Genomic DNA, 72,089 nt, shown 5'->3' on the forward strand with positions numbered 1-72,089 from the left:
GAAGAGAGAATGAACATCGCTGTAACATAAGTGACTGAAATCAGTTTCATCAGATTTTGTAGCCAATGAGGATTACTCATGTTTTAAAATCTTTACACTGGCTTCCAGTTACTTGCTGAAACAAAGTTTGAAGTGCTTCTGATGGCTTTGAAATTAGTCAGTGATCTTCAACAAATCTTCCAAATTCCAGGGAGTAGTCAGCTGGTAGTGCCTTGAATTATATCAAGTGGGATTGCCACTAAGCTGCACAGGCATCGAGCCAGATTACCAGTTCCCTTCTCTTCTAATTTAAAACACTTCGTCTGTATCACTAGGAAAAAAGTCTGGAAGGGCAAAGTTAATGATTCTTACTGCAGACATGCTTCTCCAATCAAAATAGAAATAATGTTTAAAACATCGGGATAATTTGACACAATCATTTCTCTCAATGTAACAGTAATTTTTGAGATGTGATCAGTAGCGTATTTTAGTGTTTTAACTGATATAACAAGTTGTCAGCAAATTTGCATTTGAGCCAGACTGAAATGTTTGACATGTGTTCTTGAGTACTGATTCCTGTACATAAGAAAGACATCAAGAGTCACCAGGTAGCTTCTATTTGATATATACAGTGTAAAGAAATCTCCAGAAAGTGGTTTGTGCTAATATTTATTTTAAAGTGCTTTATATTATTGTAAAAGTAGTTTCTGGAGAATTAGCAACATGTAAAGAAATATCAGCCACTGCCTATTACCCAGTTGTAAGAATCAGGTTTCAAGTTCCTACATTAGCTTTGACCTTTTAATCTTCAGAGACCATTAAATTCTTACTTTATAAAGGCTCTCATTATGTTATGTTTATTTTATGTATTTTATTCTTCACCATATCACAACAACTTTCCAACAAAACTGTAGAGATATACGTTCAGGATTCCTTTATCTAATATGATAACAGTGAACACTTAACTATGACATAATGAGTGCTTGGTTCTAGGGCTGCACGATTTTGCATAAAATGAGAATCACGATTTTTTTGCTTAGAATTGAGATCACGATTCTCTCACAATTTTCTTTTCCAGTATAAATATTTATTGCACTTATTAACTACACATCAACTTCGTAACAGTTGAGACTGAATATAAAAACAATAAATAAACATAAAAACAACAAATGTCTCACATTTTGTCGTCGCCGCAAAATGTTGTACTGCTTGAAATTCCGTCTCCACCGTTGCTCGACACTGCGTGTATAGAGCAGGTAGTGCAACAATAGAAAAATAGTTGCGGGACGGCACTGTGTAGCGTTTGTCTAGGGTGTTGATCATTTTCCTAAATCCCTCGTTTTGCACAGTGTTGATGGGAGCCATATCTTTGGTCAGGTGATAAGTGATAGCCTCCGTAATTTCTTTGTGCCTGCGGGAGTTCGACGGGTATAGGGAAGCGCTGTATAAGGTTCCCGTTATTGATGTTTGGGTGGTTGACCGGGACGGATTTTCTCCTGTCACTTTCTCGTCATCCCTGACGTGCTCTCCGTTGTTTTTTCCCTGCCAATTTTAGCAGCCAGCTTCTGTATCACGTGGTATAAGGCTCCGCCCTTGTCATTTGTTGAGCAGGAAGAGTGAGCGCTTGCTTTCATGCAGATTACGTCCCGGATCAAAATGCGGTATAATCGTTGTCGTCTTTTTTTTTTTTTTTTTTAAATCGTTGTCATTTGGAAATGAGATTGCACATAAGTATGAATCGAGATCGCGATTTTCTAATGATTAATCGTGCAGCCCTACTTGGTTCCATGACTCTTCCATGTCCCTATGAGTTTATTTTCTTCTCAATACTCTTATGTAGTACTCAATACATAGTGCAGGTTTTACACATATACATATATCTATCTATCTATCTATCTATCTATCTATCTATCTATGTATCTATGTATGTCTGTATCTATTTTGTGTCTTTACATTTTATTGGACACCTCTCTCCTGCACTCCTGTTCACAGTCTCGTTGTTACCATAGCAACCAATGAATCCTGTGCCCTTCAAAACAATTAGCATTCAACACTGTTGCTCCTGCCAACAGTAACCACATCCACCCATCACAGGAGCTCATGGGTCTTGAAATAAAATGCAGTGTAAAGAAAATATACCAAGGTCCCCTGTGTTTGTGACATCTACGGGCCCATAGGCCATTGTTGGCTGTTCTGTATCCCAACAATATATCTGCCAGCCATAGGCAAGGACCCATAAAAAGCCCTTGGCCTTCTGCCCAACATAATCTACCATAATGAATGCATTTCTGCACTTTTGGTCTGATCCTGGGTGAATCACTGCCCTGAGTTCTTTCACTATGCCTCTGAATACAGATAGTCCAGAATGATGGTTTCTAATTGCTTTCATACAACCCTTTCTTTGTTGATATGACAAGCAAAGCTTATTCACCTCTATTAACAGATTCTTCTCTTAATTGAGATGCATGGGATGGATTGAAGCCGGGGACCTGAAGGTTTAATTGTCAATCCAGTCCTTTTTTTGGCCCCAAAAGTAAACACTCTCAGACTGTATCAGCAGAGGTTTATCAGTGTTCTAGGCATTGGTATTTAGCCTAATAGTCAAACATTAATTTGAGAGATACTGTAACTCAATTAATTAAACCATAAATACAACCCCAACCATAGAGAGAAGAGCCACTTCTAATCTGTAAAAAGTTTATCTGAGTAATCTAGTTCAACCAGTGATGTAGCACTTTCCTAATTGAAGTGAATCTCTGTTTTAATTCACAAATGCATTGTTAGGAATAAAATGGTTAAATTTTTTTTGTGATTTTTGTATATACATTGCAATTGTGCTCAATAAAGAGTTGGCACTCCGTGTAATGAGGATTCAAAAGCATCAATTCAGCGCTGTGACTTGAACTTTCCTTTATAAAGTTTGTAATCTGTCAAGATACGCAACTAGGAAAGGTATTGCATCATATAAGATTAAAATAGTTTAAGTGAGTCTCAAACAGAGACTGGTACAAGGTTAGAAGAGCTACATGTGGGAGAAAATCTCTCAATTTGAAAAATAAGCATAGCATATTTAGATAATTCCTTTGCTGATTTGCCAATATGCCTCTTTAGAACTAAAAAATCAATCAGTGTGAACCCTCTCAATAACCCTATCATTTATCTGGATACATGCAGTGCAATGAAAAGAATTTGTCCCTTCCTGATTTCTTAGTTGTTGTTGGTGGGGTTTTTTTTTTTTTTAGGAAAAAAAGCTATCTAAACCTACACTCTAAAAAATGATTCATGGGGTTAGTAAGTAAAGCTTAAAATTAATAGCTTTTTCTGCATAAAAAATTAAGTTTGTTGCATGTACACATTGTAATCAGTTGATAACTTAATTTAATGAGTTGGTCGAAATGAAAATAAAGAAAACAGTCTTAGCTCAGTAATATATCGATTTTGAACGGACATTTCTGTGTTAACTTAACATGAAAGTGTATTCAGTTAATACAACTTAAAAATCTCGTAAGCGTCCTTTAAAAGCTGAGTACAAGGCTGACTTGCCCGGACATGTTGTGCTCTCAGACCACTGATCGAAAGAAACGGAGGCAAAGAGAGAAAGCAGAGAAGCGGCATTTTGTACGGAACATTATCAAACGTTAAAGCTTTGTGGTGAGTACAATTTTTTGCCTTGTTTTATTCACAGCAGCTAATAACTCTAACTTTAACTCTATCAACACCCACTGCAAGAAATCCTTTTTACACAACACTAAACTCTTCCTCGGCGAGTGGTGGTGATAAGCTAGTAACGTTACACTTCTGGCTAACTTGTGAAGTAATTCGACCGTAACATTAGTCTTTGTTAAGTTTTGTTTTACGGTGGCAGCCAAATGGTGTTAATTGACACTGAGCTTCTGTAGCAGTAGTTTTAACTCTGCAAAGACAGGGTAATACATGTTTTTCTTCTTTCTACTTTGAAATCGTTGCAGCGTTGATGAAGGTTTGACCAGCAAAAGGCTGGGCCATTTTACATTCATGACTAAACAAATGTAGGTTACTGAGTATACATTCGGTTTAACATCGATGCATTTTGATGTTTAAGTCCTAGAGTTATTTTTATGTGAGATTGAAGTTTGTTAATTGAGCCCTAGCTGAAGAACAGCCTGTGTCAAAGTTCAGTCAAAAAACGCGGGCGAGGAAGCGAACGCCATGTTGTAGAAACGCCACAGGAAAGATCTTAAGTAACATTCATAAACTAGTTGTTTTAATGACATTACATTGAGTGTGCATTAGCACATAAAATATAATTTTGCTCTTTTGGGTGTTAACTGCAGATACATAAGCGCAGTTGTATCACTTAAGAAAAAATATCTTTGATTTGGAAACATAACATAACATTCTCCATTCGCAGGCAGGAAGTTGTCAATCAAGCACCAAAAATCAATGACCTGAAAGAAAGATGGCCTGCTCTTTTTGATGCAGTTCAGGTAAATATTTTTCCATAAGATAATTTGCAGTATGTATTCTTTTAAAGTAAATTGTATACATTAACATGTTGTGCCTATTTGTGCCTTTTTTTTATACAGATAAACCAAGAATTCAGAAGGATCACCACTGTTAACCTGGAGACAACATTCATGGCAAAGCTGGACCAGTACTCTCAGAAAATAATGTCCTTGCTGTCCTCAAGAGGAGGGGCTGCAAAAATGCGCATTCGGCGCATCCAGAACATGCTGCTAGAGGTATGAATGAATGAAATGTAGTTTATTTCAAATAGGATAATCCACTTTTTTTTTCCAATAGGTGATATTGAGTCTTAAAAGGTAGCTGTTTACAACTCAACTATGTCAAATTATTGTTTAGAGCTTGAGGCACAAATATCAATTAAAACTATAAATACTTAATAATAAAACAAATTATAGGTGATGTGGATCATGATTGGCAGAGTAATTTGCAAGATTTTGCAGTTTTTCTATTTGTTACCTGGATTTTTCAAGTTCATGAATTGATCATTTCAGAGAAATGGCTCTTTGAAATGATCAATTCATTATTTTGATTATCACTGGAAATCTATAATTGGTACAGTTCAGGCCATATAAAGTCAATCCTTTTTTCCTTTTTTTTTTTTGGATGTAATTATCAAAAACCCATCCTCCTCGAAGAGCAGTTCGACATTCTTTTTCTTATTCACAGGACGATTCTGTGGAGAGAAGGCGAGAGGTCGCTATCCGTGGCTTAGTGGTGTATCTCAGGGAAAAGGAGGAGGATCTCTTCAAAGAGCAGGTAAATCAGACATGACTATACTTTGTATTAGAGGTACGATCTAATCTATTATTAATTGATTTCTAAATTAATCGGCAACTATTTTGATAATTGATTGATCGGTTTAAGTAATTATTTTAGAAAAAGAAGTCCAAATTCTCTGGTTTCAGCTTCATAAATGTGAATCGTTTCTGGTTTCTTTACTCCTCTATGACAGCAAACTGAATATGTTTGACATTTGAGGTCATCATATTGGGCTCTGAGAAACATTGACATTTTTCACCATTTTCTGACATTTTCTGGACCAAACAACTAATCAGATAATCGTCAAAGGAGCTTGCAAAGAGAACCTTCACAGACATAATCAGATAATCGAGAAAATTGTTAGTTGCAGCCCTATTTTGTGTTACTCTCATGTATAAGTATGATTACTTAAAACATTTATATTGATTCTGATCTACCAGGATGGTGGCGGGGATATTACCAATGAAGTGATGAAGATTGTAACCAGAGGTGCCACAACGTCTGATCCAGCCAGCGCAAGGATCATACTTGAAGGAACAGAAGTCCTAGCAGACCTGGATGTACCCAGAGCCTGTGCCTTGCTAATGGGGCTGATATATGCACTCAACCTCAGCTACCCAAAAGAACTGAAAAACACTTTTGAAAAACACTTTTGAAGTGTTTCAAAAGATATTCCTCGAGCTGGATGATCTGAAAGCCAGTCCTAAGGTAATGTCACTAAAAAGTAAACTGTTGTACTAAAAAATGTGAAGAGTGAGGCTATCCTCAAATTAAACGGGAAATGTTCCACTGTTGTTTGCAATGTGTTGTGTTACATACTTTACAGTAGGCAGTAGGTGTAAAGTTGAGCGTTGAGCATTAAGTACACCTAGTTAAAAATAATGCACTTTAAAAGGATAGCTCGGGTCTTTTGAAGTGAGGCTGTATATGAGGTACATATGTATTGTGAGTGTATTACACACAGTAGATGGCAGTCAGTAAGCTCCACCTACGGAGAAGCAGACGGGGCCACCGGCACGCAAGATGAGCCTCCATCCTAATAAAACTGATGTCAGTTTAAATGTACATTATATCAAGAATATGTTTACTGCTTTATTTTGCTATCAGACAGCCTTTTCTGTGAGGAAAGAGAAGTTCTACTGCTTGTTGTTTCAATCGCTCTGGCCCACCAGCGTCCATGGACAAAAACAGCAATTTTACCTGACAGCACACAGGAGTTGCTGGTCTCCTGCTGCCTTGATCAGTAAGTGTAATTGTGTTATTTGGTGACTTTGGTGTTAGTTCGGGTTAGTTCAGATTTACCAAAGTCACACAAACAAACTGAGCCTATCGTGCGTGTTGGTGGCAGGAATGTGGTGACTGCTGTCTACTGTGTGTAATACACTCACAATGTACTTCATACTTAAAAAAAACCTAAACTATCACTTTAACACAAACAAACTTGAATCAGAGCATGACTGTCAAAATGTTCAGTCTTTTTGAGACAGATTTACAGGGGTGTTTTATGTCATTTATTTTATGGAGGCAACAATTTTGTCTGCTATTGAAATGTCAATGAGTCTGGAATGGTGGACTGGTGTTCTAATAAACAGTTTGATCATAAAACTGGAATTTCAATGTGTAATTTATTGTATAATTGTAAGTTATAAGTTATTGTAAGTTACTAGTACTCAAAAAAATTAAGGTAACAATTTGCATGGATATTTCTGAGTAGAATAAAAGTAAAAAAATAAGTTTTAATAACTAAATGGAGTAATTTTTTAAACAATTAAAATTAAGTTGGTTCAACTTAATTAAGCTTGTAGAGGACAAAGCAAATCATGTTGTTTGTACGTAAGGAATAGAGTTTGCCTAACTAGAGAACTCTTGTGGCATTTACGCTATAGTGGCTAAGCTGAAGTAACTTAAAAAGATCCATGCAAATTGTTACCTTAATTTTTTTACGTTAAGCCAGCAGATCTTTTTTTAGAGTGTATGTGTCAACAATAAAAATGATAAAAAATGATATCTATGGGAGAGTTTCAAGGCAAAAGCCACAGCTGACCAAAAAGTACACAAAAGCTCGACTAACATTTGCCAAAAATCATCCTGATGATCCCCAAGACTTTTGGGGAAATATTCTGTGGACTGACGAGACAGAAGTTGAATTTTTTGGATAGTTTGTGTCCTGTTAAGAACATCAGCCACAGCCAAACAAGATGGAGGTAGTGTGATGGTCTGGGGCTGCATTAAGGTTTTGAACTGCCGTAGTCAAAGTCTGGACTTAATTCTAATTTAACTTAAACAGGTCATTCATGCTCAAGAATCTGCAAACATTGTGTAAAAGCAAAGCACATCAGTTGTTACAGTACATAGTTTTTGGCAGTATATAATTTAATGAAACTTTTTTTAAAGCAACAAAAAGTACTCCGTGAATTTAAGAAATGTTTTTCTCCACCCATCCATCCCACTATCTTCCATCATCTATCCATCCATTCATCCATCCATTCTCTTCCACTTATCCAATTCAGGATTCCAAGAGCCTATCCTAGCTACCATGGGGCTAGAGGGTGTTTATTAATGCAGATTAGACATGTGGACAGCATGGTGTATTTTTTTAATTAAATGTACTTCATTGATCAGAGAAGTGTGAGTATATTACATGCAGAAATGTTTACTTTACCTTTATCCTCCATTAGATTTCCAGCACAGCTAAGCAGGTCATATTCTGTGGCTCAGTCTTTCACCAAAGAAGTGATTCTCTTGCCAGACCATCTAACTACACATGTGCCAAGGCGTAACAAAAAAGCTTGGCTTTTTGAAAATGGACATATAAAATCTGCACTGGAGTTTAGCTGTGACTGGGACTCAGACAAAGTAATGCAGGCGATAAGGACTGCCTTCTAGCCAGTTGTTGAAGGATGCAGGTAAGCATTAGATCCTTTTTTATAAAAAATAATTTTTTTTGTTACGTAGATTATTATACTATTAAAGGTCAACTTTGGGTATTTCCAAAAAGGATCTGGGAGCACCGATCAGATGACTGGATTGATATCTTTTAGAGTTAACAAAAATTAAGCCTTTTAATGTATTGTATTGTATTGTAGTCTGTTAGCCTTAACAAAAATTTCATATACACTATGTTTTCTTCCTCCCCTAGGCTACAGATTTTGCTGGCATGCCACACCAAACTAGTTAAGCCATCACTCTCTTCCAAACAGACTTTGAATGGAGACCTTGTGAAAAAACTGTTTCGTCAGAAGTCAATTTATGTCAAACCTGACAAAGTCATCTTATGTGAGGACAATGAATCAGTAAGTAATCCTGATCATTTCAGCAAATGTATGTATGTTCATAAAATGAGAGTGAAAAAGGCAAAGATGGATTTTAAACTCCCTTAAACATTGTCACTTGTATTATGTTTTAATACATAAAACATAAACATATTACTAATATTTATTATGACATTTTGTTGTGAGTATAATGAAATGTATTATCTGTTTTAATTTACAGACATATTCTGATGGAGAGAGTAGCCATAACCACACAGAAACGTTGAATTCTGACAAATGCGTTAAATATTCCTATCTAAAAGTCGCTCCAAATAAACTGGAAATTAAGTTGGTTCAGTGTCTGTTACTTAGTCATCTTAGGCATTGTGTCTTTAGTTAAGTGTTGTTAAAATCATATTTAAATTTAGTTTAATATTTTGAGCAGGAAGAAATGTACCCCTAAATACATGAAAAGCAAAAGCTATATATGTGATTAGATGTTATTCAAAAGTTAAACTCCTGTTCTTTGTGTTCTCACAGTTGAAATTTCTAAAGAAGTTCCCTCAGTCATTCGCATTGTTAACACACAGTCCATGTCTGTTGATGATGAGGTCATCTGGTGTGTCGCTACCCAAGATGTTTGTACTGTTGAGTCTTCCATCTCTGCTGACACCCTCACAATGTCCACCAATCCTGCTGTCGTTGCTACTGATGAGGATGAGCCTTACTCCAGTGGAACATCTGCCTCACACACCTGCCTTATCAGTGGGTTCTTCTGCCAGTGTTACTGGTGACACACGTGTCTTCTCTAGTAACACCTCCAGTGTGTCCAATGGACCTACCCAGCCAAGTTTATCCAGCACATCCTACAGGTATGTGTTTTGTACATGTTTGTATCTTTTAAAAGGAACCTCCTGAGACCCAGTACTTAATTTATGTGCACTGTAGTACACATTTAGTTTTTGCTTGTAGCTCTCATACTCTACTTGCCACTCATCTAAGTCCTGATGTTTCTTAGAGAGGACAACAGTACCTTTAAAATGATATCACATGTGTGGGGGTGTGGCCTTGCCAATTGTTTTTTTCCCGCCTTTTCAAAATGGCTGGCATGCCCACAAGCACATTTTATGGAAGAAAGAAAGGTAAGCATGATATTTACATTTAAAATGTTTTTTAAAATCAGATTTTGATTAATTTTCAAAAATAAACATTAGTAAATAATTTGAGGGGATTTTAAGAATTAAGCTTATTTAGTTTCACAGAGGAAATGACTAATTTATTAATGTGTACTCTAGTGCACGTCGGGACTTTGTACTTATATTTATTTCACTTTTTCCTAGTAGACAACTCTTTGACAAAGGCAGAGAGAATTCTTAACAGAATAATTGAGGGAGATCCAAACATAGATTTTTCAGAAGATGAGAGTCATGTGAGCCAGATAGGAGAGGGTGAGAACCCAGGAGGAGCCACACGAAGATTATCAAGATGCAGTGGCGGATGTAATAGAGAAAAACACAAGGCCACCTGAAATCTGTCGTCCTATCTGGTCCAAAACCAACATGTAGGAGAATCTGGAATTTTTGATTTTGAGTTAAAAATAAAATATGGGTAAAATGCAGAAATGTTTTCCAGTAAAGTAAAAAAACAAGAGTCGCAATTATAGCTGAATCCATGACACCTGATTGTTTCTACAAGATCACGTCTTTGCTGAAAGTTATCAATGATCTCAATGTGCGAAAAGAACTCACAGTATCTGGAGTTCAAGCTCCTCCTGGCTGAGAAACCATTACTGAAATCATTACTGAATAATACCAGTAATGAAGAGTTCTCTCCAAAAATCAAGAAAAGGAAGCCCCAATCAGATGAGAGTGTAACAAAATATGGTTCACTCCATTTGCCTGAAATGGTTAACAGTCCAAGGCATTTCAGTTGTAGAATGGTTGGGTGAAACAGTAAAACATATGTGCGATGTGGGAAGTGCCAAATGTTCCTTTGTGTCTCCAAATAAAAAAAAATCACAGTACTTCCTCAGATATCATACATGAATTGACTTTTGTGAAATAGAAAGCCCAGTGCGATCACTTGTTCCTGAACCAGTGGTTTACAGCTAGTGAAGTGTCAGTGACTTCTAAGTTGACCCATGATCCACATTTTTATGATATTGTTATATAAATAAGTTTTAATATCCTGCTTACAAAAATTTCAGTGGAGCATTTAATTTTCTTAAATAGCTCTTGAATTTTGTTAGTTTCACTTTCGTGATCAAGGAACTCCCCTTGTGCACTGAAGTGCACATGTTGTAAAATTTATATAAAATTAGTTAAAAACAATTTTGCTTTTGTAATGTGTTTTTTACCATCCCAACACTTGATTTATCTGAAAAAAATCAAAATCAAAATATTTTTTTTCCCCTGGGTCTCAGGAGGATATTGTGCAAAAGTCATGAGCCACCCCTGCTTTCTTTGTATTTTGCTGGAAAAATAGGAAAGAAGCGCAGTGATTTACTGAAGTCTACAAAATTCTGTCTACAAACAGACATGGAAGCGCAGTATATTAGAGTAGAACAAAACTTGTAGAATTTTAATGAGCTTAAAATTCAAAATGTGATATGAGCTACTTTACTCTTCAACATAGCTTGAACTCTCTTAAAACTGCTGGCTAAGGGTAAACGTAAATACAGTAAAATCATAATTCACGTCGGCAGTAATGACACCCGGTTACGCCAATCGGCGGTCACTAAAATCAATATTGAATCGGTGTGCAACTTTGCCAAAACAATGTCGGACTCTGTAGTTTTCTCTGGTCCCCTCCCCAATCAGACCAGGGGTGACATGTTTAGCCGCATGTTCTCCTTAAATTGCTGGCTGTCTGAGTCGTGTCCCAGAAATGATGTAGGCTTCATAGATAATTGGCAAACCTTCTGGAGGAAACCTGGTCTTGTTAGGAGAGACGGCATCCATCCCACTTTGGATGGAGCAGCTCTCATTTCTAGAAATATGGACAAATTTATTAAACCCCCCAAAATATGACTATCCAGAGTTGGGACCAGGAAGCAGAGTTGCAGTCTTACACGCCTCTCTGCAGCTTCTCTCCTCCTGCTGCCCCCCCAAAAACCCATCTCCACAGAGACTGTGTCAGCTTCCAAAAAGATAAAAAACAAGCTAAAAACCAGCAACAAACAACTTAAACATAAACAATTACAAAGAAAGAACAATAAAGTATCCATATCTGAACCAAAGAGTAAAACAGTGAAATGTGGATTATTAAATATTAGGTCTCTCTCCTCCAAGTCTCTGTTAGTACATGACTTAATAATTGATCAACAAATTGATTTACTCTGCCTTACAGAAACCTGGTTGCAGCAGGATGATTATGTTAGTTTAAATGAATCAACACCCCCGAGTCATTCTAACTACCAGAAATCTCGAAGCACAGGCCGAGGGGGCGGTGTGGCAGCAATTTTTCACACCAGCCTGTTAATCAATGAAAGACCAAAACAGATTTTTAATTCATTTGAAAGCCTGATGCTTAGCCTCGTCCACCCCAGCTGTGAAACTCAGAAACCAGTCTTACTTGTTATCATCTATCGTCCACCTGGGCCTTACACAGAGTTTCTCTCTGATTTCTCAGACTTTATATCTAATTTAGTTCTGAGCTCAGATAAAATAATTATTGTGGGTGATTTTAACATCCATGTAGATGCTAAAAATGACAGCCTCAACATGGCATTTAATCTGTTATTAGACTCAATTGGTTTCTCTCAAAATGTAAAAGAACCCACCCACCACTTTAATCACACTCTAGATCTTGTTTTAACATATGGCATAGAAACTGAACATTTAACAGTGTTTCCTGAAAACCCTCTCCTGTCTGATCATTTCCTGATAACATTTACAATAATTGATTACACAGCAGTGGAGAGTAGACTTTATCACAGTAGATGTCTTTCTGAAAGCGCTGTAACTAAGTTTAAGAATATAATCCACCCACTGTTATCATCTTCAATGCCCTGTACCAACACAGAGCAGAGCAGCTATCTGAACGCTACCCCAACAGAGGTCGATTATCTTGTCAATAATTTCACCTCCTCACTACGTACGACTCTGGATACTGTAGCTCCTGTGAAAACTAAGGTCTCTAATCAGAAGTACCTGACTCCGTGGTATAATTCTCAAACACGTAGCCTAAAGCAGATGACTCGTAATCTGGAGAGGAAATGGCGTGTCACAAATTTAGAGGATCATCATTTAGCCTGGAGAAATAGTTTGCTGCTTTATAAGAAAGCCCTCTGCAAAGCCAGAACATCTTACTATTCATCACTGACAGATGCAATATTATCTACAGCTACTCTTAGTACCATTGATGTTAAGTTAGACTCTTTTTCTCCAATTGATCTTTCTGAGTTAACTTCAATAATTACTTCCTCCAAACCATCAACGTGTCTTTTAGACCCCATTCCTACAAAACTGCTCAAAGAAGTCCTGCCATTAATTAATTATTCGATCTTAAATATGATCAACCTATCTCTAATAATCGGCTATGTACCACAGGCCTTCAAGCTAGCTGTAGTTAAACCTTTACTCAAAAAGCCATCTCTAGACCCAGCAGTCTTAGCTAATTATAGGCCAATCTCCAACCTTCCTTTCATATCAAAAATCCTTGAAAGAGTAGTTGTCAAACAGCTAACAGATCATCTGCAGAGGAATGGTTTATTTGAAGAGTTTCAGTCAGGTTTCAGAGCTTATCACAGCACAGAAACCGCTTTAGTGAAGGTTACAAATGATCTTTTTATGGCCTCTGACAGTGGACTCATCTCTGTGCTTGTCCTGCTCGACCTTAGTGCAGCATTCGATACTGTTGACCATAATATCCTATTAGAGCATAGGTGTCAAACTCTGGCCCGCGGGCCAAATTTGGCCCGCAGCCTAATTACATTTGGCCCGCGAGGCCATACCAAATTACTATTAGAGCTAATACTACAACTCCCAGAATGCTCTGTTGGCGTTTTGGTGCGTCAGTCAGGACAGGACCCATGTTCTCTCCTCTGTTGACTGTAGTCATAGCAACCGCGCGAATACTGCCGCGCTACCTCTCCCAAAATGGCGAAAAGAAAGAACAAAAACAGGAGCTTTCTGGACAGGTGGGAGACAGAATATCTGTTTACCTATGTAAAAGACAGACCTGTTTGTCTTGCATGTGGAGCTCATGTGGCTTTAACCAAGGAGTACAACATTAGACGACACTATGAAACGAAACACCAAGAGAAGTACAAGGACATGATTCAAAGGTGTCGGAAAGCAGAAGAGATGAAAAGAAGTTTTGTTTCACAACAGACTATGTTCAAAAAAGCCATATCACAAAGTGAGGCTGCTGTAAAGGCTAGTTTTGTTGTGGCAGCAGAGATCGCAAAATCAGCCCGGCCCTTCAGTGAGGGAGAGTTTGTGAAAAGTTGTATGATGAAAGTTTGCGACGTTGTGTGCCCAGAGAAAAAGCAAGCATTTTCAAATGTTAGCCTGAGCAGAAACACAGTAGCTGATCGCACACGTGAACTTGCCAACAATCTAAATAACCAGCTGATGGAGAAGGGAAACAGTTTCGTTGCATTCTCCCTCGCTGTGGATGAGAGCAGCGACGCCTCTGATACTGCCCAGCTTTCAGTCTTCATCTGTGGTGTGGACTCAACTCTCTGTGTTACGGAAGAACTTTTAGGATTAAAATCAATGCATGGAACAACCACATGGAAGGAAATATTTGAAGAGGTTTCCAAATGTCTAACTGAAATGAAGTTGCCATGGGAAAAACTTGTGGGGTTAACGACAGATGATGTGTAACTGACCCAGAGTATGGGCCGGTAAAACAGATTAAATGTTCCTGCAAAACAGGGAAATGATGAGACAGAGACGACTGGTGAAGTTTCTCTTTGCCTCGCTTCTGCCATATTTATTTATACAATCACATGTATTTTTAACTTGCAGCATCACCATTCTCTATATACAACAGAAATAACAATAAAACCGTCTGTATGTTCAAGCTGCAATACCACGATCTTTTCATGGGAAACAAGAGTACTTCACGTGTAGTGACCTTCAAATCATTTACTCGGCTATTCTCTCTGAATGACAATTCAAAACAATATGAAATGCATGTTCAAATACATTTTTACCTCTATTTAACTCTTAACCCAAATACCTATGTATTCTGATTGTTTTAACCACCATACCAGTGCTTGGTCTTAAACCAATTTAGCTTAGTAGCTCACAAATACATGAAAGAGTCATGTGTATGCTGGCAGGCTTAGCTTTAGCTTTAACATTCTCAAAATCACTTTTCAGAACCAGTAAACAGTCGTTCTTCACTGCCAACAGCAGATTAACATTCATATTCACAAAATCAGGACACGACAAGGAGCTTATTCAGCTAAAACGACCTGAAATAAGTGGAGAAAGGAAACCAAAATGGCGCCCGCGGCTGGCTAGGCTTTGGCATTTTTTTTCAGTCCTTCTACTTCATAAAACGTAACAAATAACAGGGTTTACCTGCTGATTTATACCCCCACATTTAGCTGTGTTTCTTATCAATATTTTACAACCGTTTTAATATAGTTTTACCGGTTACAAACCTGCAAAACAAGGAAATGATGAGACAGAGACAACTGGTGAAGTTTCTCTTTGCCTCGCTTCTGCCATATTGGAGAGGAGGACCTATGACCTCGCTATTCTGTCTCACTGAACAATGCGCCACCCGGAGGCTGGGGGGTGCAACTACCTCATTAAACATAGTTCACTTCGGTGACAAATCTCTCTTTCTTTTAAGTACTACTTCTGATGGGATCACACATTAGTGTGTCACAGATGCACCAGTGATGTGCGGTCAAAGGAGCGGACTGGTGGGCAGGGTACGGGAGAAGATGCGAGCGGAGAACTGTGCAGGTGAGCTGACTGTTTATCACTGCATCATACATCAAGAATCACTTTGTGGCAAAGCCCTAAAGATGGAACATGTTATGACCGCAGTAACACGAGTAGTTAACTTTATAAGAGCCAAAGGTCTGAATCACCGCCAATTCAAATCTTTTCTTGAGGAGTTTGGTTCGGAATACGGAGACGTGCCGTATCACACGGAGGTGAGGTGGTTAAGCCGAGGGAAAGTACTGAACAGATGTTTCGAGCTACGCGAGGAAATATTTCAGTTTCTGGAAAGCAAAGGGCAAGACACAGCTGAGCTCAGGGAGCAAGAGTTTCTGTGTGAGCTGGCCTTTTTGTGTGATATCACGAGCCATCTCGATGCGCTGAACCTGCAGCTTCAGGGACGCACACACAGATATCCCCCTAAAATAGCTAAAACTAACAACAAACTAAAAACTACTTCCAAAAACATGGAAGGTGGCTATATATCTCTGAGTATTGCACACCTTGTGCTTTTGGGCACTCCAGTGATGTTGCAGCTCTGAAATATGGCCAAACTGGTGGCAAGTGGCATCTTGGCAGCTGCACGCTTGACTTTTCTCAGTTCATGGGCAGTTATTTTGCGCCTTGGTTTTTCCACACGCTTCTTGCGACCCTGTTGACTATTTTGAATGAAACGCTTGATTGTTCGATGATCACGCTTCAGAAGCTTTGCAATTTTGAGACTGCTGCATCCCTCTGCAAGATATCTCACTATTTTTGACTTTTCTGAGCCTGTCAAGTCCTTCTTTTGACCCATTTTGCCAAAGGAAAGGAAGTTGCCTAATAATTATGCACACCTGATATAGGGTGTTGATGTCATTAGACCACACCCCTTCTCATTACAGAGATGCACATCACCTAATATGCTTAATTGGTAGTAGGCTTTCGAGCCTATACAGCTTGGAGTAAGACAACATGCATGAAGAGGATGATGTGGACAAAATACTCATTTGCCTAATAATTCTGCACTCCCTGTAATAGACTCCAATTTGTGCATATAAATGGAGAGTCCTCTTCACACACTGAGGTTAATTATGGAGTTCCACAGGGTTCAGTGCTAGGTCCAATTCTGTTTACATTATACATGCTTTCCTTAGGCAGCATCATTAGAAGACATAGCATACATTTTCACTGCTATGCAGATGACACCCAGCTCTATCTGTCCATGAAGCCAGATAACACACACCAATTAGTTAAACTGCAGGAATGTCTTAAAGACATAAAGACCTGGATGGCCGCTAACTTTCCGCTTCTTAATTCAGACAAAACTGAGGTTATTGTACTCGGCCCTGAAAAGCTTAGAAACATGGTATCTAACCAGATTCTTACTCTGGATGGCATTACCTTGGCCTCCAGTAACGCGGTGAGGAACCTTGGAGTCATTTTTGACCAGGATATGTCCTTCAACGCACATATTAAACAAATGTGTAAGACTGCGTTCTTCCATTTGCACAACATCTCTAAAATTAGAAATATCCTGTCTCAGAGTGACGCTGAAAAACTAGCTCATGCATTTATTACTTCCAGGCTTGACTACTGTAATTCATTATTATCAAGATGTCCAAAAAACTCACTGAAAAGCCTTCAGCTAATCCAAAATGCTGCAGCAAGAGTCCTGACAGGGACTAGAAAGAGAGCGCATATTTCTCCTGTTTTGGCTTCCCTTCATTGGCTTCCTGTTAAATCTAGAACTGAAATCAAAATCCTGCTCCTCACATACAAGGTCTTAAATAATCAGGCCCCATCTTATCTTAATGACCTTGTAGTACCATATCACCCTATTAGAGCACTTCGCTCTCGCTCTGCAGGCCTACTTATTGTTCCTAGAGTATTTGAAAGTAGAATGGGAGGCAGAGCCTTCAGTTTTCAGGCCCCTCTTCTGTGGAACCAGCTTCCAGTTTGGATTCGGGAGACAGACACTATCTCTACTTTCAAGATTAGGCTTACAACTTTCCTTTTTGCTAAAGCATATAGTTAGGGCTGGACCAGGTGACCCTGAATCCTCCCTTAGTTATGCTGCAATAGACGTAGGCTGCCGGGGGATTCCCATGATGCATTGAGTTTTTCCTTTCAAGTCACCTTTCTCACTCACTATGTATTAATAGACCTCTCTGCATTGAATCATATCTGTTATTAACCTCTCACATTCGTGATTTTTAGTTCACAAACACTTCTTGTAATGACTAACTACTCCTGACATTTTGGAGATATACATACTATACTATACTTTATACAGTAAAGTTACAGTGGGATACAAATAATATCAGGCTGATCCTGCCACGATTTGTTCCCTCGGTTCAAATCACGGACAAACAGTATCCCACAGCTGGTTATGTTTTTTAAACCTATTTTGCACAGAGAGGCATTTTTTGAAAAATGTATTGATAGCAATGTTGAATATTATTACCAGAGGTGGGACCAAGTCATTGTTTTGCAAGTCTCAAGTAATGTCAGGCAAGTCAGAGTCGAGTCTCAAGTCACTGGTGTAAAAGTCCGAGTCAAGTCACAAGTCTGAAATTTTGAATTTCAAGTCCTTTCGAGTCTTAAAAAAAAAATGAAAAAATAATGTTGCAGTTATGCTAAATGTAAATATTAGACCATGTAATTTTTAAATCTGTGTTTTTCTCAACACATGACGAAATAGTGAACGTAGAAAATATACACAAATTGTGAAATTGCACCTCTTTAAAATGCAGCTCAATTAAACCTAGCTCCAAGAATAATTTTCACCGACAGTTCTGAGATAAGCTGCATGTTATTCTTGGATGCGGTTGTAGGACCGGCTTTAAAATCGCATGACAAAAATATCATATACATTAAAAAAACTGCATCACCAACGTAGCCTGGACAACATTTGCTAGTTAGATGAAGTCAGCTATCTCATCTTAGCATATTTATATGCATATTTATAATCATACGGTTCTTGGAGTGAGTGCATACACTCATGAAGTTTAGTAACTTCAGGTCACTGCAACAAGCCCAGGTACAGTTTACCGCCGGATGGGTACAGACCCTTGAAATGCACCGTGTAGAACGAAAGACCATTGTACATATCATAAGTTTACCAGTCTCACAAATCGTCGTCATAAATACACATTCGTTAACCGTTTATTAATAGGACCTTTGAGCTCAAGGGTAATTAATTAGTAGTGGAAATAATTTCTGGTTCGCATTACAGAAATGTAGCAGTGACAATAATACTGTATGCTGTAATCGCACTGGGCAATTGGTGATACAAAAACCTGTTTTACCCTGTGAATAAAAGTATATGTTTTTGTCGCTTCTGGTAATTGTCACTTCTGGTAATAACAGAAGCGAAACACAATATTGTGTCAGGAAAATTCACTATTTATGCACAATAAATAAAGGAGCATAGCGCGACAATTTCTGTTCAGCGCCAGAGTTACTTGTAACCTATATCACCAATTATGTTAAGAAAAATGATGTATTAACTACTACAAAACTCTGACCTTTGTGGAAATGCTTGGAGCAGACTAACCTGTGAGCTGGAGTGTTCTGAGACGTTATATTTGATCTTTGAATGGCTGCAATCCAGGCCATCCGTCGCGTCTTTGTTACTTCGTCCGATAACAACCGATCTCTTTACCCGTCGGCTTCCCGTGGCTGTCATGCGACCGGCTATTGCAGTTAATAATACAACGGCTTCTTGACATTTTTTGTGTTTCTTTTTATCGCTGTGTGACTGATTTCAATTGAAAGCCTGCGTGCGCTAGTACCTCTTGCCACGAGTTCCCAGAATCCTTTGCGGTTTTACCCCTGAATGACGTCACATTTTCAATCTCTATATAATATGCATGTTAAATTTTATATTTGGGGTGAAATATCAAGTCTTTTCAGGTAAACCGGTTCAAGTCCAATTCAAGTCCCAAGTCATTGGTGTAAAAGTCCAAGTCAAGTCACAAGTCTTAGAACATTTTTTCAAGTCAAGTCTAAAGTCATAAAATTAATGACTCGAGTCTGACTCGAGTCCAAGTCATATGACTCGAGTCCACACCTCTGATTATTACACAGGAAAAAAAACAACTACACGTAAAATAATCACATCGTGACGCCTCTGCCTTTGTAAATGGAGGGACAATAACTGTGTGTATGTAAGCGTGTAAAACCTGAAGATAGTTAGAGTAACAGTATTTAGTCTCTATCTGCCATTCTGCAATTCATCTCATGTAAACAATAACGTGGCGCACAGCGTGACGTGAAAAAAGGCACATACCTTTGACGTTGCGTGACGAACTCTGTATTCCTCGTCCACACGTAAACGCAAAAAAAAAAATCTGTTTTCGGTGTTTCGAAACGTCGTTTACGTGTGGACGAAACAGCTGTGTTTTCAAAAATACCCGTGTAGGTGTGACCGTAGCGTAAAAGAGTTAGTAGTTTATTTTATCACTACCTGTAATTTATTGCAGATTACTTGTATTTGCTTAATTGTTTACTAAATGTTTGAGGTGTGAAATAAACTGCAATGGAGCAAAATATGGGTGTGTGGTTGGAGGATGTGTGTGTGTGTGTGTGTGTGTGTGTGTGTGTGTGTGTGTGTGTGTGTGTGTGTGTGCGTGCGTGGGGGGGGGGCGAACATTTTTCTTGTAAAACAAAGGGGGGCCCAGCAAAAAAAGTTTGGGAACCACAGCCTTAGGCCCTACACAGGGCTAAGGCACAGCTTTTACTTTGAAGGTAAATATTTTCTGTTTCTGGTTTGACTCCCATTCTTCACAGTTTTGCGACCAGTCAGTGGTTAGTTAGCACGTGTTTGCAGACAAGATGGCATCTAGCATGCAAACTACAGGCTAGTGACTGAAGTAATTGTTGTAACAGTCTTCACAGCATGCTCTTTGTGATTGATTTCACCTTCAACTGGTCAGAGAATATACATTTTTCCTTGATGACTGAAGGTTGAATGGGTGGCTGGATAATTTTAAGTCAACGGTTAAGGCTACAGATATATTTATACATATGTGTACAATTCAATCTTGTCCTTCCCCCTTTTTTGATTATTCCCTTGTCACTGAAAAATCACCTTTACATTTCTAATCATGCTTTAAGGCTCTCAGTGGCTCTGCCCATTTCCCAGTTTGTGAAACAGATTTCACAGAACATAGCACTTGACCTTTTTAAATTACAAGCGAAAAAATCACAAAGTCTGGAAGCAATCTATGTAAAGGCAACTTTAAGATCCCTATCTAATACAATAATGGCAATACCTGCATACTTTTTCAAACAGAGGTTATCTAGTTGACTATTTTATGGGTTTTTATTTTATGGCTTACTTTGATTACCTTATGTTACCTTATGTTACCTTAGCTTATGTTTTTGGTAGCATGTGTGCATCCATGTGTGCATATCAATATTCTGTCTGTAAACACGATAGGTCGAAAAGTTTTGAATGAATTCTGATAAAACTTTGTAGGAGTGTAGAGTGGGGTCATGTAAACAATCCATTAAAATTTGTCTTACGTCCACCAGGTTCTTCAAGGTCAGCTTAATGATTTATTGGTTCATAACTGACAAAAACTCGTACAACTTAAAAACAATGAATTTTACAAATGTGGTGTGTATTGTATTCATATAGAAAGTACTGTATAAAGATTTAAAATACTATGTCACATTTGACCTCTGACCTCATCTTCATTGTCAGTAGACTGATATGAAGGTCAAAGCCATGATAATGCTATTTAAAACAACGTTTCTTAATGCTGTTGTTTGTACTGACAACATGTAGGCATATAGAGAATAATTTATGGGGATTCTAAATATCACGTTACTTTGGATCCCTGACTTCTTCTTCAAGGTCAAATAAGGTCAAACTTTTCCTAAGCTTTAAAACTTTGTTTAAAATTTTGCCAACTTTGTGTTTGCAGCCTTAAGTAAATAATTTTGACATGTGGGTATTCTAAATATCACATTATAGTTTGCATCCAAATATCATTTTACATTTGACCTCTGATCCCACTGTTAAGAAAGTATCGTCAAGTCAACGAGAGTGAGTCAACTGGTTGGTGAGAATATATGTTATAGTATAATCAGGGATGGGAATTGATAAGAATTTAGCAATTCCGATTCAATTGTGGATATCATTTATCGATTTGATTCCCTATCAATTCCCTTACTGATTCTCATTGACTCCACTTTGAGAGTCACCACCATCTCTGAGCAGCATATCAAAGGCATTATATTCATGCAAATTAATTACATGCTGCATGGTCAAATGGTTGTGCATGTTGGAGCTATTTCCCCTTGTTGTGATCAGTGTTATTCAAAAAAGTAATTATTGCGCATATTACACAGAACACTTTTCTGAGAAGTAATGCAGTACATTACTTAACCCTTTAAGACCTACCATAGAACCAAGTCCGCCAGAGCTTATATTATACTTTTACATGCTGTAGTGCCATTTTTGGGAGCATTTCAAGTTGCTATACATCAATACAACCATTATAGCCCAAATTTTAATAACTACATAAATTGCAAAAAAGTGCAATAAAATCCCAAAAAATTGGAAATCGTTTTTGTTTTTTTAACATATATTTCTAGTTAGAGACATTTAAGAGGCTTATCCCTCAAAACTGTAAATACAAAAAAGTTGCACAAAATAGTTTCCCACCACAGGAAATTTATTTTGAGTGTCTTCATAGTTTTATTTTTGAAATACACCAATTTTTATATACTGCAGGAAAAACGAAAATAAATATTATAATGCAAATTTGCAAAAAACAGCATATGCATCAAAATAAACTGCATCCAGCAGTGCAATTTGATTTCTAAGCATCCCAGAAATGACACAGAAAGTCATAAAGTCAAACATAACTTTTAAAAACACCAGTACAGGCAGGCCCTGATGGTAAAAAACTACATTTCCGCAAAAATGAGGTCACTTCCGGTTTCGGGCAGGTAATGGCGGACATGCGATAGTTCGCGCTGACAGCGTAGGAAGTGTTACGAACAGCTGATCGGATCGGCAAAGCGTGTTTCTGGAATATTATGTTTTTGTTGTGCTTTTTATGCAATTTTTGCAAAGCTATATGTGGAAGGAAACCGTGACCTAGGGCAAGCTGATGGCATAAGACAACTTCTCCGGTTTCATATGTAAAAAACATTATTGCGCTAGCTTACGTGGTTGCAAAACGGAGCGTGCCTGCTCCGACCGGCTTTAAAGGGTTAATTACACCCAGGATAAAGACATCTGTTATACCGGTGTTTCCCAACCAGTGTGCTGCGGCACGTAGGTGTGCTCTGAGAAATGATCAGGTGTGCCGTGAAAGATTATCTGGTTCCACCTGATTAGTACTCTAAACAACTGGTCTGAGTGACAGGCAGAACAATTGCATTATCTTCCACTAGAGGGCAGTACAACTACCTGCTCTAATTAAATGAGTTGCCAACTGCCAGTAAAACAGAAGAAGAAATTACATAGTAGTCATGGGCTGTGTCCCAATCCAGCGACCGCACGCTCCGGAGTACACGCAGTCCCCGTACTACGTACAGCAAGTACTACGAAGTATGAGAAGTGCGGAAGTGAGAGGCTTGTGAAATGGGACAATCTACCCTTCACATTTGTGTCACCAGCTGTGCCCTCCCATACCACCCCTCCCGATCGGCAACATGGATACAGACCACGTCCTTGCGTGTGTAATTTCTCTGCTAATGGAAGAGCCCCAACAACCCACCTGTCACAGACGAATGATCCTGTTGCGACTACGAGACAACCACGTGCAGGTACAGTGATAAATACATGTCGACATGAGATATTTGACGTGTGTACCTGTGTACTAGTGTAACACCCTGATATATACCACTGTAGATGTGAATCCCAAATAGGAGTGTCTGTGCCCGTAGCCTGCAAACTGCAGCAGTATATCCTAGGACATTCCACACAAGTGCAATTAACAAAAAACCCAAATAATGTTCCCACAAGTACAGTGTCCACTGTCTGCTAAAAGAAGAACAGCAACAGTCAGAATAATGACAAGAATAAAACAATGTCTGTCATTTCCTGTATTTGCCTTCACCAGACCCCTGTACTGCAGGATTAACCTTAGTGTCCCAGTCCTGGAAACATTCTTCAATAATGAGGACACCAGGCCTGATTTCCGCCTCAGCAGGGAGTCCGTGACAGCGCTGATGAATCTACTTAACCAGGATCGGAGACATGGTTGGGGTGCCCCGATCGAGGCCCTTATGTTCCTTTTCTGGCTGGCAAGTGGAGCAGCCTACAGGGTTGTGTTCAGGGTGTTTGCAATACCCCGTTCCATTGTTCACCGCATCGTGCACAGGGTCACAGAGGAGGTGGTGGCCACTCGCCATCAGGTCATCCACCTCCCTCAGACCCCAGAAGACCTAGATTCCATGTCCAGTGGGTTTGCACAGCTGGCAGGACACAGGGCTTTTGTGAAAGCTGCTGGTGCAATTGACTGCTGCCATGTCCACATCAAGCCCCCCAGCAGCCCTGATGGTCAGTGCTACAGGAACAGGGAGTTGTTCCCGTCTATAGTCTTGCAGGCGGTATGTGATCATCAGGGCTGCTTTGTTCATACACATGTGGGCTGGCCAGGGTTAGTGCATGACTCCAGGGTCCTCTGCCACAGCCCACTGTACCGACAGGCCCGTTACCCTCCCCCAGGGCATTTAATCCTTGCAGATGGAGGGTACCCATGTCTCCAACATCCACTCCTCCTCATCACCCTTTACAAGAGGCCAGTCCATGGTGTGGGAGCCCAGCGCTTCAACGCACATCATTCTAGGGCATGCTCTGTCATAGAGCGTGCTTTTGGAATGATGAAGACGAGGTTCCGTGTCATCTTTCTGCAAGCGCTGGAGGTGCACCACACCTTCGTGCCACATGTACGTCACTCTAATAAAATCATCATTGTTGTTTGTCAAATCATAATGGCAACTGTAGTGTATAATCTGGCATGTACACTGTACTTACAAGACAAAACATCTGTTGCAGGTCATAACAGCATGTGCCGTTCTGCATAACATCTGCATCGGTGCTGGTGACATTGTGGCCCCAGATGAGGAACCCGAGGATGATGCCCAAGATGAGTGGGAGACTGGTGTGGAAGCACTCAGTGGTGCACACTGGCGGGACTAGCTATCTGCTGAGATGTCTACCCTGGAGGAGGTACCCCCAGACCACGATCTTGTCATCAGGCAGTGGTGCACCTTCAAAGTGCTGGAATTTCACGTGACATCTGTATTAACATGATTGTTGGCACCATGTCGTTTTTGCATCGTTATGATTACATTCTAGTGACATGGCAGCCGTCAGTTTCACCAGCCCTGCAGACCCAGGTGGAAGATGAGGCAGTGGATAGTTGGAATGAGCATGCCAGGGCAACATCTGGGGACGCCCATGTGGGATGCTCCACTCGGTACCTGGCTACGCAGACCAGGGGTCTCACCTGTGGCACCTCCTTCATCTCTCTGGTCCTGGTCCAGCGGATCCAGCAGCACTGCCCAAGACTCCCTCCTCAGCCAAATGTCAGGCCTGGTTAACAATGCCTGTGCATACTGGGACATTCAGGTTGCAAATACAGTTGGGATGTTCTGAATGTTTTATTTACATAACTGAAATCATCTTGTTTGTACAAAACAAAGGTTGGGATGCCAGCATAAGTGCAACTATGTACATTAGCTGTCTGTGAACACGACTCAATCCTTTTTCTGCTCCACTAACTTCTCAAGGACACCTATCAGCCTGTCCATCCTCTCGACTCTCCGTTCCTCCATTTGATGTTGCTGTGCCATGTCCTCTTTTATTAGAGCAAAGAGTTCATCTTTCCCGTCCCTCCTCCTTTTCGCCACTCGTGCCTCCAGCAGCTCCTCATCCTCCTGCTCCTTCTGGTGAGGAAGTGGGTTGCCCACTACTGCACTGGGCCCTGGTGTGTCCTCCTGGATGGAGGAAATTAGGACAGGAGGCCTGGTAGAGGGCCTCTGTCCTAGCACCTCATCCATGGCATCAAACCAGGGCCATGTTGCGGCAGTGGGCTTCCCACTTGCACCCTCGCCTGTCGCTGGATACTTGCACTCCTGAGGGCAGAGTACATCACAGGTGGCAGTTGGCAAAAACAGCAACAGTGCAGGTTTACATAGATGATTTCGCAGTATTCCGTGTGGAGATACATCTGTCACCACCACTGTACATACTTTGTATTTCCTCTTTAGGTTCTCCCATTTGCGTTTGGCCTGCACAGGGGAGATTTTCCCCACCAGGTCCATCTTCTCCACGATTGCTCTGACAGACGAAATATGATAGCACATGTAAATCAGGTTATTCCCTGAATGGCATCCACAGCAGAATGTACTAGATTGGGACCACAGGGCAGACAGTTCACTGTCCCTTGTGCCTCAATGATTGTAAACCTCATGCTGTTGCTGTACCCCCAACCCACTGTGGCTGATTGTTTTGCACCCGTGAACACCCGTCTGCTCCTTGGTCCCTGAAATGCAGCTGGACATTGGATTACATTCCCCACCATCTTGCACTTCTGTTTTATCAGTTCCCTGTTTGCCATATGTTCAGCATATTCAGCTGTGTGGGACATACAAACTGCAATGTCAGGCAAAACGATTTCTTGTGGGACAGGGGCAGCACTGACTGAGGCAAAACATTCACTTTTTCAGGCCCTAGGTTGGGGTCAGGTGGTTCTCTGTCATATTTGACACGGCAGGTGTGATAACCTTTGCAAATATGTGATGTGCTGCGGACGCAGATATTTGGTGTGTACACAGCTACATTCCTGCCTGGTATATGTTGACATTTCGGTTTGTGGCCCAGGAAGGGTAATATTGGTACAATTGATTACACTTGTAGCGGTGATACTTCTATTTATACTGCCTTCTGTCTGGTAAATGATTCACAGATTTGCAGGACTGTGCATTTACGGTCACGTGGGTCCAACAGGTGTCACAAGATTAGGGATGGGTATTGTTTAGGTTTTATCCGATACCAGTACCAAACCGGTACTTTTGAAACGGTGCCGGTGCTTAAACAGTGCTCGAACCGGTGCTTAAAGAATGGAGAACACACACTTTGTCCAAAAACCTCTCATGTTTAGCTGTTTTTTTTGTAAAAAGATAACAATGTCAGCCTTTTCTGCAGCTATAGAGCATATATGGTATCACTCTTGGCTGGAAGCAGTGCTTAATCAATGGAAAAAACACCAATTTTGTCTAAAAACCTCTCATGATTAGCTGTTTCCCACTTTTTCTTTGGTCATTTTAGCCTTTTTGGCCAGGGTGAAGGGAGTACCTGCCATCAAACAAGAAGACAGCCGCATGTAACTACGACGGTGTTTGCTAGTTCACCTTACGTGCATTAATGTAATAACGTGGTTAGCGTACTCAACGTAAATTACACACGAACAACTTTAAGCTACTCGCCCAGAGAAGAACGGCTGCTGCTGCCATCATCATCCGTCATCATTTCTGCTACACTGGCAGGGCTAGGGGCCAGGAATCTCCTCTTCGGGTTCTTGGGGGATGTTGCTAACTCCGGGTCCGATAACAGGCACCACTCCCGCAGTAGATGTGCATGGTGTGAGGTCTCGCAGCAAGCTATGAAATACTGTGCATTTCTCAGCTTCTAAAAAAATGCTATGTGTCACCAGGTGTTTCATCAGATTCGAGGTGTTACCTCCTTTGCATAGTATCACCTTAAAGCACTTTTTATTCTGTAGCTCTGCTCTAAAAGAACGTACGTACCTGGGCCCGCCTACCATCCTCGGAAAGGTAAAATGATTGGCTAGAATCCAAAGTGTATGACGTCTCAGGGAAAAAAGCACCGAAATGGGCGCTGCTTTTCGGTCTGGTTACTACCGTTTATGTCAGAATGGCACCGGATACCGGTACCCATCCCTACACAAGATTCACCTTGACATTTACTATTCAACTTCCATTGACTTTTACATCTTGGCATTTGTTTCGCTCCTTCACACATATCTTACATTTTAAGGTGTAGCTGTCCTCCGCCGCCGTTTCAACCTCCTCCGCAGCTGATGTCTTCATTACGCATTGACCTGGCTCCATCGCGCTATGCATTGTGGGATATATGGGACCACGAAGCGTACATTTGGAGTACACTTCGGATTGGGACAGCCGTCGTTGTGTCACTCTGACATAATAGGTCTCAAAATGCGTACTCCGAAGCGTGCGGTCACTGGATTGGGACACAGCTATGCTGTGAGATGACAGCGCTGATAGCAATAGATAAATATTTGAAAAGAAAAAGTAGTCAATCTGACCTGGGTCCTGGAGAAAATTCCGACCCAGATGAAGGCCCTAGCATGAGAAGTGGTCAGAAGAACCCAAAAATGGTATAAGGGGCACAAACTGAGCCAATTCCACTATCCCTGGTGCATGGGGAAATGAAGGCTGCAGCCTGACTGCTCAACAGGTTGTTACCAGTTGAAGTTAAGCAGCGACTGCCTTCACCACAAATGACAGTTCACTTTATCACGGTGCTGGGCTGGGATCAGCATTTACTTAGCTTTAACATAACTCTGGGTTCTTGGCTAGCTCATGCGTTAGCATGCTGTCTGTGCAGGCGCTTGCGAAGAGCCGAAGTTGTGTTAACAGTATAATGCAGTTGTTTCTGTTCTGGAGCAGTCTCTACTTTACCATCGCACTCTCATCGTTTTATTTTATTAAAAGTAATGGCCATATCCATGCTGTAGACTGTGCCACTATGTTCCTCCTCCGACACACGAACTGAAATCAGCTGACCATAGTGAGAAGTGCAAGAACCGATAAGCGGGATTGATAGGCAGGCAGACTAATGATTCCAAGGAGTTGGACTGCTACTACTACTCTCGATTCCAATCCCTAAGTATAATATATAATAACCTCAAGTTATTCATGTCCAGTTATATACAAACAGTTCCTTTTATCCATTACTTACACCTTATTTGCACAATTAAAGTAAAAATCTGTCATGCTACCCATATGTGATTTTTCAGATAAACGCCAACTTCTTAAAGTACGTTTAAAAAAACCAAGAAAACAAAATGAATATATAGAAAATAAAGTACTATTCCCTTGAAAGTAAATACTGACCAGAGAGTGAGCTGCCTTGGTGGAGGTTTATGCTCTTGGAGTGCTTCTTGTTCCAAAAGCGCTCTTAAAAACTCAAAAGAATGGGATTAGTATTGCTAATGTTATATCTGCATTTGTCACTGCAGCACATGAAGACACGAGACAAAAGCTAATTGAATATGTTTTTGGTACTGAAATGAATTGTGCAAAGAAGTGACAAGACCTATTGTTAAAATAAAAGATGAATATCTGTGCACCACACATATACAAGCAATGTATAGCAGCATAAGTTACATTACATTTAAGTGAAAACATGATCAGAGTTTCTCAAATTTATAATATCGGTTAATTCTTGAGATATAGGAACAATAATGTTACAATTCCTATAACTTTTTCAGTAGAAAATTATATTATAATTTTTTTTTTCTTTGATTCATGTTTTTTCTTAGGCCATATCATGTTGAAATGAGCTTGAACTAGAAGAACCTAACTGGCAACACCAACAAAGGTCATCTCAGCCTTTTAGCCGGTGGGAGGGAAGCACATCATCAGCAGACATCCATTTGAAAGACTAAATGTAGTGATGGTATATTTTCTCACATGAAATAAGGGTATGCCACAAGCCCTCTGTTTGATTTCAAGATGTGTTCAGCTGCACTGCACACATTGTTTTCAATCGAGTTAGCACTTCAAAATAGATTCGATCAATTAATGTGACATTGTTGCAGACTGGCAGTCAAATGGAAACATTAAATCATCTTTCCAAGTATTCTGGCGGTAATATACACCCCCGCAGCGAGCGACCATTTGCTTGCAGAGACTGATGCAGATTGATGCCACAAAACATTCTAATTGCCTAATGAACCTTTTTCAAACAGCAGAAATGTTTTGAGCTGTGGAACCCCTAAAGATGTGCCCAAAGTCAAATTTAAAGAAGCCATGGAAAAAATTAGTCATTTGTATCCCAAGTGCTAGCTGACACATTTTTCATAGACATTCTTCATTAAAATAAACATGCTGTAATTGATAGCAGAAATGGGCAAAATTATTGCATTGTGCATGACAACTTATTGTACCATCCATCCATCCATCCATTCGCTTCTGCTTATCCTTTTCAGGGTCGCAGGGGGCGCTGGAGCCTATCCCAGCTGTCATAGGGCGAGAGGCAGGGTACACCCTGGACAGGTCGCCAGTCTGTCGCAGGGCTAACACACAGGGACAGACAACCATTCGCACTCACATTAACTCGCACATTCACACCTAGTGGCAATTTGGATTATCCAATTAACCTATCCCCACGAGTTGCATGTTGCAGCACGGTGGCACGGTGGTTAGCACTGTTGCCGCACAGCAAGAAGGTCCTGAGTTCAATTCCACCATCAGGCCGGGGTCTTTCTGTGTGGAGTTTGCATGTTCTCCCAGTGTTTGCGTGGGTTCTCTCCGGGTACTCCGGCTTCCTCCCACCGTCCAAAACTTATTGTACCATGAATGTCAAATGAGCCCAAAGATAACTATTTAAGAAAACATGATTTACCTTGCAGCTTTATTGAAATGCAGCTTGCAGCTATCAAAATACTGTTTTTGTCAATCAGCACATGATGTAAAGTAGCAGATTTAAGAGTTGAGTCCTAACTCTATCTGAAAAAAACTGTTCTCTTAATGTCACATATTATAAATTGGATAGGGCTGTCTTTAATTATTTAATAATTAATTTAATTAAATTATGAATGAAAATGAATTAATTATTTAAATAATTACTTACACACAGCTACACACAGGAAACATACACTGCCAAGCCAAGCACTTCTAGCTCCACTAGAAAACAAGCAGTGATTGTCAAACCTCCTCCAGACTTTCTTAGAAAAAGCAGAGTTTGACAGAAGGTTCTCATAGCTGTTGGCATCCATGCTACGCGGGGTGATAGTGTCTTCCAAGCTTCACGTCATACACAGGATACACCAGTAGAGAGGCTTCTAGCAGAATTTAAGGGTGCGGTTATCCCTTAAGTTGTTATCCACAGGTCTCATCAGATTCTGTCTGTCTGATGTCAGCTGAGAGGTTATTTCCCAGGAAAGACATATGACAATGCCCTGCAGCCTACTGACTAGTATTTTAACAGACTAGACTGGCAGAAGCTTTCTTATAAAACAGAAAGGTGTGTCACTTGAGTTTAAGTTTCAAGACAGCTGTAAACAGGCATATCTACGATGTTGTATGTCATCAGGAACACCTTGAAGTCGTGTTTGACCTATGGACACAGCAGAAATTAGTTAAATATGACATTTTCTTTACAGTGAAATATAATTATTGGATTCATTTTTGCAAATACTTTTGTATTGTTGTTTCATTATTGTTAATGGTTTTATTGTCAAATCTGTGTCTGAGGTGATTTCATCCTTAAGTTTAAACAACAGGTATCACAATCCTTCTCTCCTATCAAGCTCTCTAATTTTAACAGGAATCCCATGTCATGGGTATAGAAATCAGGTATTTTTAAAACAGATTATAGATTTCAGATGACACAATTTTATTTTAGCCACACAACTTCATTGATTACAGGGATTTTTTTTAACGAAAACTTGTGTTGGCATGTCCAAAACTAAGGAAGATTTAAAAGAAATAAATAAATAAAAATGAATAAATAAAACCAATAGTATTCACTTTTAAATATTTTCAATGTGCCCAGAAAGCAGACCATGACAGCAGAATAGCTGACCACATGAGGAGAGTGATGCCAGGCAGAAAAGCCCCATTTTTCACAGAGAGGTTATAAGGAGTTTTTTTGGAATATACCTGTCACAACAAGAGCCCCTCATATTTTGTGACTAGAGATTACCTGCAGAATGTCCAATTCATCGCAAGATACTATGTATGTATTTATAGCATCATAAAGTATTGATCTCAGTATCTTAAATATTTATGAATCATGGAGAATTTTAACGCCAAGGTGCACAAAAATATTATTTATGGAGAAATAATATTTGTATAAATCTATAATAATATATAATATAATATATATTATATAAAACATTACAACTGCAATTACATAATGACTATTACATAATGACTATTCAACTCCCAAATCCAGTTACCTGGATTCAAATTATGTTACAATTACTTGTAGATGAATGAGTATGTTAATCAAGAAAATTCTTTATGGGGAAACCAGATCAGTAAATTTAGGAAAATACATATAAATATAGTATTTGCAGTGACAGCGGAAAGTCATGAAAATCATAAGTAGAAATAGATATTAAATAGACAATACCAATATACCATACATGTTTTGCAATATTGACTGCATGGACAGAGAGTTAATTAACTGAGACAAACCATTTATTTGTGCTTCATTTGAGTGAGCTGTCCGTGTCAAACATGCAGCTGTTTTACAGTTATCAAAATCTGATGCAAGACATAGGGGAGTCAATTCTTTTGCTTTGCCACTATAATTTTACTCTGAGAAGGGTCCTACTGGAGGTCAAACAAAGTTGTTTAGTCAGCATGCTTTATAAGCTTCAAACATCTAATGAGAAACACTGAACAATTAGAATCAACTAAAATGTGTCAATTGTTTGTTGTGCTTCATAAGCTCTCACTTTACACGTTTCATGTTTCTCACGTTAGTTAATATCCAGTGTAAGGTCTAGTGGAAGTAGTGCTTTTTCTTTGGTGTTATATACTCGCTCAGAGATGTGTCATGTTAGAGATCATTCAAGGACATTTGGGCAACATGCTATCTGGCCTCACATCTTTAATGAGGGTTAGTCAATGTCTCTTCACATTACTGCTTATAATGTACCTAGCATTAGATACTGTATCTCTGGCTCTTTTCCACAGCATGTCTTTGTCCTGTCTTTCTCTCCTTGCCCCTGCCCCTCTCTGAGTCTGGTTCTACCACAGATGTCTTTGTGTTAAATTAGGCCTGGAAGCTTGATAATGCAAGATGCTAGCAGTATCTTTGCTGTTCCTGGCACCGCTCTCTTCTGGACAGAGATCTTAGATGTTGTTGTTCCTGGGATCTACTGAAGTCTAGCTTGGGGGTCACTGCAACGAGAAAGTGCAGAGGTCTGTCCTTCCACGATGATGGAACAACCATCATTTTTTAGGAAATCATTTAGCGACTTCTAGCGACTTTTAGGACAACCAATAGCGATTTTCCTTACTGAGGAGTTGGCAACACTGGCTACAAGTACCTGTAAATCCCACAGGTAAATGGGAACCATGAAGAGGTTGCTAGGAAAGCTCTGACTATCAAACACGTGCAGAGTGTAAGGCAAGACCTGAGGAATCAGCTGCATGGGACTAACAAGGATCAACACCTATGCCCTGCCGGTGATCAGATATCCTGGGATAATACGCTGGCCAAAGGAGGTGATAGAAGCCACTGACATCAAGACAAGGAAGCTCCTTACTATGCATGTAGGGTTTCACCCCAAATCCAGCGCTCTGACACTGCACGCTAACCGAAAGGAAAGTGGTTGAGGACTGGTTAGTGTCAGAACCTCTATCCACACTGAACATCCATGAGTACGTAAGGAAGATGGCCACAGCTGACAGTGTGCTTAGTAAATACCCAGGAAAGAAGAAAGAAGCAAGGAGAAGAGCCATCATCGAAGGATAGGCCTCTGCATGCTGTGAACCACCAGCAGATAGAAGTTTCTGACATCCAGAAATCCTACCAGTGGCTGGACAAAGCTGGACTGAAAGACAGCATATAGGCAGTAATCATGGCAACACAAGAACAAGCTCTAAGCACAAGGCCCACAGAGGCCAGGGTCTAACACACCAGGCAAGATACCAATTACAAGCTGTGCAAAAGTCCCCCTTAGACAATCTGCCACATAACAACAGGGTGGAAGATGCTACAAGGCAGATCATACATGGAATGCCACAACCAAGTGGCTAGCATAATATTATATAGGAACATCTGTGGGGAAGTCCTATGGCCTGGAAGTCCTAGAGTCCTAGGGACACACCCCCTGGGGTGGTTGACAATGACAGAGCTAAGATCCTATGGGACTTCCAAATACAGACGGAAAATTGGTGATGACTAACCAACCGGACATAGTAGTGATTGACAAGCAGAGGAAGATAGCCATAGTGATAGATGTAGCTATACTGAATGATAGTAAAATCAGAGGAGAGTCATAGAAATAACAAAGAAACTGCACAAGACCCTCAAGCTCCCAGGACCTGAGCTTGAAGGATAAAGAGTACCCCACCGGGCGAGTGAGGAATTTATAAAATTAAATTGAATTCAATATCCCGCAGCAAAACTGTCTAAATATATCAAAGAAGCAAGATTTATAAATATCCATCAATTTTCTACCTCCAGGTCCGGGTTGTGGGGAGGCAGCAGTCTAACACCCAGGCTTCCATCACTTGGCTACCTCCTCCAACTCTACTAGCAGGAAAACAGGGTGTCCAGCTCCTCTGCAGGAGATTGTTTCCACAGTCTGTGCTGTGCATTGAGGTGAGCCCAACTATATCTCATTATTAACTCTCATGACTCCATCCAAATTACAATGCATCTAAACCCTAAGACACCACCCATGAGCCCCTATGCTAGCAATGACTTCAGGATAGGGCCCATGCTACCACATCCTGGACAGGTTGAATTGTTCCCTTGGTCTTACTGACATACTATAGTTTTCTGAATTATACAATGCATGTGATATAAGGTGAGTGCCTGTAGAACTGAATTATGAGTGTATTTATAAGGGTTGCTTTTCAAATGTAAATTCCCAGGGACATAAACATTAGCATAATCCACTTGGCTTGGATTTGTATCCCATATGGGAATACTGATTTTAGTCAGTTGTTAGAGAGTTAGGCCTATTTTTTTAGTTTTGATCTGCAGTAAGTTTCTCTTTTTTGTATTTATTTAGTGTGAAAAGCACCATTTGCATGACACCGCCTGTCTCAAAACCTTGTATATTTTTCATGTACTACAAAATCAATTTAAATATTGACTATTACAACAGTTGTTTTTCACAGTTCAGGCTTTGTGTGTGTGTGTGTGTGTGTGTGTGTGTGTGTGTGTGTGTGTGTGTGTGTGTGTGTGTGACTGTATACACTGTCATATATGATGTGGGAAGTGCTTTTCATTAACACAGTCCTTTTGATAATGTATGCGCAATAATAAAAACAACTTAAACAATCCTGAAAGAGAAATTGTTTTTTTAGCAAATGTGAAAGTGTGATAGATTTACAACTACATACCACAATTTTTAAAAGAAAGCAAATAAAACTGGACTAACAGAGAGATTATACAACTTTCTCATCACAATAAGGAAAATGATTCTGTGACACTGTTTTTAATTACTTACTAAACACGGTTTGGTTACACAGAAGAAGTAAGTGCGCCTACCAGAATACCCATGGAGCACAGAGTGCTTATTCTTTGTATTTCATGTTTCAGTTTTAGTTGGTGCTTAGAACAAAATGAATGCTATGTACCCAAAGATATTACCTCAGACTCACATGGCTGCACATTGCCAGCATACTTCCAATTGCTTTAATGGATTAGCAGTTTAAGCAGTAATTTTTCTATTTTACTCATTTTAGTATGCTGTGCAATTTGTAACCCTTTTAAGTCTAAAACATGACATATTTCCCAGAAAATGTTAATTTTTTTGAAAATGGAGTGTTTAGTGAATCTTTTGATGAAAATTTAAAAAACAAATTAAAGATGAATTTGCATATATGAATTTTAATTTATTTTTGTAATTTATGTCAGTAATTTCAGCTCTCACACTGATGATGTAAAGTCTCAGAAACTTGTTTATCAAACATGATAGTCTTGGCTTTAAAGGGTTAAATACTTTTGTCTGGAAATAGCAGTCACTATGGCAAATTTAACCTGGAGAGCAGTCGATCACGATTTGCTTCATCAGTGAAAAATATTTGTAAAAATTATTTTTTCCTGATATTCACAACAGACCTTTGAGTGCCTGCTTGGTCCACTTGGCTTTAGTCAAAGTAAATGTAAGCCCACCTTCCAATCGTGTATAATAGACAGGCCAGTCGACCACGTCTATTTCATGCTTTGCCTTCACAAAACATGAAATAGACAAACATGCAGAAATTGCATTACCAGCAGGGGGAGATAATACATTTAAAGCCACATATATATGTGCATTTCTTGTGATTATTTTCATGTTGGTTTGAGATAAAATATCTCCTTCTGCTCTTACTGCAAGTTCTGCATGCGTGTACATTTCACATTTTAGAGAGGCAAAGCATAAAACGGACACCGTGGACTGATGAGTGAACTACACGCTTTGCCATGATATCGGGTTGTATCTTCACGTGGGCCCATAAGATTAAATAAGCATTAAGACTAATCTGAATGTTTGGGAGCAAACATAATTGACCACAATGCTTAACTACAGTTTCGCTATGGTTGAAAGATACACTTCAAATACACTGCAATATACAATCAGTGGCAGTCAATTATTTTGGGGATTATTTTCTCATATATTGTAAAGCTTGAAAGTCTGTGATGACATTTACTCTGTAAGTGAGACTTTATTAAAATGCTGTGGCTGTATTGGATTTGGACAGTTAGAATGTTGTTTTGCTGTTTTTCTCCCTTACAAAATCCAGGCTAGCTAATTTATAATTTTTTATTTATTTATTTATTTATTTTGCTGTGGCTGTAGATAAATCAAAGGCAATTTAGTTACTGATTGACTTAGCAAGAGAGAAAAATCTGAAGCATCTCCTTTTCTTTTTCCTGGTAGTCACTGTTGGTCTCATTAATCACACGATTAATAAGGCCAAATTAGTTTCCCAACTAGAGGCAGGGATCATTTTTCAATTTACCAATTAGTCTATGTCTTCTAAAATGTCATGTATATGAGAGCACAGTGCCATCTTATGACTTTATTAACGGATCTATGTCAGATGCATAGGAGGTACGGTTGTCAAACAGAAAAAAGAGCGGTTGTTAAATCTTTGTTAAAACGATGAGGCCTTGCAATTTTCTAAGTATAGTACTGTCAGTACATTATTAGATGCACTTCATATATGTTTAGTGTCAGATTTCAGTTTTTTCCGAGAGTTTTAAGACAAGCCTTCATTTGAATGAGTACAATGAGAAAGAACTTGAAGAAAGCAGCACAGCCTCTAGGCAAGGCAGGCGTGTATCCGAATGAAAACATCTGCTGTACGGTTCTCTGTGTGTTGAAACAGTCAACTTTTGCCTCTGAGTATTATTTTTGTCTGTTTCTGCTAATGTCACTATTAGATTTAGAGTTGTGATGTTCTGCCATTGCTTTGCTGCTGTTGTACCAGGAAAAATGCTGCTTTTTGATCATCTTTCTGCAGCTAGTATCTTGATTCGTAATTGCACCTACAAATTATAGCCACTTATGTCCATTGTTGGTTCTATTTAGCATCTTTCTGGGTCAGGATCTGTATATGGGTATGAGCTCAGAGATTTGTTAGCTGGCACGAATTGAGTCTGACAATCTGCCAAGAGTGAAGCTACACTACTTAGCTTAGCCCCGTAAATGGAGGGCAATACATGTATTATCTCAAACATATTACACTGAAGTCCATGTTTATTTGAATAGGGTGAGGTAAATGTCATTCAGATTGTGGCAACAGTGGCATAATCATCAAACACATTAGTTAAATTGTGAAATTTAATTAGAATTACAAAGCCAAATATTGTCACCCTTAACAAGAACCCAAAATGTGTCAAGGAGTATTTTGGTGTGGGAAACATTTATGTGCAGAAAGTTAGTCTGAAATCATTATATATCCAACTTAACAATCTAAGTGTTCACACTTGTGTAGTACCCTTTTCTATCAAAAACTGTTAAAGTTAATTATTATTTCACTTACTCTTCTGTCTGATAATGCTGTCTGGGCTTTAGTGGGGATCCATCCTTAAATCAATACATCTCTATTTGAACCACACACTTCCTGAGAGAAATGTGTTGACTTTTATAGAGTCTAATAAAGTTATTTATTTACTTATGCAACTTGTGTATTTTTACTTGAAGAAGTACCATCCATGATTGTATGTATACAAAGGTTTTTAAAGATAAGTCAAACTCAGCCACCACCCAGACAACAGATTCTATTTTACCTTTGCTGACCTGCAGTTAAGCAAAGAGACATAAAAGAGACAACAATCAGAAAATCCTGAACAGTTTTCTATATTCTAGAACAGTGGTTCTCAAACTTTTCACAGTGAGTACCACCTTCTAAAATATATGGCTCTTAATGCACCACCCTTGTGACCAACATTAAAGTACAGTAGTATAGGCCTATTTAACACTATACACAGTTTACACCAGACAATTTTATTTCTTATATGAATGTTTTTTTATTTTAGCTGTCATAAACAGGATGTGACAAGTGATAATAATTACAACTGTACTAAAACATTCACAGCAGGTGGGATATCTGGTCTTTAAGTGATGACGTATGAATCCTGCTTCCAAGTCCAAACTACTCTGCATTTATTAAGGCTGTTGTATTTTTAACATGTTTTGTATCTTGTTCTATTTAATCTGGACAAACCCTAAAAAAGTCAGTGATCGCTGTCGGCCTCTCTCGGTTTTTATTACCACTGTTCATTTTAAAGCTCAGTTTTTAAAACCTTACGATGTAGTTACAGTCCAGCCTATGCAGCAGTATATTAATGACTAGAGAACTACTGGCATTATGCAGACTTAAAAATAAAATTGTATAATTCAGAGATGAAAGTAGATGAGTTACATCCTTGGTTTTGTAGTACTGAATATTATTTGAAAAATCACTGCACATTGGATTTTGTTCACAGAAAAGATTTCTGTGGTTACCACTAAGTATCTAAAAAAATATCATAACCTGTAATGCAAGTTTCAAATTACATTCTGATTTTTCTTAGTTATAATTTGCTGGTTGGTAACTGACTGCACGTTTTGATTTTTAAGAAATAATAATTTCACAGCCATCATGTATAAATGTATGCAGATGGCATATTTAATTTGAACGTATCAAATAAAGGGCATATAGGTTTGTTTGGCGAGTTTTTAAAGACTAAAATCGTCTCATCTTTTCATTTTAAACAATTAAATCTATTGCAAATTATTCTTTATGAGACTTAAAAACACCAAAAAAATGAAAGCTTCAGATGTGTTTCCTCACTGACCGATGATGCTGTTCTATCTGCAGTAAAGAGTTGTTCAGTTAAAGAGGGTTGAATGATATATAGTGTCTATAAACTTCACAAAGGGAAGGGTATAGGTGTCTGACTGAATGATTTGGCAGCAGCAGTATAAACCAAACTGGTCCCTGGAGAGGTCACTAGCACAACTGACAGCTTTATTAAAACCAGCATGTAATAAGGTAAGTACTTGCATGCAAGATTTAGAGGGCAGTAAGAGTTTCCTGGCTGTGGATACACGCGTTCTTATAAAAAAATAAAATAAAATACTTCGTATTCAATAAGGAGTGTCTTGTCTTCAGGAATGTCAAGTATGGAAATGATAAATTCTATTTCTTTTTGCTTAATTTTACTACGAAATATAGGACTTCTGCCTTGCATATTTGGAAGTTGCATTGGTGTTTTTTCAGTGTTTAGGAAAAAACAACAAGTTGTATAAGGCCTGTACCACACTTATCCCTGGGATAGTTGTAACATTTCTGACATTTCTGTCTGCAGTTTGAAACATTTTAAGGTAGTGGATTCTAGATGTAATGTATTTACATGTAACTGCTATTAGATCGCACAGCTATTTTCTCTGCAACACAATTACTAATTGCATGGTATGGTCTCAAACACAAAGAGTGAAATGTTACTCTTAACTCCATAGTCTGGGTTAGTTGTAACATACCCTACACTGTAAAAGACAATATGTAATATAAAATTATTTTACTGTGTATTATACAGTTTTGTACTGTGTTTCTAGAATAGCATTAAATTTATATAAATAGACTGTGATTTTACATTTCAAATGTAAAATAACGTATAATCACTGTAAATGTAATAATACATAATTTTCTTGCTTTTTAAATATATTTGTCTGTACATATGCATATTTAGATTGTTAAAATACATTCACAAATGTATCATAATTTCACAAATATTTGTTAGATTGAACTGTTAAATTCAAATGCAATGCTATGGAAAAATATATAAAATGATTCTTATAAACTTTTTTCACATCATATAATGTTATTTAGGGCGATCGTGGCTCAAGAGTTGGCAGTTCGCCTTTTAATCAGAAGGTTGCCAGTTCGAGCCCCGGCTCGGACAGTCTCTGTAGTTGTGTCCTTGGGCAAGACACTTTACCTACCAGGCCAGAGGGGCCGATGGTGCGATATGGCAGCCTCGCTTCTGTCAGTCTGTCCCAGGGCAGCTGTGGCTACAACTGTAGCTTGCCTCCACCAGTGTGTGAATGTGAGAGTGAATGAATAGTGGAACTGTAAAGCGCTTTGAAGGTCTTGAAAAGCGCTATATAAATGCAATCCATTATTATTATTATTTAAACCAACTGTTAACTGTATATTTCTGCACATTTACGTATTATGATTCATATTGCCACATTCATTGACCTTGTTTATAGGTAATTTTATTGTTTAATCACGTTAAAATGTTCCTAATTTAATGTTTAAAAGCACTTGAAAAAGGCAAAATCCCATGTAAAATTAGGGAAACAAACTGTATTGTCATTACTGAAAATAACCGTATTTTTATGAGAAAGTTATTTTCTGTTATTTTATGGTATTATTTTGGCGCCCCAGCTGCTGGAATATTACTGTTTTTTAGGATTTTTCCTTTTACAATGTAGGGTGAGATGCAACACAATGAAATAAGGGTACTGACAAAATCTTAACATTAAAACTTTTTTATTCAACACCTGAATGCACTTATTATTAATTCAACATTATGCACTCCATACTGTACAGTAATGCCACTGTTTTGCACATGTCTCAACTCTGTATATTTTTATATATTTTATTTTATTGTTTACTCTATTTAATTTGTAAAATATGTGTATACACACACACACACACACACATGTAGAAAAATATTTAGTATACACATCCAGAAATGCATATACTATTATATATTGTACATATATTTATTAGTTTCAGATGTAGCCATTCTTGTATTTTGCTTGTTAACGTTATTGTATTTTGCACAACTCTGTTGCTTGTGAAGCTTGCACACAAGAATTTCACTCACATGCACTGTACCAATGTACCTGCACATGTGATGTGACAATAAAAGTGATTTGATTTGATTTGATTACAATTCATCTAGCTGTGTGTGTGTGTGTGTGTGTGTGTGTGTGTGTGTGTGTGTGTGTGTGTGTGAGAGAGAGAGAGAGCGAGAGAGAGACAGAGTGCAGAAATATAGTTTTTAAAAATATTCCAATAAAAAAAAAAAGGCAAATTATGGAATTTTCACTAGCTGAATATTTCATTTGCGTATTTTTCGGACCATAAGGCGCATGTCAATGAACGTGGCTGTTTTCATAATTAGGCGCACCGGATTATAAGGAGCATTAAGCAAAACAAAACAGTCAGATAAGTCAAAATTCACTCATCTCATTCTTCTTGCTTCCTCCACTTCCGTACCATTGATTCATTAATGTTTAATTCTCTCGCAGCTGCTCTATTCCCATGTTGTTGCAGTATATTAATGACTAACCTCATATTGTGGTTGGATTATCTCAGTTGTTCTCCTGACTGAAGTTTGGTCTGTTTACAGCATCCTGCCATGCAACTGCATTTGTCCCTAGCCATCGGGAACCCTCACATTAACTTTTATTGAGTGGAAAAAAGTTAGCATTCATCCTCCAGCTTCACTGTGTTTATGTTATGCTAACAGAGCCGTGTTGCTCCCGATCACATAGCACAGCATTATATACCAGCTAGTCCAACTTCAGTAACCCTACAAAAGTCACTGTTGTTTAGTTTTCTGTCTTCATTTATGTTGGAAGTGATAGCAGAGCTGTACATTTTAATTTTTTCACAAATCTCTCAGTCAGAACTATATCATGGTTAGGTGGAAACTAGTGAGCTAACTTCCTGATAACTTCTAGCTAGTTAAATATAATAAATTCTGTTTTCATGGATGCCTGGATGTTAAACTTAATTGTTACACTGGTAAAGCAGCTGCGGTGCTCGTTTGACTTTTGGACCTGAAGGAGACGGAGTTTAGGATACAGATTACTCCACAAGGCTCCTGACTACGGTAGCCGTAATGCTCCGACAAACCATCAAGCAGTGCGCCTTCGTAGCTTACCAAAGTCGTTCTAACTCTTTTGACAGATTTTTGAGCATTGTGTACCACATCAAATTGGTTCGAGGTCTGTAAGCACAACCAGAATTCATACATAAGGTGCACCGGAATATAAGGCGCACTGTCGATTTGTCAGAGATTTACAGTTAACAAACAGTCAGGTGAATGATCAACACTGAGACACTCGAGATAATTAACGTGCTGCACGGGTGAAATACTCAGAGAGCAATCACCACGAACTGCAGTATTCGTTTATTTTTATAGGTTACATCGTCAATATGCAAATATAATCACATTTCCTGTTACGCAGGTCCTGATGCTGTCTGTGTGTAAGCTGTGTGTGTGTGTGTGTGTGTCACAAAGTATGTGTGTTGCAAGTCAATTTCTAAGAATAATATAATGCAAGTCAACTTCTGCGGATATGTATTTCTGTACTGGTCTCTTGCGGTAAATGTCAGTGTCACAGGGTCAGCTTCCTGTTTCTACAGAAAACTGTGTCTGGTGAAATATGTATAACATAACATTTGAAGCATAATCAAATAAAACAATAAAAACTCCCTAACACGATTTTTGAGAAAATTTTTACGTGATTTTAAGTGCGTCAAAATTACCTAAAATACGGTAATTTTGGTTGGCCCTACTTGAGGTTGGCCTCATTGCCTCAGTGGACATTGTAACCTACATAATAATGAAGCTGAACAAAAAAATGTTGTTGTGCAACAGCTTCATCAACTGAACTGTTTGCGTCAAGTTTTTAATCACCATCAGAATCACAATGATGACAGATGTATGGAGTGCAGGCCTCATGAGACCACAGAGTACAGGTTAGGTACATAACCCAAGCTTCTTTTGGCTTTGAGTTAATTAAGTTTTCCATTGCAAAACCCCAAAAACAAACAAAAAATACACGCATATATATATTTAAATATATATATAAACACCCAGCACGCCCCTGTGGGCGGTTTATCCTTCAAGCTCGGGTCCTCTACCAGAGGCCTGGGAGCTTGAGGGTCCTGCGCAGTATCTTAGCTGTTCCCAGGACTGCGCTCTTCTGGACAGAGATCTCCGATGTTATTCCCGGAATCTGCTGGAGCCACTCACCTAGCTTGGGAGTCACCGCACCTAGTGCTCCGATTACCACGGGGACCACCGTTACCTTCACCCTCCACATCCTCTCGAGCTCTTCTCTGAGCCCTTGGTATTTCTCCAGCTTCTCGTGTTCCTTCTTCCTGATATTGCTGTCATTCGGAACCGCTACATCGATCACTACGGCCATCTTCTTCTGTTTGTCTACCACCACTATGTCCGGTTGGTTAGCCACCACCATTTTGTCCGTCTGTATCTGGAAGTCCCACAGGATCTTAGCTCGGTCATTCTCCACCACCCTTGGGGGCATCTCCCATTTTGACCTCGGGACTTCCAGGTTATACTCGGCACAGATGTTCCTGTACACTATGCCGGCCACTTGGTTATGGCGTTCCATGTATGCCTTGCCTGCTAGCATCTTGCACCCTGCTGTTATGTGCTGGATTGTCTCTGGGGCATCTTTACACAGCCTGCACCTGGGGTCTTGCCTGGTGTGATAGACCCCAGCCTCTATGGATCTTGTGCTCAGAGCTTGTTCTTGTGCTGCCATGATTAGTGCCTCTGTGCTGTCTTTCAGTCCAGCTTTGTCCAGCCACTGGTAGGATTTCTGGATATCAGCCACCTCCTCTATCTGCCGGTGGTACATACCGTGCAGGGGCCTGTCCTTCCATGATGGTTCCTCGTCTCCCTCCTCTTTCTTGGGTTTCTGCTGCCTGAGGTATTCACTGAGCACTCGGTCAGTTGGGGCCATCTTCCCAATGTATTCTTGGATGTTCCTTGTCTCATCCTGGACTGTGGTGCTGACACTCACCAGTCCCCGGCCCCCTTCCTTCCGCTTAGCGTACAGCCTCAGGGTGCTGGACTTGGGGTGAAACCCTCCATGCATGGTAAGGAGCTTTCTTGTCTTTATGTCAGTGGCTTCTATCTCCTCCTTTGGCCAGCCTATTACCCCAGCAGGGTACCTGATCACGGGCAGGGCGTACGTGTTGATGGCCCGGATCTTGTTCTTACCATTCAGCTGACTCCTCAGGACTTGCCTGACCCTCTGCAGGTACTTTGTGGTTGCAGCCTTTCTAGCGGCCTCTTCATGGTTCCCATTTGCCTGCGGGATCCCCAGGTACTTGTAACTGTCCTCTATGTCTGCAATGTTGCCTTCTGGTAGTTCAATCCCCTCAGTTCTGACTACCTTCCCTCTCTTTGTTACCATCCGACTACACTTCTCCAGTCCGAACGACATTCCAATGTCATTGCTGTATAGCCTGGTAGTGTGGATCAGTGAATCGATGTCTCGTTCACTCTTGGCATACAGCTTGATGTCATCCATGTACAGGAGGTGGCTGACAACTGCTCCGTTCCGTAGTCGGTATCCGTAGCCAGTCTTGTTAATGATCTCACTGAGGGGGTTCAGGCCTATGCAGAACAGCAGTGGGGACAGAGCATCTCCTTGGTAGATCCCGCACTTGATGGTGACTTGTGCTATGGGCTTGGAGTTGGCCTCTAGTGTTGTACGCCACATCCCCATTGAGTTCCTGATGAAGGCTCTTAGGGTCCCATTGATCTTGTACAATTCTAGGCATTCCAGTATCCAGCTGTGGGGCATTGAGTCATAGGCCTTCTTGTAATCAATCCAGGCAGTGCACAGGTTGGTCAGTCTGGTCTTGCAGTCTCGGCTGACTGTTCTGTCTACCAGTAGCTGGTGTTTTGCGCCTCTGGTATTCTTGCCAATTCCTTTCTGTGTCCCACTCATGTATTGACCCATGTGCCTGTTCATCTTAGCCGATATGATGCCTGACAGGAGCTTCCATGTAGTACTGAGGCAGGTTATTGGTCGGTAGTTGGAGGGGACCGGTCCCTTCTTGGGGTCCTTGGGGATCAGGACCGTCCGACCTTCGGTTAGCCATTCCGGGTGTCTCTCGTTAACTAGCAGCTGGTTCATTTGTGCTGCCAGACGCTCGTGGAGTGCAGTCAGCTTCTTTAGCCAGTAGGCGTGAACCATGTCGGGCCCTGGTGCTGTCCAACTCTTCATACTGGAGACCCTTTCTTGGATATCTGCCACTGTGATGGTTACTGGACCCTGTTCAGGGAGGTCGCTGTGGTCTGCCCTCAGATCCACTAGCCACTGAGCATTGCCATTATGGGTTGCGTCCTTCTCCCATTTGCTCTTCCAGTATTGCTCTGTCTCCAGCCTTGGTGGTGCTGTTATATATATATATATATATATATATATATATATATATATATATATATATATATACACTCAACAAAAATATAAACGCAACACCTTTGTTACTGCTCCCATTCCCCATGGGATGGACGTAGAGACCTAAAATTCATTCCAGATACACAATATAACCATCCCTCCCAAACAGTGGTCACAAATCAGTCCAAATTTGTGGTAGTAGGCACATCTGCTATATTGAGATAATCCATCCCACCTCACAGGTGTGCCACATCAGGATGCTGATCTGACATCATGAGTAGTGCACAGGTGTACCTCAGACTGCCCACAACAAAAGGCCACCCTGGAATGTGCAGTTTTTTGCGCTACTGGGGGTCTGGGGACCCAGAACCGGTCAGTATCTGGTGTGACCACCATTTGCCTCACGCAGTGCAACACATCGCCGCATGGAGTCTATCAGATTGTCAATTGTGGCCTGTGGAATGTTGGTCCACTCCACTTCAATGGCTGTGCGAGGTTGTTGGATATTCCTGGGAACTGGTACACGCTGTCGTATACGCCGGTCAAGCACATCCCGAACATGCTCAATGGGTGACATGTCCGGTGAGTATGCTGGCCATGCAAGAACTGGGACATTTTCAGCTGCCATCTGCCCTGAACAATGTGAACCATGATTCATCCGTGAAGCGCACACCTCTCCAACGTGCCAGACACCATCGAATGTGAGCATTTGCCCACACAAGTCTGTTACGGCGACGAGCTGGAGTCAGGTCAAGACCCCGATGAGGACGACGGGCATGCAGTTGAGCGTCCCTGAGACGGTTTCTGACAGTTTGTGCAGAAATTGTTTGGTTGTGCAAACCAATTGTTCCAGCAGCTGTCTGGGTGGCTGGTCTCAGACGATCTTGGAGGTGAACCTGCTGGATGTGGAGGTCCTGGGCTGGTGTGGTTACACGAGGTCTGCGGTTGTGAGGCCGGTTGGATGTGCTGCCATATTCTCTGAAACGCCTGTGGAGACGGCTTATGGTTGAGAAATGAACATTCAATGCACGGACGACAGATCTGGTTGACATTCCTGCTGTCAGCATGCCAATTGCACGCTCCCTCATTGCTTCTGGCATCTGTGGCATTTTGCTGTGAGACAAAACTGCACATTCCAGGGTGGCCTTTTGTTGTGGGCAGTCTGAGGTACACCTGTGCACTACTCATGATGTCAGATCAGCATCCTGATGTGGCACACCTGTGAGGTGGGATGGATTATCTCAATATAGCAGATGTGCCCACTACCACACATTTGGACTGATTTGTGACCACTGTTTGGGAGGGATGGTTATATTGTGTATCTGGAATGAATTTTAGGTCTCTACGTCCATCCCATGGGGAATGGGAGCAGTAACAAAGGTGTTGCGTTTATATTTTTGTTGAGTGTATATATATATATATATATATATATATATATATATAACTTGGCTACAAGTTGAACAGCCACAAGGGGCAGTACCCTCCATGGAGAAGGAGGCTAGAGGCTAAGATCAAGGTAGCACGGAGGGAGGTTAGCCAACTGTAGATGTTGCAGAAAGGCGCGATGAGAAAGGTGCCTAAGAAGTACAGGAAGCTGTCCATACCTGAGGCCTTGGAAACTGCCAAGCAACGAGTCACAGCCTTGGCCAGCCGCTTGAAGAGATACACCAGAGAGATAGAAGGAAAGAGAATAAACCAGCTGTTCTCCACGGAACCAGCAAAGGTGTACTCTCAGTGGCAGAGGAACAATATGAGAACAACACCACCAAGGCTGGAGGCAGAACAATACTGGAAGAGCATATGGGAGAAGGACGCAACCCATAACGGCAATGCTCAGTGGCTAGTGGATCTGAGGGCAGACCACAGCGACCTCCCCGAAAAGGGTCCAGTAACCATCACAGTGGCAGATATCCAAGAAAGGGTCTCCAGTATGAAGAGTTGGACAGCACCAGGCCCTGACATGGTTCACGCCTACTGGCTGAAGAAGCTGACTGCACTCAATGAACGCCTGGCAGCACAAATGAAAACAGATACCGACTACGGAATGGAGCAGTTGTCAGCCACCTCCTGTACATGGATGACATCAAGCTGTATGCCAAGAGTGAACGAAACAGCGATTCACTGATCCACACTACCAGGATATACAGCAATGACATCGGGATGTCATTCGGGCTGGAGAAGTGTAGTCGGATGGTAACAAAGAGAGGGAAGGTAGTCAGAACTGAGGGGATCAAACTACCAGAAGGCAACATTGCAGACATAGAGGACAGTTACAAGTATATATATATATATTAGGGGTGCAACGATACACAAAATCCACGGTTCGGTTCGGTTCGATACTTTGGTGTCACGGTTCGATATTTTTTCGATACAAAAAAATGTTCATGCCTTTTTAATTTGTCATTTATTAAAATTATAAATATATATTTTAACTCAAAAGTACAGTTTTTAAATTTAACCCTAACCCTTGTGCGTGTTTTTTTATTTTGACAGCGAATGCGCACCACTTATGTGCAGCCCTGGTTATTTAGCTCGTCATATTGCAGCCACAGAAATTATTTTGTCCATGAAACCATAAAGCTGCACTTTCTTTTTGCCTTATAGTCTGATTTGTCATAACTTATATATATATATATATATATATAAAAACACCCAGCGCGCCCCTGCGGGCGGTTTATCCTTCAAGCTCGGGTCCTCTACCAGAGGCCTGGGAGCTTGAGGGTCCTGCGCAGTATCTTAGCTGTTCCCAGGACTGCGCTCTTCTGGACAGAGATCTCCGATGTTATTCCCGGGATCTGCTGGAGCCACTCGCCTAGCTTGGGAGTCACCGCACCTAGTGCTCCGATTACCACGGGGACCACCGTTACCTTCACCCTCCACATCCTCTCGAGCTCTTCTCTGAGCCCTTGGTATTTCTCCAGCTTCTCGTGTTCCTTCTTCCTGATATTGCTGTCATTCGGAACCGCTACATCGATCACTACGGCCGTCTTCTTCTGTTTGTCTACCACCACTATGTCCGGTTGGTTAGCCACCACCATTTTGTCCGTCTGTATCTGGAAGTCCCACAGGATCTTAGCTCGGTCATTCTCCACCACCCTTGGGGGCATCTCCCATTTTGACCTCGGGACTTCTAGGTTATACTCGGCACAGATGTTCCTGTACACTATGCCGGCCACTTGGTTATGGCGTTCCATGTATGCCTTGCCTGCTAGCATCTTGCACCCTGCTGTTATGTGCTGGATTGTCTCTGGGGCATCTTTACACAGCCTGCACCTGGGGTCTTGCCTGGTGTGATAGACCCCAGCCTCTATGGATCTTGTACTCAGAGCTTGTTCTTGTGCTGCCATGATTAGTGCCTCTGTGCTGTCTTTCAGTCCAGCTTTGTCCAGCCACTGGTAGGATTTCTGGATATCAGCCACCTCCTCTATCTGCCGGTGGTACATACCGTGCAGGGGCCTGTCCTTCCATGATGGTTCCTCGTCTCCCTCCTCTTTCTTGGGTTTCTGCTGCCTGAGGTATTCACTGAGCACTCGGTCAGTTGGGGCCATCTTCCCAATGTATTCTTGGATGTTCCTTGTCTCATCCTGGACTGTGGTGCTGACACTCACCAGTCCCCGGCCCCCTTCCTTCCGCTTAGCGTACAGCCTCAGGGTGCTGGACTTGGGGTGAAACCCTCCATGCATGGTAAGGAGCTTTCTTGTCTTTATGTCAGTGGCTTCTATCTCCTCCTTTGGCCAGCCTATTACCCCAGCAGGGTACCTGATCACGGGCAGGGCGTACGTGTTGATGGCCCGGATCTTGTTCTTACCATTCAGCTGACTCCTCAGGACTTGCCTGACCCTCTGCAGGTACTTGGTGGTTGCAGCCTTTCTAGCGGCCTCTTCATGGTTCCCATTTTCCTGCGGGATCCCCAGGTACTTGTAACTGTCCTCTATGTCTGCAATGTTGCCTTCTGGTAGTTCAATCCCCTCAGTTCTGACTACCTTCCCTCTCTTTGTTACCATCCGACTACACTTCTCCAGTCCGAACGACATTCCAATGTCATTGCTGTATAGCCTGGTAGTGTGGATCAGTGAATCGATGTCTCGTTCACTCTTGGCATACAGCTTGATGTCATCCATGTACAGGAGGTGGCTGACAACTGCTCCGTTCCGTAGTCGGTATCCGTAGCCAGTCTTGTTAATGATCTCACTGAGGGGGTTCAGGCCTATGCAGAACAGCAGTGGGGACAGAGCATCTCCTTGGTAGATCCCGCACTTGATGGTAACTTGTGCTATGGGCTTGGAGTTGGCCTCTAGTGTTGTACGCCACATCCCCATTGAGTTCCTGATGAAGGCTCTTAGGGTCCCATTGATCTTGTACAATTCTAGGCATTCCAGTATCCAGCTGTGGGGCATTGAGTCATAGGCCTTCTTGTAATCAATCCAGGCAGTGCACAGGTTGGTCAGTCTGGTCTTGCAGTCTCGGCTGATTGTTCTGTCTACCAGTAGCTGGTGTTTTGCACCTCTGGTATTCTTGCCAATTCCTTTCTGTGTCCCGCTCATGTATTGACCCATGTGCCTGTTCATCTTAGCCGATATGATGCCTGACAGGAGCTTCCATGTAGTACTGAGGCAGGTTATTGGTCGGTAGTTGGAGGGGACCGGTCCCTTCTTGGGGTCCTTGGGGATCAGGACCGTCCGGCCTTCAGTTAGCCATTCCGGGTGTCTCTCGTTAACTAGCAGCTGGTTCATTTGTGCTGCCAGACGCTCGTGGAGTGCAGTCAGCTTCTTCAGCCAGTAGGCGTGAACCATGTCGGGCCCTGGTGCTGTCCAACTCTTCATACTGGAGACCCTTTCTTGGATATCTGCCACTGTGACGGTTACTGGACCCTGTTCAGGGAGGTCGCTGTGGTCTGCCCTCAGATCCACTAGCCACTGAGCATTGCCGTTATGGGTTGCATCCTTCTCCCATATGCTCTTCCAGTATTGCTCCGTCTCCAGCCTTGGTGGTGCTGTTCTCTTATTGTTCCCTTGCCACTGAGAGTACACCTTTGCTGGTTCTGTGGAGAACAGCTGGTTTATTCTCCTGCCTTCTATCTCTCTGGTGTACCTCCTCAAGCGGCTGGCCAAGGCTGTGAGTCTTTGCTTGGCAGTTTCCAAGGCCTCAGGTATGGACAGCTTGCTGTATTTCTTAGGCACCTTATTTGTCGCACCTTTCTGCAACTCCGTTAGTTGGCTAACCTCCCTCCGTGCTACTTTGATCTTGCCCTCTAGCCTCCTTCTCCATGGAGGGTACTGCCCCTTGTGGCTGTTCAACTTGTAGCCAAGCATCTCACTGATCACTGCTGCCGTATTGTAGATCAGCTTGTTAGTGTCGGTAATCGTGGTTGTAGGTATTGCCCGTAGTGCTGCATTAACATCATCTAGCAGACCTTCTGAGGGTACTTCACGTAATCTTGGTAACCGGCTACGGGGGATATATATATATATATATATATATATATACATATATATATATATATATATAGCCAAACCATGACATGAGCACCACCATTTAAAAATAAATAAATAAATACATGACTTACTTTCTTCAGTCCCATCCTTTTAGAAAACTTTGTTCAAACAGCCCTCTATTTTGTATTTAGCCCCCTGGCTTTCTCCTTTGAACCCTGCATAACATTGTTTTTCACTGTCTTTCTAGCCTAAACATCAGACAGGAATTTAGTTGCTCAAAGGATAAGTGTAGGTCCTTGGTTAACGTCCAAAAAATGACTCACTTTTCTCTGAATGATTTTTTGTTTGTCAATCTTGAAATTCCTCCATTTGTACACAGCATATATGACAGTGGATAACTGGAGTTTAAACTCTGGGAAAGCTTTGTAGCATTTTCTGTCTTTTTAAGCATCAACAACTCTTTGCAAATTCAGTGGCTTGCAAAAGTATTCGGCCCCCTTGAACTTTTCCACATTTTGTCACATTACAGCCACAAACATGAATCAATTTTATTGGAATTCTACGTGAAAGACCAATACAAAGTGGTGTACAGGTGAGAAGTGGAATGAAAATCATACAAGATTCCAAACATTTTTTACAAATAAATAACTGCAAAGTGGGGTGTGCGTAATTATTCAGCCCCCTTTGGTCTGAGTGCAGTCAGTTGCTGTTACGTTTTGGTGTTGTCGGTGTGTTGCTTTTGGCGTGCCTTATGTGTTTCCTGTTTTACTTTGAAAGTCTGTGTTATCTTAGTGTTTTCAGTTTACGTTTCCCTGTCTCGTCAGGTCTAATTTGCCCCAGCTGTGTTTCCCTCCTGTGGTCCATTCCCTGATTGCCCCTTCTATGTATTTAAGCCTTGTGTTTCAGTGTGTCATGGTCGCGATCTCCCCCGTGTTGTAAATAGTTTGGTGTTTTTGTTGTAAATAAATAGTCTGTTGTAAATAGTTGTGAATGGGTTTGTTAAAATTTTCGTTTGAGACACCTTCGTTTTGGGATTTTGGTGGAGGGCCTTCGTGGTTTTATGTTCCTTATTTTTATTTTCCTGCGTTGCACCCCGGTTGCCTAGGCCGGGGTGTAACATATGGGGGCTCGTCCGGGATCGCTGGAGGGTCCGAGGTCCGCTTCAGTGCTCGTCTGTCTTCGCTGGAGGATCCGAGGGACCGCTCCAGCCTTCATCCGCCTTCGCTGGAGGATCCGAGGGACCGCTCCAGCCTTCTGCAGCTGGTGGGCTGCGTGTCCGTGTGTGCAGCTGGTGGGCTGCTCGTCTGCCTTCGCTGGAGGGTCCGTGGGACCGCTCCAGCCTTCATCCGCCTTCGCTGGAGGGTCCGTGGGACCGCCCCAGCCTTCGTCGTCTGCTGGAGGGTCCGTGGGACCGCTCCAGCCTCCATCAGCTTCGTCTGCCTTCACTTCAGCCTTCGTTTGTCTGAATCAAACTTTTCACTTGGGGTTACATGTTTGATTTTTGGGTGGGGGGAACTGTTACGTTTTGGTGTTGTCGGTGTGTTGCTTTTGGCGTGCCTTATGTGTTTCCTGTTTTACTTTGAAAGTCTGTGTTATCTTAGTGTTTTCAGTTTACGTTTCCCTGTCTCGTCAGGTCTAATTTGCCCCAGCTGTGTTTCCCTCCTGTGGTCCATTCCCTGATTGCCCCTTCTATGTATTTAAGCCTTGTGTTTCAGTGTGTCATGGTCGCGATCTCCCCCGTGTTGTAAATAGTTTGGTGTTTTTGTTGTAAATAAATAGTCTGTTGTAAATAGTTGTGAATGGGTTTGTTAAAATTTTCGTTTGAGACACCTTCGTTTTGGGATTTTGGTGGAGGGCCTTCGTGGTTTTATGTTCCTTATTTTTATTTTCCTGCGTTGCACCCCGGTTGCCTAGGCCGGGGTGTAACAGTTGCCCATAGACATTGCCTGATGAGTGCTAATGACTAAATAGAGTGCACCTGTGTGTAATCTAATGTCAGTACAAATACAGCTGCTCTGTGACGACCTCAGAGGTTGTCTAAGAGAATATTGGGAGCAACAACACCATAAAGTCCAAAGAACACACCAGACAGGTCAGGGATAAAGTTATTGAGAAATTTAAAGCAGGCTTAGGCTACAAAAAGATTTCCCAAGCCTTGAACATCCCACTATTAGCCATGCACTGCACAAAGTTGGCCTTTATGGAAGAGTGGCAAGAAGAAAGTCATTGTTAACAGAAAACCATAAGAAGTCCCGTTTGCAGTTTGCACCAAGCCATGTGGGGGACACAGCAAACATGTGGAAGAAGGTGCTCTGGTCAGATGAGACCAAAATGGAACTTTTTGGCCAAAATGCAAAATGCTATGTGTGGAAAACTAACACTGCACATCACTCTGAACACACCATCCCCACTGTCAAATATGGTGGTGGCAGCATCATGCTCTGGGGTTGCTTCTCTTCAGCAGGGTCAGAGTTGATGGGAAGATGGATGGAGCCAAATACAGAGCAATCTTGGAAGAAAACCTCTTGGAGTCTGCAAAAGACTTGAGACTGGGGCGGAGGTTCACCTTCCAGCAGGACAACAACCCTAAACATAAAGCCAGGGCAACGAGGGAATGGTTTAAAACAAAACATATCCATGTGTTAGAATGACCCAGTCAAAGTCCAGATCTAAATCCAATCGAGAATCTGTGGCAAGATCTGACAACTGCTGTTCACAAACACTGTCCATCTAATCTGACTGAGCTGGAGCTGTTTTGCAAAGAAGAATGGGCAACAATTTCAGTCTGTAGATGTGCAAAGCTGGTAGAGACATACCCTAAAAGACTGGCAGCTGTAATTGCAGCAAACGGTGGTTCTACAAAGTATTGAACCAAGGGGACGAATAATTACGCACACCCCACTTTACAGTTATGTATTTGTAAAAAATGTTTGGAATCATGTATGATTTTCGTTCCACTTCTCACGTGTACACTTCTCACTTTGTATTGATTTTTCACGTGGAATTCCAAAAAAATTGATTCATGTTTGTGGCTTTAATGTGGCAAAATGTGGAAAAGTTCAACTTTTCCAAGCCACTGTACCTCCCTGTATGTGTATATATATTAGAATTCAATATAGCTCAGTTCCATTAAAGAAATATATGCAGCCCACTCTCCCGTGTTTGATATCTGTGTGTGGCAAGTATAATATTTATTATACTTATTTGTCATATTTCGCTGTATTAACACGGCAATATAGATGCATGATAAGCATCATGTCACCTACTTTTCCTCCACAGTTTTTAGCAAAAATAGAGATCTGGATTTTCATGATGACACCAGGCCATCAACACTAGATAGCTGACCCTAATTGCAATTTTTCTAGACAGTGTAATGAGAATCAGACTGGGACATAACCTGAAGCTGCAGTTTTTCACATATCAGAGCAAGCAGCAGGTAGGACGCAGGATGACCACTGATTAGCTGAGAATTCATCAGATGATTTACCAGCTATTCTTAAATGGAAAGTCTGTTGTTCTAAAATAATAATAAAAAAAAATACCGTAAACTATATATGTAAATTGCATGTTATTAAAGTAAGAAAACTAAATCTTTTAGTTTACAGTGTATAGTCAGTAGCGCAATATACCGTAACAGGGCTCTAGACTAACTTTTTGCTATGGGCGTACCGGTACGCCTAACTTTTTAAAGTTAGGCGTACCGGTACAAAAGTTAGGCGCACACAAATTTTATAATAATTTATATAATATAATGTGTTTTTCTGGATACACTGTGCTTTTTCAGCATTCAAAGATTGATGACACCGTGTCAGAGCACTGGCTATGAATTTCAGATGGATCAGGCCTTAACTTAACAGAAAAGTTAGCAATAGTTCGTTTCCTATTACAGCTACATCCACTTCTGTCATGCCTAGGCTGCTCACTAGGGCTGGGTATCATCACTGATTTCTATAATCCATTCGATTCCGGTTTTCAAAGTCCCGATTCAATTCAACTTAGCCTCAGACAGTCAGAAATATTATAATTCTGATCATTTATCAGTACTGACTTCTTCAGAATTGTGAACATCACAGCAGATGCCTTTGTGTGAAAGTAACTGAGAATAAAACACAGAAAAACATGAAGGAGATTTTCCTGGTCTGGCTTTTTATAGCAGATAACCTTAAAAATATTCTACAATGTTCTGCATATAAAGTTTAAATTTCTTCAGTATTGAACAACAGAAAAAACAGGCTCTCTTGTCCGAGGTCATTTAAGTGAAAAAAAGAAAAGAAAAAGACAGCAGCCACAGCGCTGTAAACAATGGTAGACTGGTGGGCAATAAGCGAATGAATAATACAGAAAACAGAGATTGGAGACAGGAAACTGTTCTTGAAGTACAGAGAGAGAGAGAGAGAGAGAGCTAGCTGTGCATGGAGTGTGATTTTAATAGTCGTGGAAGCAAAACAGCAAAATTCATGACGACATTGATCAAATGTGAAGCGCAGTTTGCTGCTTCTTTTGCTGCTGGTTTGGTGAATTTTGGTTGGAGAGAGACAAAACCTGCAGCTCAGAATCAGCGCAAAAAGACGTAAACACAGCGCGGACCGGACGCATCAGAATCGCTAAGCTCCGACAGCGTGTCCGTCTACGGGCCGTCGGGTGAGAAAGCCGAGAAAGACAGAGTTGATTCTGATGCGTCGGGTCGTTCTGTGTTTACGTCTTTGTGTGGAATCCGTGTACCTGCTCTCATTTGCTGTTTGGTTGTTGTTGAAATGGTTTTGTAAGCTTTAATCTGAGAATCTGGCGTTTCTGGCAAAACACAGTTATATTTAAAAGTCGATTCAGGATTTAATGAATTAATATCGCTTTATTCAAGCTACTCACCTCCCACTTCCACCTGCACTTTCAACTGGACCACGGCCAATCAGAGAGGTCCCGCCCCTTACTATCTCTGATTGGTTTAGTCCACGATAGGGGCAAAATGTGTGTCTGTTGTTGACCACAGGGAACGTTGCAGATTTTTTTTTTTTTTTTTTTTTTGCTGTTTTGCTACCTGAACAGTTGGTCGCACAGGTGCAACCAAATTTTTTTTTTTTTAGTTGCACCACTGAAAATTTGGTCGCGATTGCGACCAAATTGGTCGCACTCTAGAGCCCTGTGTAATGATATTAGGTTAACAGGTAAGCAGTTTTAGAAGACAACAAAGGTTTTACTGACTCTTACAGAGACATTAAGAGTTGCAGAAGCCCAAACATGATATAGTAATGCACTTTCATTAAGTTAGGTTAGTTAGAAAGTTAGAGCCTCTTTGTGAAATGTGATGATGTGACTCTGTGGATGACCTCTCGACCTTTGCCCTGGCATCTTCAATCATGTGGAGACTTAAAGGCCAGCTCAGTAGCTTATTATCTAATTGAAGAGATATTGCTGTGTTTCCTTATCTGGAAGAAAGAGTAAACATTTAACTCAGTATAAAAACTCTCTGTGGGAGAATAAACTTCAGAGCTGGAAGACTATATTTGCGGTCAATAGGTATATTCATCTTTTTTGATGTCTTTGATGGCAATTGCAGAAAAAGAACTGCAGCTTGGTACAAATCCTGCGAATGAATTGTCTACAAAAGAAAGCAGAAGGGATGGGTCTCACAGCATTTACATCACCAGAGTTATAATTTAATTAAATACAAACCAAAGATGTCCAAGATATTGTATTATCTGAGATTTCTGAAAGTTACCTTCGGTCACAATATACACCTGTGTTCCTAACATATCAAATTGCTGGCCAGGTGTTTGAATGTTTAATACTAGAGCCTGAAGATATTATATTTTATTAATTCTCCGCCTCTCTTTTACTACTAAAGTACCAGCAGTGATTCTCCCTGAAGTTCATCCTGCAGAGTGTAAATCTATGACTGAGACAGTCTCTTCAACATGTTTATTGTAGTTTTGAAGCCATCTTTTTGAATCTCGCAAAGCTGGGATCTGAACTATGTTTGTACCCAATAAATTGAACTGGGAAAGAGTTGAAAGAAAGTGGCAGGTTATATGATAGCCTTTATGTCCCCAGGGAAATCAGACCAGCCTGGCATATCGGCCATTGTAAGAGCAGCATGCCCTAGTCCACTACAAACACAGGAAAACTGAGCTTTTACTTTGTGCAAGCTTTTTCATGTGCCTCCAGCTGAACTAAAGATACAGAAAAATGAATTCTGTGGGAGGAATTCACCATGTATTATGTATGACACTTGTTTTCTGAACTACTTTATTTAAAGGATTAAGACAAACTTCAAAGATAACATTTTTCTCCCCTGTCTAACCAGCAGGAATAAAATGTCTGCAGCTTGTATAAATGCTCAAGTGTTTTTACATGACAGATTTTTGTTCGTATGCTCAGAAAAAAAAAACTGAGGCTTTGAATCAGTTACCACTAAAACACCAAGCAGTTTCACATTTATTTTATTTATTTATTTTTTTGGACATGTACTGTGTGGGTCTGATTTACACCAAGGAGAATACTTTATTGTGACTGGTTGCTACATATCTCTTCCAGCTCATGTAAAGAATTACAGCCAAGAGGACGATGGTAATTAATCATCTGATGTTATCAGCCACTTCCTAATAAAAACAAGCTACATCTTCTCCTGATCATTCTGCTCATTTCAGCTCGCCTCCTTCTCTCTTTGAGTATTGATATTTTTCTGTCAATTGTAGCAGTAAAATAAGGTCCCTGTCTGATTCAGCAATTTTTCACTATAAATTTTGGTGATCAATGACCACCAGAGCATCAGGGTGGTTGATGTTGGACATTAACGCTGTCATGGAGAAATATCAGCACTCACCAAATGATTACTGAGGAATCCTGAAGTGGACAACATGGATTGCATTTATGTTTGCAACATTTCACTGGACAATTTCTTGCATTAATGTATTGGAACTTCTTATAGATACCCTACACTTGTGTAATTTATGCATTTTAAAGATTTGTGTTTCTCCCTTGCATCATAATTGATGGTCCCTACAAATAAGAGATTAAAAACTTAATGGATTTGTTTCAGGGAACAGATTGCAGGGTGTGCTGGAATATGGCTTGGCTCCCTTCCAGTTAGTTGTTTTTGTCATTCAGTCTGTCCATAAACACTGATTTGTTTCCAACCAAATATGGAAAAAATGCATCCTAGCACAGCACTGTGTTCCACTATTTTTAAAATTATGCTAAATGCACCTTGTTTGTTGATTGTTATATAACACATTAAGTACTTGCCCACACCCAAACCCTAAGAGCATTTTAACAGTCCAATCATAGTCATCTAAATACATTTATAGGTTTCACAGTATCCTTGGTACAGCATGAATAGAGTGGCAGTATAATTGAATGTAGTATTTCGCAAACTTCAAATCTTTAAGTAAATAAATGTAGTCAGTTGCTCTGTTGACAGCATCAGCGCTACAACTCAAAGATATTTCCAAGTATTCAGTACCACTACTTATATAAAAGTAAATAAATAAACAGGAGGAGGTCTGAAAAAGTCAGGCTCAGTATAGGTCCGTAAGTGGAGTGCATTGATCTTACTGGGCATCTGACCCCGAGAGGTCTCAGAGTCCTTTTGTGAAGCACTGTGGGAGGCCGACTTACTGTGTTCTTTTATGTAGGAGAAAGACCTGGAAGATGGCTTTGAAAGGATTAACCTCACTCGCTACAATAGATATTAAAGTTTTATTCTTTTTTCCACACTTTTGTGAGGATTCTGTGGTTTTGGCTAATGAATATCCAATGACTTTCGATGTGGAATCTGGTTTCTTTTAGTGAACTGGTCAGGCTAAGTTACCTTTTGCTGTGTGTTTGCTTTGTGTTGAACAGGCAAGATTTTACCCTCTGACCATTCTAGCTCCCTGCAGTTCTAATGGATAAATGGTTAATAAGATGAGTGGATGCATTTTATGTATCAAGAACACTTGATAGCACTGATTACTAGAATGGTTTTTTTTTTTTAGATTTCACAACTGATTTCAAATAAACAGACAATTCTTTCGTGTTTTGAAATTGAATTTTAAAATCACACTTATATTAAGACGCTTTATGCAGTGAATTTAAAAGTAATAGTGCATCACATGGCAACTGACAGAAAATTATTTCCTTGACAGCAATACATTCAAACATGGTCTTATTCTTGGGATCTATGGGATATACATGGTCACTTGGTTTGACTTTTATTTCTGTGTGGTGAGGATCCCTCTTGGAAAAATGTATTAGTTTCAAAAGATATGGTTCCTGGTGAATGTCCCAGTCATAGCTCATATAAAATAATAAATGCAATTTGTTGCAATTGATCGATCTGTCTACAAAGATAGATAGATCGACTAGTCCAGCATGGCATACGTTTAAATAAAAGCTTTCATCATTCTTTTATTATTATATATTCTATTCTGGCCCAAAGAGTCCTAAAGTCAGGTTGCAGCTTTTATCTTCTTTTCTATCTTCTTTTCTTTCTATTTATTTATTTTGGCAGGAAGCTCACAAGAGATATATTATTGGCAAGACCACAAGTGCCAAAAAAAAAAAAAAAACTTTTGCAGGATAAATATAAAAAGATTTCAAAAATATTCATCTTGTGTATATTGGAATCTGTGCCAAGTTATTATTGATGTGCAGCCCTGATGTTACTGTGAATTTAATCCCTGCCAAATATGTAGTCAATAGTAATCTTTCAAGGACAGAATGTCCTCAGTGTTATTTCAGACGCCTATAATAAAATGGCACAGGTTATAGATTTTGCTTTAAGAATTTGTGTGCAACAATGTTTCATTGAAATTGAGATAGATTTTAAGCACAATTTTTGTTGCAAAATCAATTGAAACTCTGTCTGCTGACCATTTGTTTTTTACGTCATTCTTCTTGAGCCACCTTTTCGCTTTGATGAATTGCTCTGTATGGTTTGAGCACGTCCTTTGCAAGCTCACATTCTGTGCTTGTGCCCTGAATTAGTCTGACATTTCATGCTTGAATGACTTCATGACATTTAGTTTAAGGAAATATCATGGTCTGCTGAACTGTCCAGGACTAACCACAAACACAGATGAATATAGAATACATTGGAGTCCTGCACTGGAACATGTTGGTTTTAAATAGCGCATTACTATTCACATTGAAGAGATGACAAGACTGGTGAAACTCAATTTTTTTAAAACTTTTTTAAATGATATCAGTTTGATTAGTCTTTTGATTAGGTATTTGAAAAAGATAGATATATAAGTGTGCCGTTGGATTTCATTGCATTTCTATATGATTACTTTCCAGGTTTATTAATTTTCTGGTTTAGAGATAAATTGAGTATGATGAAATGATGAACACGTCTTTTGATTGTTTTGAGATTGAAGAGGTAATTGTCTTTTAAAACTGAGGGCTTTTTCGTATTGAATCAATCTACATTACTGATGATAAATAATGAAAAATCCCACATAATAATATGAGACTTCTGCCCTGTCACTTTGACAAGATCACATTAAAACAAGATGAATCATCTCTGGAGCGAATTAAGGAACCTTTCAGTGAGCCTCGTATTATTTTAATATGTGTATTAAAAGTGATTATTTGCACTTAATTATGAACAGGAGAAATGGAAAACATCTCCTTCAAAGCTTCAAAGGTGGACTTCTGTAGTCGTGGAAGAATATATCTGTGTTGTTTCCTTAAAGAAACTTTTACTAAAGTAAAACTTAAGAAACAATATTCTGGTATTCTGAGCTTCTTTCCACTGCCTGCATTACCAACAATGTGTCTTGATTACTGACAGATTTGGGTGATTTATGCTAGCAGCAGCTCTTTTCCTTTGAACCACTAACCTTATGCAGCGATAAGAAGTAGGTTGCAACAATCTAGTAAACTTACTTCTTGCTAAAATTTGGGGCTCTAATTACTGCTGGAGTGCTTAGTAAAAAAAATGGGAAAAAGCCACAGATATTCACTCTAGCCATGATTAATATCACTGCAGTGCAGATAAAATTGAAGTCATCTCACCCCATCCAGATAAATCATCATTAGCATCTCTTGAAAAGAGTTTTTAAAAACACTAAACACCTTAACCACATGGTAGGATTTATTGAACAACTTTTTTTCAGAATACACCCATTGTAGCAAGGTGTATATAATAAGCTGGTAAATCAATGTACGTAAAAATGGGGAAGACTGTATTGTGTGTATTGCAAAAACTTTTTGTTTATCTTTCATCTTCTGCATCATTCTTATCCTGTGTGGTTCCCTACCTGTAATTAATGGAGCAAAGAGGCTTTTATTGTGCCTTCTGACTGAGTTTATGTTATGTAATACACTTTCCGCAACCAGTGATGCCTGTGGTTACAGTTCACCCAGATGACAGAAGATGGCAATTAAAAGCCACATTTACCAGTGCCAAGCAAGAGGGGTCATAATAGCAGTGTGGGCTTGTCATGTGTACCGGAGCCTTGGGGGAGTTTTAGTGGTTTATTGGCAAAGCACTATAAGGGAACACAGTGTCAGAGGCTAAGGAGGATAAGTGAGGTTGATGCAGTGCACAGCTTGGATTTTCTTCTCCTCCCTTTTGCATTTGATGCTTTTGTGGTGACTAAATGGCTCAGACATCAGAGGTTAAGGTGGCAATTAAAAAGTGTCAAGGAAGTTCCTTGCGTGTTAATACATGCCTCCCTCTCACCTCCCTCTGTCACTTGATATTGAGTGCCTTTTGTGACCTGGCCCTTTTGTATAACTCACTTCATTAATGTTAATTTGCCTATATGGTTCCTGTCTTTTTCTTCCTGTGTTGCTCTGCGTCTCTCAAAAATGAGAATTTTTTTTTTTCAAAACAACAGATTTGTATAGGAACAGTCACTATTATGTGCATGTGTGGGGGTTGCAGTTTAATAGCTGATTAAATAATGGAGTCATTAGGCCAGGGGACAGTTGGAAACAAAAATAAATGAAATTATTACATGAAGCAAAAAGCAAACCATGTATTGAAATTATTACTATACTTCCTTGTTATCCGTGACGATCTCTTTCTCGGATTGATAAATTTGGTCTCCAAGCATTTTTGCCTTTTTTTATTTAAACATATAGAGTCTATAAAACTGCAAGCCTGTCCTCTTACAAGTTTAGTATTCTGGAAGCAGTCCCAGCAACTGTATTATTCATGAAAGTGTTTGTCATTGTTTATAACAGTGTATGTCCCATTGGGTGAATACATCCCTTTGAATGCAAATTTTTAAAGTTACTGGGACAACAGAAAGTTTACTGTGTTTGGAGAAAAGTTAAGACGGTATAATCAACACAGTAACTTTGCTCCTCATAATCAAAAACAACTGTTTGTAAATTTGTTGAACAATTGAGAATTGTAGTCAACTCAACAGCTTCAAAACACAAAAAATCCAAGTACATGTTGGTTTTTTTTTTTTTTTTTTACATGTTTGGTAATTTGGTCATGCGAGACTGTCCATGTCCCCAAGTTAGAAGTTGTATTGTCTATTTTCCTCTCGGGTGCTGGGCTTCACCTGTTTTTCATAACTGTGTCGAGGCCAGTAAGGACAATTTCTGGACCTAAAAGCAGGACACAAGTTTAACAGGACTTTCTGTCCTAAATATATGTGGTACATAGACAGGGTGAAGATAAAATGGATCTTTGGAAAATGAGTGTGAAGGACGGAGTGCAGAGATAGGATGCAGCGTAACTAATGGCTGATGATGGTGGCAGAGTAACCAAGGTATGGCAGAGTTGGAAGTAAACGAATGGCTTGTGAGCATAGAAGACCACAGAATGAAAAGTAAAACAAAGGAACAACCTTATTTAACTGTAGGAGCACAAAGACCTGGCAGACAGTGACTGGAAGTGTGGGGTAGATATACTGTGAGTGGTGAGTTGAGCCTCTGTGGAGAAAGATTTCCAGCTGAAGCCTGAGGACCACGGGAAAGGTGTACATGCTAGTTGGAAAGGAGCCAGGGGCAGGTAAACGGTGCCGCTCCACTAACTCTCTCTCACACACATCACGATAGACATGGAAGCAGGAAATAGACGTAGAAATGGGGAGGTGCAACCAGGTTAATGCAAACTGATCCATGTGGAGCCTTTTTGTTGCCAACCTGATCTGTGGTATGGAGACAATACAACCGTGAGTGTGAATCCTGCTTCTTCACTAGTGTCAGGATTTGTTTCAGCTTCCAGAGACCCTCAAGGCTAAATAGGTATAACTAATGGTTGGATGGAGTTTTCAATACATGGCAGCTTTGAGTATATGAGCCTGTGTGAAAGTGAACAAAAAACGAAAAGCACTAAATTGGACAAACACGTCCAATACGTTTTGGGTGGTCATAGTCATAGTGTCCCAAAACAGATATATCCTGGGCTTCACATGATTTGGCAGACTGCATTTAACACTTTATTTAAACACCTGAAATTCATTTATTTCCAGAGTTCTAGAGAATCAATTTCTATTCAATTCAATAATAAGTTGTTTTGTTTTTTTTACACGAATAATAATATCCTTTATTCATTCAGGTTAGACTGTAATTGAGACTAAATACCTGTATCAAAATTTCAGGAGTGACCTGGCCAAGAGGGCAGCACTTATTATAACAGTTTCAATTATAAAAGAATTAAGGTCATTGTAACAGCTCAGTTTTACTGGTTTAATAACAAAAGGCCAGTGATGCTAAGTGCAACTATTGCCTGTATTGTGACTCTGTTCACAATGTCCACTCAGTGCCTCAGAGCCAGTGTCCCTACAGTCTCTGGTTGAATCACCTCCACGCCATCTTCTCAGTTGACCGCCCCCTTTCCTGTTTAACTCCTCTTTGATTCGGAGTCATTCAATACTCCTGTAATTGTCCGCAATCAAAGTCAAACGATGCCTCATCTGGTTCCTGTTGTCTGTGTAGACTTTTGTATTTTCATTTCCTTATGTAACTCTGTACTCCGCTAAGACTAGGGATGGGTATCGTTTAGGTTTTATCCGATACCGGTGCCAAATCGGTTCTTTTGAAACGGTGCCGGTGCTCAAACGGTGCTCAAACCGGTGCTTAAAGAATCGAGAACACAAAATTGGTCCAAAAACCTCTCATGTTCAGCTGTTTTTTGTAAAAATATAACAATGTTAGCCTTTTCTGCAGCTATGGGGCATATATGGTATCACTCTTGGCTGGAAGCAGTGCTTAAACAATGGAAAAAACACAAACTTTGTCCTAAACCTCTCATGTTTAACTGTTTTCCACTTTTTCTTTGGTCATTTTAGCCTTTTTGGCCAGGGTGAAGGGAGTATCTGCCATCAAACAAGAAGACAGCCGCATGTAGCTATGATGATGTTTGCTAGTTCACCTTACATGCATTAATGTAATAACGTGGTTAGCCTACTCAACGTAAATTAGCTACTCACGCAGAGAAGAACGGCTGCTGCTGCATCATCATCCATCATCATTTCTGCTACACTGGCAGGGCTAGGGGCCAGGACTCTCCTCTTCGTGTTTTTGGGGGATGTTGCATAACAGGCAACCCACCCGCAGTAGATGTGCACGGTGTGAGGTCTCGCAGCAAGCTATCAAATACGGCGCATTTCTCGGCTTTAAAAAAACGCTATGCATCGCCAGGTGTTTCATGAGATTCGAGGTGTTACCTCCTTTGACAGTATCACAGTATCAGCTTAAAGCACTTGTTGCAGGCTGCTGAGTTTGCATATTTTGCTGTGAAGTACAGCCAGACTTTTGACCACTTCGCCTTGGACATTTTTAATCTGTAGCTCTGCTCTAAAAGAACGTACGTACCTGGCCCCGCCTACTATCCTCGAAAACGTAAAATGATTGGCTAGAAGTGTATCACAGCTCAGGAAAAAAAAGCACCAAAATAAAGCACCGAAATGTGCGCTGCTTTTCGGTCTGGTGACTACCGTTTATGTCAGAACCGGTGACACCGGTACCCATCCCTAGCTAAGACTGTTCCTTTGTAACCAACAAAATACTCACTGCAGAATGTGAGTCAGCTGTTCCAGAGACTGTTCCTAAGTCACGGTCAAAGTCTGTCAACACAAAGACTAATTAGACAGGCCAGCACCTTTCCTGATCCCAAATCAATCAAAACCCTGGGTGCTCTATAGTCAGCTTTTTCCAGGTCCAACATTCTCCTTCTTTCTGGCTCTGCAACAACTGATATTTCCCATGTCACCGAGTCAGTTGTTGTCTGCCATGTTAATCAGCCTCAATAGTAAAGAACATTGCACTGCTCTGTCAGCTGGATATATTGACTTGACATTGGTTATGCAACCTTTTGTTCTACATCCTGCCCAGAACTCCAGTTCATTGAATTCATATCTTAAGAATTTTACCGGATGTTGGATAGCGCAATAGACATCTTAAATATTAAATATGATGTAATTAATAATCAATGAGAATCCATTATAGTTTTTTAGCTTCATCAATTACTACCCAGTTTTTGTAAAGCTAGATTATGTTCTTTAGCCAAGAGAAAGCAGTTTAAACATTAAATACTCTCTATGACAACAGCCATATTTCCTTGAAGAATCTTTAAAAGAAGTAAAGTTTTTGAATATGCTCTGATGATCTCAGGTTTTCTTAGCTATAGGTAGAGGCCGACTTCATTGTTAGTAGTTTTCATTTTTATTTCATTACCACTGGCCCGATGAGCAGGTATCTTTTATGCAGTTGCAGCACTGGTATTAAAATGTCCAAGGGCATTATTTAATTGGAATTCACCAATTCTTTGGTCTTGGAAGAAATATGCTCTGAGTTTCCTCAATGCATATTTATTTAAAGAATGCTTTTAATATGGTCATCTGGAAATGGAAAACTGAGCTCCTCTCTATTCTGTTCTATAAAACTCAGTTGCAAAGTTCTAATATTAAACTGGCTTAAAGTTGTTTTGCTTTGTTGTTCCAAAAATGGATTTTTTTTGCTTTCAACAAATACCCTGTGACAGAGAGGAAGCGATAATGTCACTAATGCATAATTTGAAGGACATATAGACATTATGGATATTACTGAGCAATTCATAGATAAGACCAAGATGTTTACATGACATGAAATGTCAAGCTGACTCACCTTCTTAAGGATTTTTCTTTCTTTGTGCATTGAACTGAAAGCAAAATTATCTTAAACACCAAAATGTCACAACTTTTTCCCTGTTATACATCATGGTATTTTACAAAAATTAATTACCCTGAAATGGATGTGATGATTAACAAAACAGCTGTAGGCAGTGTGACCTTTGGCTGTTGATGTCAAGTCATGTCAAGTCAAGTCAGCTTTATTTGTATAGCAGGTCTAAAAGACATCAAGTGTCAGCCACAGTGCTGAACAAAGGAACAATGTAATCAAATAAAGGAAAGAATTAAAATAAATGAGGGAAAAGGGATTACAAAACATATATACAAATGTGTATGCAAGTATATGCGTACACATACATATGCACATATATATGTATGCTTATACACACACGTACAAAGGTGGACATGAATATATGTATACATATACACATGCATATGTCATCCAATGAGATAAAAGACCAGAATAACTAAGACAGAATAAACGATTCGAAAGAGATTTGAAAGCCTTTGACAGTAGGTTGGTCTTCAAGTTTGATTTGAAGATTTCCAGAGAAAAGGAGAATTTTATAAATACCACATGGTAATAAAACTCAGCTGTGGTTTAGTTGCAGCTAAAGGTAGCACTGATTTAAAACTAACAGCTTTGCACTACATCCATCTGAAAGCATCAAAGACAATATATTATTCCTTTTAAGGATTATTATTATAGTTTTACTATGAGCAAGAAGCCAATGGGCCTCATTTAGTAGTATGTAAAAAAGCAAAGTAGCACTTTCAAAATGTGTTAAAGAATTTTCTGTATTAACTTTTCAAAATCATTTTTTTCTTTTTAATTCTATTTTAGCAAAAAAAAAATTTTTTCACAGACATCTGTTTCATTTTCCTTTTTTTCTGTACAGAATTCAATTAATTCTGTAAAAAAAAATTGATTTTCAATTAATTGAAATAACTTTTTAAAAATTAATTCAATTAATTGAATTCAGTTGAATTAATTCAACTGAATTCAACTTTATCTATATAGCACCTAGTCACAACAGCAGCTGCCTTAAGTGTATGCATGTGCCTTTTTCAAAAACATAATTACACAAAAGAATTTACTTTTGAGATCGTAAAACATGCACACTGACTATTTTTATTCCTACTCCTACGTCCAACTTACTGAAACAGAATTACAAGGTAATAGCTAGCTGCTCGCAGGCTGCCAGGTGCACACTGTGCACACAGATTTGCCTAAACAAGGGTAACAGATCAAACAAACAACCAAACAAAAACACATAAAGGCTGAATAATTAACATGGTTAGTGTTGTGTCCAGTGGCTGGTTCCTGAGGGTTTGGTGCTAATCCATGCTCTTCATCACTTCCACTTTCCCACGCTGTTAAACTCATTGCTGACATCACTGCACTTGTTCATTCAGCTCACTGTGTATCTGTCATTCTACCTTAGAGATGCCTTTGTCATCCCCACCTCTCCCATGTTACCCAAGTTTCTTCCAAGCTTCCATCTTTATCTCCACCACCAGGTTCTAGACTGGGTACTGCCCTAATTCCTATCACCACTGGGAGTCTGTCCAATGGGCCATCGGAGTGTAATCACCAAAACCTTAATTAAATTCTGTATATAAATAAGGCATGTTCAATTCCTTCTAATGATCTCTCCTTACTGAAGTAGTTTTAGTGCCTAAACCTAACAAACTTTGACTGAAAACAAATACAAAACAAATACTAAGTGAAAACAGGATATAAACTGAAGTCTCCTGAATGAGAAGCAGAAACGTGTGCACCATCTGAGAAACAGTATTTAATTTCCTGGATGGCTTCATAGAATGCAACATTGTGATGAGACAAGTAATACATTGCGAGTGCAAGCAAGCACAGTTTACACCGAGCTTGAGTTTTATTCAAAGTGTCCATCTATTATTCATAAACATTAGTTCTTTTTCACTGGAGGTCACAGGGGCACTAGGGCCACTACACCTCTTTCAGCAAGTGCCTATGGAGGACACATGGAGACTGAACATTTTGTTTTTGTTCACTGGTTGGCCAAAGACACAAAGCCGTAATGTTACTTGCCTGGTTAATCTATCATTAAATAAGCTGGCACATTAACTAAATTACCTTTTGTAAGGTAGTTGTCATTTTGTCATGTTGTCATTTTGTTAACAGCTTTTCAACTCGGCCCAGTGGCACATAGGAATAATGAAATAAATAAAAAAAACATACATGCATATTAGCCCTGAATATATAAAGATTTTTTTCACTGTAGTTAAGATTAATTCTTATTTCTTGGGGACAAATGAAATAATTTATGGTTATAGAAAATTATTATATATATTCTCTGTACAGCAAGAGTCTGTCATTTTGCTATACACATGTATTGTTTAGAGGAATTATTTTTTTCTGCTTCCAGTGTACAGTACACTACAGTGTAAGTGTTTTTTCATTTTTATTATCTGAAAACCTACGGTATATGCATATTTTTGTTTGCAACTATAATACAATATAATTAAATTAACTGACAAATAATTTGAATACCTTTTTTCTATTTTCCTAGAGCTTGAGTGTCATTATGGTACAAGATCCCAGTTAATTTTACCACTGGTAATAGCAGTTTCAGTATAATGAACAGATGTTCATACAGAGCACTGATGTTTTGCCATTCCACAGCAGTATGTCAGCCTCTGGAGTCCATGGATGTGCTTAAGCACAGTGTGAGTCTGTTGATATTGGTAATATCGTTTCTTCCTAACAGAGATGTATGGCTAAATCTCTGCTTCCCCTGATGACTTCAGCTGTTGCTTACATAAGCTGCTTCATCCTACCCAATCTCCAAAACAACATCCTCTCACAATGTGTAGCAGATCAATGAAAATTGCCATAAGCTTTTTAAAGATTAAAGAAATCTGTTAAAATGGATTACTGTACACGTGTTCAAGGACACGTGTACAGTAATCCTAAAGAGTATTAACACAATTCAGGAAACTTCTTTTTTTCTTTTTTCTTTTTCTAGACAAATATTAAAGTAATGCATCAAATTTCTTATCTCCTCTCAGTTAAACTACCGGAGCAAATGATATTTACTATAATTACTCTACTGTATAAAACTGACCCCTTGTGAGTAATGGAGAAGCCAAAAGTTGTTGTATTTTTTTTTGGTTTTTGCTGCTAATTGGTGCTCTTGCCTTATATTATAATAAACTGTAGATGATTATTTGCACTGTTGGGCAGAAAAACAATCCAGTTCTTTCTACAATTTTGATTAATCTGGAAATGAAATAATCCATCATTCTAGAAACTGAAACAATCGAGACTGTGAGCTACAGCTCTGTATTTACTTATTCAGCTAAAGCAGTGCACATACCAGGTAGAGATGCAGAGATATCCTGATCTATTAGTAACAATAAATTCATTTAGTACATATTAAATGTTATTTTTTTCCTTAAATGCAGTCCAAAATGGTCACCATCAGAAAAAAACATACACAATTAGAAAATTATGAAAAATTTAGATTTTTTATTTAGCACTCTTTATTAGTTTATGTCCTACGGATTGGGTTTATATGTCCGTGTATGTGCACGCAGCACGTGTTGTCTCATGATTAACTGTGGATTTGATATTAATATGCGTGACTAAGAGTTTGAATACCTGACCCCAGGTTCCAGTGGGAAAGAGACCTACCTTTTGACCTAAGTGCGCTTCCCTCAACTCATCTTATAATGTAGTCATCTGCCCTGCTGTTTGATAGGCAGTTACCTTGTGGGCTGTGAATCCTTATAGGAAGCTAATTAACTGGAATGACAACATAATTATGTACTGCTGAATGGACCCATATCACACTTTTTAATTGATTTAGCAATGCAGAGAAAGAGAGATAGGAACACACACACACACACACACACACACACACACACACACACACACACACACACACACACACAATTTTCAATCAAGCAGTGTCACTCTGAATCCACTCAGACAGAAGCAATCCAAAACTGAATTGGATTTGGATTATGCTGTTCTTTTTGTTATGCTTCTTTCATTTAGCTTACTAAACACAGTAGTTTTAAGACAGTTCTTATATTAAGCAATTCATATGCTGTTTGTGTCCAATGTCATTTTAGATTTAGGATTATATAATGATGACGTAAAACAAGGACTTATCAAGAAAAAAATGTAAAAATGACTAATCTAATACAATTACTTTAATAGCGTACGGCAACCAGAGAAAGCAATAATATTGATAATACAGTGCAGAGCAAATTAAATACAATATCTGATAAGTGAAACACAATAGAAAATGTGTGTGTGTGTGTGTGTGTATATATATATATATATATATATATGTTTAAAAGTAACCTAGTCAGTTTTGAAGATTAACAATGGCTAACACTGAGCAGTGCTGATTTTCTAACACTGGAATATTTCTAACATTTTGAGTTATTTTCCAGTGTTAGAAAATCAGCACTGCTCAGTGTTAGCCATTGTTAATCTTCAAAACTGACTAGGTTACTTTTAAACATATAACACTGTCAAAAGTGTTAATTTAACACTCAGAGGTGTGGACCCATATAGCCACACAGCAAAATCTCCAGTGTTAAATTAACACTGGAGATTTTGCTGTGTGGCTACAAAAGACAGCTCTACACATATATAAATACCATGTAGGCCCACAGTTTATTCAACTAACTCATGTGCAATGCAGTTTGATTAAGTAATCTACTGAGTGTCAAGAAGTAAATTAAAATTTAAAGGACCTTGACATTTGTCCAACAAACATATTAACCATCCCATTTTCTCTGGTGATAGGAAGCAGAATATTTTAATAATAATAATAATAATGGATTGCATTTATATAGCGCTTTTCGAGACCCTCAAAGCGCTTTACAATTCCACTATTCATTCACACACTGGTGGAGGCAGCTACAGTTGTGGCCACAGCTGCCCTGGGGCAGACTGACAGAAGCAAGGCTGCCATATCACGCCATCGGCCACTCTGGCCATCACCAGTAGGCGATAGGTGAAGTGTCTTGCCCAAGGACACAACTACCTTGGGCGAGACTGTGCAAGCCTGGGCTCGAACCAGCAACCTTCCAATTACAAGACAAACTGCCAACTCTTGAGCCATGATCGCACCGCCATTTTGACACTCTGGACACTTTATTGGATAAAACAATGAAATTCTGATAGATAGTTTTAGACTTTTAACTAAATTTACACAAAAAGATTAATAAAAAGATCAATATGTAATTTGTTATGATTAAAAAAACTATTGGTTAAGAGTATATACACATAAAACAGTGTTTGTAGTAGTAACATTCATAGGATCTTTGTGAGTTTAAATTCCTTATCAGTGTTATTCTTCACCCTTCAAGAGATGACAATGTTTTTTTTTTTTTGTTTTTTTTGTGTACATGTCTGAGTCAGCCTTAAATTACCAGAACACATTTCATTAAGCGAGAAGTGAAGCATGAAATGCAAGGGGCATTTCCATCTCACACCTCTTCATCTGACATCAAGGATAATGGCCTCAGTCAGCCTGTTAAAGGTTGGTCCAGTAACCTCTCTGTCACATCCTATATCAGCCTGTATTTCCATAACCTTGCCATTTTTATTGCTGCATAAATCGGTGTAAGGTCAACAGTGTCCTGGCAGTGTGGAGAGTAACAGGGCATAAGGTTAATTAAAAGACTGTGCATATGAACCCCAACCAAAAAGCACCATCACCACAGATACACATACAAGACAAGCAACAACCCCACCCCGCGCATCACTAAAGAATAAATACCACGTGAAACCACTGATGCACACCAATGCCCTGTATTGAACACTTAAACCCAGTGCAGCATGTAGTAGAGCCATGAGCAATGTGTGCTCCCTCCTTCTAAGCAGTTTTGTCTGCCACTACGAGTTATGCTCACCTCCCAGTAATGGTTCCTCCAGGCTTGAAATTAGCACAATTTACCCCACTCTGTGGCACGTCGTGGTGCTGAAAACCAACCGGTTGCGCCACTGCTCGCTCCAGATAAGCCCACGCGACAGAGCAAGCCAAGGACATAAGGGAATATAAAAGTTGTCAGCTTACATGACCAAGTAGTGTTGTGTGAAATGACTTTAGCCCGACATTGTTAACGCCGAGCGGGCTGCCTCCGCCATGCTCGATAAAGGCAAATAAAAGGCCAGATAAAGCCCTGATGAAATGCAGTGTGTGTGTGTGTGTGTGTGTGTGTGTGGGTGGGTGCAGAGGTATAAAGTTTGCCATCTAATCCTTGGCCTCTATTATACCCAGTGTTTAGCAACACAGACACCCTCTGCTCCATTCACTGTTCAAGACTTCTCCATATCTCAAACTCTCATTCTATCATTGTATTAACTACCACACAGACCCACATGAATAAGGGGTAAATACTGATTCTGGAAATAATTATCTGTTTGTTGCTGATATCAATACAGTGACGGATTATATTACTCTTACAAATGCTAAAACGCGATATGTATATTTATTTATATATATATATATATATATATATATATATATGAAGGCATGCCGGCTCGGACGTCGCCCGGAACAAC

The 72,089-nt window shown here is 39.9% G+C and overlaps 2 protein-coding genes and 1 pseudogene across 2 annotated transcripts; 2 read left to right on the forward strand and 1 right to left on the reverse strand.

The window, feature by feature from the left end:
* Positions 1 to 3,502: 3,502 nt before the first annotated feature.
* LOC146572582 (uncharacterized) lies at positions 3,503 to 6,849 on the forward strand. The gene is made up of 5 exons (XM_085278654.1): positions 3,503 to 3,630; positions 4,370 to 4,445; positions 4,545 to 4,700; positions 5,152 to 5,241; positions 5,685 to 6,849. The coding sequence occupies exons 3-5, from the start codon at positions 4,596 to 4,598 to the stop codon at positions 5,898 to 5,900; spliced, it is 411 nt and encodes a 136-aa protein (XP_085134780.1). The 5' UTR covers positions 3,503 to 3,630; positions 4,370 to 4,445; positions 4,545 to 4,595; the 3' UTR covers positions 5,901 to 6,849.
* A 6,745-nt stretch (positions 6,850 to 13,594) lies between these two features.
* On the forward strand, positions 13,595 to 24,955 carry LOC146572583 (uncharacterized; annotated as a pseudogene).
* Positions 24,956 to 25,111: 156 nt separating this feature from the next.
* Positions 25,112 to 27,487, reverse strand: LOC146572584 (uncharacterized). The gene is made up of 4 exons (XM_085278492.1): positions 27,406 to 27,487; positions 25,841 to 25,991; positions 25,607 to 25,694; positions 25,112 to 25,489 (listed from the first exon to the last, which is right to left on the reverse strand). The coding sequence occupies exons 1-4, from the start codon at positions 27,485 to 27,487 to the stop codon at positions 25,112 to 25,114; spliced, it is 699 nt and encodes a 232-aa protein (XP_085134618.1).
* Between the last annotated feature and the right edge of the window lie 44,602 nt (positions 27,488 to 72,089).

This window comes from Mchenga conophoros, linkage group LG6 (assembly GCF_057382185.1).
Source record: "Mchenga conophoros isolate Kocher_MC1m ecotype Shallow Benthic linkage group LG6, M_conophoros_male_GT1.1, whole genome shotgun sequence".
Classification (NCBI taxonomy): Eukaryota; Metazoa; Chordata; class Actinopteri; order Cichliformes; family Cichlidae; genus Mchenga; species Mchenga conophoros.

Excerpts from the sequence above, each read along its gene's own strand:
- LOC146572584 (XM_085278492.1), bottom strand. The coding sequence starts at position 27,487 with ATGGAGCCAGGTCAATGCGTAATGAAGACATCAGCTGCGGAGGAGGTT. Across the intron at positions 25,992-27,405 it reads GGACAGCTACACCTTAAAAT|CTGAATATGCTGAACATATG; the intron begins GTAAGATATGTG and ends TGTCCCACACAG. Across the intron at positions 25,490-25,606 it reads ACCTAAAGAGGAAATACAAA|GAGTGCAAGTATCCAGCGAC; the intron begins GTATGTACAGTG and ends CTCTGCCCTCAG.
- LOC146572582 (XM_085278654.1), top strand. The coding sequence starts at position 4,596 with ATGGCAAAGCTGGACCAGTACTCTCAGAAAATAATGTCCTTGCTGTCC. Across the intron at positions 4,701-5,151 it reads TCCAGAACATGCTGCTAGAG|GACGATTCTGTGGAGAGAAG; the intron begins GTATGAATGAAT and ends TCTTATTCACAG. Across the intron at positions 5,242-5,684 it reads AGGATCTCTTCAAAGAGCAG|GATGGTGGCGGGGATATTAC; the intron begins GTAAATCAGACA and ends CTGATCTACCAG.